The following is a 71,299-nucleotide window of genomic DNA, read 5'->3' on the forward strand; positions in this document are numbered from 1 at the left end:
GTCAAGGACGGGGAGCAGGACAAAGGGGTAGAGGAGGAAAAAATAGTGATGGGCAGAAGGATAGAGGAAGACAGGAAAAAAGAGCAAGAGAAGGAGAATGACAGAAGGATGTAGAGAGAGAGACCAGGACGTACAAAAGGGGGATGAAAATAAAGAGGGAGAGGGAACAGGACAAAAGTGCAGATGAAAAAGAAAAGGGAGAAAAGAGAAAGGCAGAGAGGAAGAAGGAGCATGTACTGTGCTGTTGGTGACGCATACAGACCCTGCAGTGCACGCTGGCAGCCTGGCCTGCTGCGGAAAACAAAGAGGGATCCTGTCTCACCCGGGGAGGCAGGCTCTCTCTTGCCTGCAGTGGGCCTTAGTTTGCCTCTTCTTTACCTTTCTCCAGCTTCAGCTGCGGCAGCTCCTGTCCACAGACAGCAAGAGCTCTGCCTGTCCCTCTTCACCTCCATGACGTGAGGAGAGCGAGGCTAGGCAGGGACAACCCACGCAAGCCCAAGGAGGAGCGGACAACCGCGTCCCCAGCACAGCCTCAAGGAGAGGGAAAGAAGCAGCAGCGACCATTAGTACTGCAGATCGCCCCTGGCCGAAGCCTCTCCTTCCACAGAGACTTCCGGAGATGCTGCTCTTCCCCTGCACTGCTGCTAAGGGCACCTGCGTTAAGAAGAACCAAGCACACTCGCGGGCCAGCTTGCTGCCATCACGACAGGGCTTGGGGGTGACCTGGCGCTACACGACAGGCTTCAGGGGAAGATGCTGGAGCTCGGGGTAGCAGCGCAGGGCGAGGGGGGCTGGGGGAGGCACAGTGGGAGCGCTGGTGAGCTGGGGAGGCGCTCGGCGCCTGCGCGTGGGGGGCGTCCGTCTCCTTCCCCTCTTCTTCCCCTCACCTCTCGGGTAACTGCCTGGGGCTGCCCTGGGCCGGCTCGACTCCAGCCGGACGACAGCCTGCCGCAGCGCGCAGTTTGCAGGTTCCCGTCCCACCACCCCCGCAGGAGACACATCCGCACCCGCCGAAGGGGCTCGCTCGCCTCACCGGTGGCCTCGGACCTCACCCGTAGCTGCTGCCGCCGCCGGGACCCGCGTCCGACAGGCCGCCATGCTGCACCTGCGCACCGCGCATGCGCCGGCCACCGACGGCGCGCGAACTGCGGGCTGCAGTACCGCATTGCGGCCACGCGGCGGCGGCAGCAGCAGTGAGCACCCGGCGGGCGGCGCTTGCCCAGAGGCGGCACTGGCGCCGGCGTTCCGCGCTTTGCGTGCCGACCGCCCGCCACCACCGCGCACGTGGGACGGCAGCGGCGCTTCCTCACCGGGAGGCAGCAACGAGCACGGCGGCACCATCCCGCAGGCACCGCAAGTATCGCATTGCCGTTAGCGGCGGACGGCAGCGTGGAGCACGGATGCGCCATGGCGCATGCGCGGCGCCTGATTTGTAATACCGGCCTTTGGCCGCAGGGCGGCAGCAGCGAGGAGGCCGCTCGCGGCGCCGCGCATGCGCAGCGCCCGACTTGTAGTACCTAGTGTGGCCGCCAGGCGGCAGCATCGCCTCAGCGATCCTGGGAGCACGACGGGGTCTCGGCCCAGTTCATCGCATCCAAAGCCGGTAACTACTTACTGGGGGTACGGGCTTTAAATTTCCCAGCCCTTTTTCCCAATCGCAGCCCAGGCAGGAATATTTATTGCCTCTTTACCACAAAGCATCCAAGTGGCTCGAGCATTTCAGTCCTTTGCATTTGACTGCTTTAAAAGTCTGGTGGTTGTTTCTGTCCGTGCCTCCCGCCCTGTTACCTAGGGAGAAGCAGCAGCACAGGGAACCTGCGGAAAAGATTTTTTTTTCTGCCAGAATAAGCCCCAGGGATTGCTGTATCAGTCTGCATGCGGTATCAAGGGAGTGACAGCAGCAAGTCAACAGGTGCTGGAAACACATTTAAAAAAATAAGGGAACACAGATGACATCCTGAAGGCAGGAGAGAAGAGACTGAAAGCTGCTTTGGGTCAGGGGCAGCAGGAAACAGCACATCTGAGCAGACCAGATGCAAGTGGCTGATCTGCAAATGAGTAATACGCCGGTGATACTTGGGCTGTGTTGTGTTGTTTGCACCTTTCCTCAGCTGTGCTGACAGTAATTGCTCTCCTAATTCTGCATATACACAAGGCTTCCTCCGCAGGGCTTGTCACTTAGATAAGAGACACTGCGTGATGTTACTTACCACCCTGCCCTCGAGCGTGCAAGGTAATTAGACATGAAGCAGGAAAAGCAAAGAAAGAGGCATGTTGGTTTTTAGAAGTCCTTAGCAGATGATGATAGAACCCTGGAGGTTCCATCTCTGCTCTGTACAGGAGCATAGCTCTGCACTCCTTGCTGCTCCTGCCTGCAAGCCTCACAGTTGCACTTTGCTGCCTGCAACATGCAATACTTGGTAGGCTGCATGTCTTGGGTGAATAGCTCAGGTCCTTTGGCTGCCTAATTGGCCTCCTTAAAACAAATACTTTGACATTTCTGTAATTCAGACCCCTCTAAGTATGTCCTGGCCTGCAAGCCATTTTCAGCTAGCAACACAGTTGAAAACAGTGCTGGTAGAAATCTAGCTGTCATCTTGCTTTGACGTCAAAAGACTTTTGTAACTTGAACCCCTGAGTGTTTTGTCATCAAGACTGCAAGGCAAGAAGTACGCCTCTACTTGAACAAGCAAGACACCTGCCAAATAGCTGTGCACAGTGATACATGGCTGCCTGTGACTGGCACCTTTTTCTACTAAAACCAGAGCACGGTTCCCGTGTGAAGAGTCATCAGCAGTGCGGAACATACCTCAGCTTTCCCTGCACCGGGTCCCCAGAGAACAGCATCCTAGTCTGACTGGAGCGTGCAGCAGCCTGTTGTCACCCCAGCCTCTTGCCCTTGACAAAGTGGCTGCCTGTAGCAGCAGCAGAACCACTGCTGCCCAAAGCAGAAAGGAATGACTTGGTGTAAAGCTCTCCAGGCTGCCTGTATCCCATGCAGAGTCAATGATCCCGGCAGCCTATACGCAGGGGAAAGCTAACAACCTGAGAAGGAGTCTCAGGTCGGGTATAGGTGTATATATATACCAGGCTATATATATAGGTATAGCAGTTTCTGCAACAACCACACTTTCCAGCCTAGCTAGACAGAGTAAGAGGCAAGAGAAAGAGGCCTGCTGGGTCCCTTGAAAGGCAAAATTGCTGTAGATTTGTGCTGTAGTTGTTTCGCCCTTTGTCGTTGGCAGAGTTACTACCCAGAGGTTGGGAAACAGGTGTGCTATAAAGGAACTATAAAGTAGCAATGAAGAACAAGGATGGCCTATCAAGATGGTAGGAATAACATGGAGAGCCTAAAGCATTAGCCAGGCAGGGCTTGCAACCAACCTTTTTTCGTGGTTTAATCCCAGCCAGCAACTAAGCACCATACAACCACTCACTCACTACCCCATGCCCGCAGTGGGATGGGGGAGAGAATTGGAAAGCCAAAAATGAGAAAACTTGTGGGTTGAGATAAAAACAGTTTAATAATTAAAAAGAAACAACAATAAATTGTAAGGAAAAGAGGAAAAAAAAATCAGAGAAAAATAAAATCCAAGAAAGACAAGCAGTACAAATGAAAACAATTGCTCACCACTGACCCACGGATGCCCAGACTGTCCCAGAGCAGTGGCCTCCCCACCAGCCTCCCCCCTAGTTTTATTACTGAGCATGACATCATGGAATATCCCTTTGGTCAGTTGGGGTCAGCTGTCCTGGCTGTGTCCCCTCACAACTTTCTGTGCACCCCAGTGTGGAATAGCTCAGGTGGAAGGGAGGGAGGAGGGAGTGGGGCCTGAGATAAGAGGGCAGGGGATGGGGGAAGGGGTCACATGGGAAAAAACTCACACGGGGAAAAACTCACATGGGGTGTGTTTCAGTAGAAAGCATTTGGGGGACAGAGACACATGGAGGGAGACAGAAGGACATCTGGGGGGGATTCAGGGCACACCTTGTTGGATGGACCTTCTGGGGCTGCATCACCTCTAAAGATGCGGGAGGGAAGGGACAATCATCCCACCCCACAAAGGCTGTGCAGGGCCAAGACCCCGAGATGGTTGCAGGGAGTGTCCTAGAGCCAGGCTGGGGGTTCTGAGCAGGTGCATCTTTTTCTGGTGGTGGGCAGATGCCAGGTTTCTCGCACTGGCACAGACCCAGCTCAGACTTTGTATGGACCCCCCTCACTCTGTCTGTCCTGCAGCTCCCACCAGATGAGACCCTGGGAAGACAGAGGCCCAAAGACACAGGAGTGTCTTACCTTCAGTGGAAACATGTAAAACCCAAGACTGCCTTTTATTTAGCAATGAAAAGGAGCAGCGATACCTGCCACGGTGGTGGGTCTCTGATTGGGAGATGGAATGTTGCTCTGCCAGTGCATATCATGTGGTCATGCCCGCTCCATCTCTGTAATACCAGACCAAAGATCTGCCCCCCGCATCAATCCCCAGCACTGCATGGGCAGCAGTTCCCCCTTGAACACCGTGTACGACAAGGATTTGGGAGAATCAGCCAGTCTGAAAGAGACTGAACAGCAGCTGAAAGGGGCCCTGGGAAGAGGGACACATTTTGCAGAGGAGGGGAGGCAAAATGCCCCCATAGCTCAGCTTGCAGCATCCCAAACCCAACAACAGTGCTTTTGTTAACCCCACAGGAGCTGCATTTGTCCCAGGGCAGGATGAATAGGACCACAGTGAAACCTAGGGGTCCTGGGGCAGGGGGATAGCAAGGCTCGTCCCTGGGTCATGTTGCTCACCATAGGAGATAGTCAGGGTGACATGGTTGCTGTGTGTGCAGCCAGGGCTCTGGCACTTGTTCTGCCCGTTTATTTTTGCCTGGTATTTCGGATCCTGTAGGTGTCCATGCCAAGAGCTTGCCATTGTACCAAGCCATGGGGTGCTGCCGCAGTGAGAGCCCTGGCACCTAGGGGTCATGTTCTCTCCTGGAAGTATCATGCTCCAGGGTGGGTTCAGGGTCAGCAGGGCTAAGTCCAGGCAGGAGGGAGAAGCAGGACAGAGCAGAGATCAGTGCAACAGCATGTGTAGTGGGGAGCCCTCAACGCTGAGCACATAGGCTGGGGTGGGGGAAGAGAGCAGAACACCAATGCTCACTGGGGTTTCTAGGGCACTGATGGGATTTTGGGGGACTGTCTAATCTTTCAGAGGGGCAGCAGGGCCAGTGCCCAGTGCTGCCTGGCATCTTTTGAGCCAGGCGGCACATGGAAGGACATCAGAGTCACACTGTGCCCTGCTGCTGCTTGAGGGGACCCCAGGGCTTGTTGCCTTGCTGAGCAAGAACTGTCCAGGGTGCCAAGGGTTGTCACCACATTTCTGCAAGCAAAGAGGTTCACCAGCAAGGACAAGGGCTTCAGCTGAGAGGAAGAAAGGAAGAAGGGATGAACACCCCTGGGATGTGCCTAACAAGTCTGGCAGTGTCCCTGGCATAGAGAAGAACGATGCTGGCCTCAGACATGAGCCATCCTGTGGGGAGAGGGTTTGGCAAGGCCTCCCAGGTCCCTAAGACACCCACCGGCAAGTCCCCACTGCCCCAGAGCACAGCGTGCCCATCCTCACCATGCTCATACCCACCAGCCTTGCTGGACCTCAGTTTCCTTCCTCCGCAACAAGTAAGACCACCCCAAGGAGGAAGCCCTGAGTCTATGTTGTGACAGGGACAACCACTGCTCCATCCAAATCTTCTCAGCCTGGCAGGGTAAATGAGAATGTCGTCTTCCTTGTGCAGAGCAAAACTCCATCCAGACATACCTCAAAGAGGTACAAAGAGGCACAAAGAGGCAAGTGCCCAGCAGTGGCTGAAGATGGAGCCTCTGTCCTCCAGCCCCGAAACTCACTGGGTCACTGGGGCTCTTTGGGGACACGTTACCTCCTGGCATCCACATGGGCTGTCCACCCCTGGGAGGACAGCAGGCACCAGACCCTGCCATGCTGCTCACCAGCCCCCTTTGCTGCACTCACTCAGGAGGAGCAGAACTCTGTTCAGGCTAGGTCCAGGCTAGCGGTCTAGCACTTGGTGACTTTTCTGCAGAGAGCAACAGTGACGTCCGTTGCACAGAGAGAAAAAGAGGAAGGAAATGGCTTTCATTATCATTGTTGTGATGATGATGATGATGCAAAGAAACAAGCACAGCTAACCAGAAGCCTCTGTGTTGCTGTAATGACTGTGCCTGAATGCACTTCCCTCCTCCCCAACTCATAGATTCAAGGGCTTGCTCTGTCCCTGGCAGCCACAGCCCCATAAAGCCTCTGCTTCATGCAACCCCTCTGAGATCCCTCCTCCAATCCCTTGGGAGACTCTTGCTCCTCCTGCGTGGCTGTCAGCATTTGCTGGGTTTTTTTCCACACAGAGAAAAGGGGGTTTGACAGATCCTGCTCTCATAAGACTTTTTGCTACATGTTGTTTCTCTCCTTCCCCAGCATCATGGAGTCCATCCACGAGCCAGCACCTGCCTAGCCCTCAAGCAGCAGGAGTGTCAGACTCTTATGGGGTCATATTTGTTATTTCTTTAGAGCTTTCTCCCTGCCTTCCCAGAAAAACTTTCCCTACGCTGGGGATCAGGCAGCAACGGAAAAGAAACAGGCTTGTTTCTGCTGCTTGCCCCTGACATGGAATAGGTTGGATGGGTTGCGACAGGCACAGGACTAGTTACGGGATGCTGTGCACCATGCAACTTCTTGTAGAAAGCACATTTCAGCAGAGCTGCCCTGAAACGTGTAAGAGTGAAGCACAGATGAAGTTTGCCCCACAGTCTTTGCCTGCATCGAATTTATCATTTGAGCATGTCCCGTTGCCTTCGGGACAAACAGACTTGAAACACGAACAAAAGCACCAAGGTAACCCCTGAACTTGAAGCTCATCTCCACTAAAGAAACCAAGTCCTTGAATTTATCAACTTTCCAAGAACCAAGGTGTGCTGCAGGGAGCTTCTCCACACCTCCAAGAACCTTGCAGGAGGACTCATAGAAGGCAAAAAAAAAAAAAAAAGAAGAAAAGCTTATTCCAATTTTTGACACCGGCTGACTTCCTATGAGAAATCTGTAAGCTTGGGAGGAAGGAAAAGATCCTGTATGTGTTCAGGTACTGTACTAAGGGGAAGTTTTATTACTGTTTTCTCGCTCCTTTTCTGCATTTTTGATTCTTGGGACATTGATTTTCCTTCCGCCTTTTGGATTCTTATTTTGTTTTCAGCCTGCGGTTCAATTCTTAACCTTCTGTTGCAAGAGTTCTGAATGTGGCAACCAAGACCACCTAACAGATGAAGCCCCAAGGACGAGAGGCCTGCTAAGAAAGCCAAGTCCAACTACCTACAAAACCCCTTATGCCATTACTGAGTTGGTCGGCCAAGTAGAAAAACCACCATGGCATGACGTGGTGACTCAAAGACATGGACACCTTACAGCTACAGAAACTGGTGCTAAAAAAAAAAATAGATAAACAAGAACAAGAGAGCATTAACTGCCATGACTGGTACTAAAGTAAGTCTTACTGGACACTTAAAGGAAAAAAAGCAAAACTGGGTTAATAGAGAAGGCTTGTGTGCCCTGGGACAGAGATAAAGACAAGACCCCTGGACGGAGACCATTATTAGCAGGGGTAATGTACATTTCTCCAAGAAATTCTAGGGAAGACTGTGCCAGAAATCTGTGATGGACTCTAAGTAACAGTGACCAAGACAACTGGATGGACGGTGAAGGGATGGATGTGAAAATTAAGTCAGGGAATGTGGTGACCGAAAGACAGAAGGGAGCAGAGACCTCAGAGTTCTGGACCATATATTGTAATGTACCTCTCACATACCAAATAAGCAATGTGTACTATTCCCCCTGTGGCCTGCTTTGTACGGCCAATTCCTCCTACCTCTCTGGCTCTTGGTGTCTCTGAGCCATAGTTGTGACAAAGTTTCCTATGCTCCCACCTAAGCCGTGATATGTCCCTATTAAAATAGCCTTAAACCACCCTATCCCCTCAATTACAAGACAGTTGAATCTGACTGCAAAACCAGCCTGAGGACAATTGATGAACCTGCCTCCCTTTCCCAACCATCCCTTGGTCCCAAAACTTTAGAAATCCCTTCTCTTCTTCTGAACTGTCAGGGAAGAAACCCTACTCCTTCCTGACAGCTCCTTGCCCTGTATTTGCACCCCTGGACGATGTGCGCCAGCTGCTCCTCAGGAGCTGCTCTTCCAAGCCCTGCCCTGCCTCCCGCAGGTACCTCTATCCTCCGACGTCCCACAGGCTCTGGGCTCTGCTACAGGCCCACGTAGTAAGCGAATGTCAGACACTTAGAGCCTGGAAGGGGCCTGATGCAGACTGCAAAGGCTCTAGGGACAACATGGTACCTTACGTGCCATCAGGAAAGGAGACAAGCTGTCCCATGCCCTGAAAAATGCTATGCCCAATATGCCTGCTTCTTACTTTATAAATGCTGAAACTGCAGATACAGAGGCATACAATACACTCACCCTAACCCCTGCTAGATGATCGTAGCATCAGTGCTATAGAAAAAGATTATGTCAACAACTTTAACAATATCCAACAGAACCAGTGAAAAACCAAGGTTCCTCCTACAGTAAACTCAGAAATGCCAAAAAACCACAATGCACTTAATAAAAAAAAGAATGCAGAATATTAAACCACCCTGCAACTCCTGAACACCCCATAGACAGTCACTGATCTAAGAACAAGCTGTGCATAACAAACATACTTTCTACTATAGGCGCTGCTCAACCTTGACTCACCCTGAAGCTCCTACCTCTGACAGACACTTCAGCCTCTCCGCAGGTCACAACGCAGCCGCCCAAATAGCTCTGCCAGCTCAGAGCCACAGTTGCCTGAAGGAGAGCACCCACCCCAAGGGAGCCCAGGAGGAGACCGAGCTCCCTGGGGGGCAGCCAGCGGCTCGTGCCCCCCTGGCCCTGCCCACCACCTTCCCACAATACTCTGGGAAAGGGGCAGCCGGAGGAGCCGGATTTCTGCTTTGTGCAATGTACCGACCAAGGAAATGGACTGTTACTGGAAATTGTGATACCTGCTCTTTTGCTCCAACTTTGTCTTTCACACCAGCCACGTGATCAAGTCGGTAGCTAAACTTGATTTTACTGGGACAAACACAAGCTTGTATTTAAATAGATAAAAATAGCTTAAGATCATAGCTTATGTGGGAAAGTAGTTCATTAAATGCAATAACAACATTATTAGGAGAAATGACATGCTTTAGTTTCCTATTGAAGAAACCAAACGCTATGCAGTTAACAATTAATTTCTGTCAAGACCAGACGTATTTCCTAAATTTCACCAGAGCTACATTCTGGATAGGACTGAATGACAAAGCTCAACTAGATATCAAGCACATTCTTTCTCAAACGTATCTCCAGTTGCCAAGTAAATTATTTACTGTAAATCACCAATGACTCTGAGTCACCGAGACTCCTCGATGGTCTAACTCCTTTAACAGAAATACATGAGGCCCGAAGGATAGAAAACACCCCAAAAAGCATGGAAATTCAAGAAATACATCTCCCAGGAGGACTACAAAGGCAAGAGAAGGCTCTTGCCTTCTCTGAAAAACCGAAGAAGAGATCTGAGCTGACAAGATATCTTTGGGGTACCAGGGACTGAACGGAAATGTACTATAAGCTCTAGAAACAAAAAGACTGTTCTGGAGCACAAAGATGGCTTCAGAAAAGGTTCTGACAGAACAGAAGACATCATCACAAAGATTAGAGAGGACACAATGAGGAATTCAAAAGGGAATTTAACAAAGTACAGATGTCCTCAGGGGGCCGGTGGCCAAATGACAGCTTTGGCTGGGCTTTGCTGAAGCCTGCAAGGGGCCATGCTGCCTTCCAGAGTCTCTGATGGCTTTTACCAGGCCTGTGCGGGGCTCTTCTGCCTTCCAGAGTGTCTTGACAGCTTTTCCCAGGCTTTCCCAATGCCCACAAGGGGCCTTACTTCCCTCCAGAGTGCCTCAGGGCTTTTGCAGGTCTTTGCAAGGGTCCCTGCTGCCTTCAAGAGGTCCAAAGTGCTTTCAATGGGCTTTTCTGTTGCCCTCAAAAGGCCTTTCTATCTTCCAGAATGCCCCAGGGCTTTTGCCTGGCTTTGTTGGCACCCAGGCTGGGTCTGAGTGCTCAAGGGGGTTGTGTGGCTGGGTGCAGGAGACTGGAGATCAGATTTGGGGCTGGGTGTGAGTTGGTGCTGAGTGTGACGCTGGGTGTAGGTGGGTGCAAGGAGGGGTGGAGAGGGTGCAGGGTGGGCACAGGGTGAATGCCAGAGGCGGTGCTGCGTGGGTGAGGGGTGGCTGTGGGGATTGCAGGTGGGTACAGGGGCTTAGCTGTCACAGTGCCCTGCAGTGCTTGGTCGAGTGCCAGCCAGGGGTACAGCACAGGGCAGTGGCTTGCCTGGCTAGGGGTGCCAAGAGAACACTTTTGGGGACACCAGAGCAGATGAATGCAGTCCCCTGGAGGAGCCCCTAGTCCTGTAGCCCTATGTCACTCTCCCCAGCTCTCCCGCTGGTTCATTGCCACCTGGAGCCCCTGGAGTCCCCATACCTGGCCATGGAGTGCTCTGCATCGCCTGTCCCACAGGTACCTGGCTGTGGTGTGCCCTGTGTCCCCCCTCACCATTGATCCCTGGCCATGGGGTCCCCTCTGTATCCCCCCCCATCCCCATACATCCCAAACCATCACCCCCCCGCCATGTCCCCAGCCCCACTATTCCATGGCCATGGGGTGCCCCATGCTCCCTCACCCCACACCATCTTCAGTGCAGTCCCTATGTCCCCACAGTGCTCCCAAGTGTGCTGGAGAGCACCCAAGGCATGGGTCATACAGTGCCTGACCCCAAGACCCTCAGCGTCCCCCAACCCAAAACCAGCACCAAGCACTCCTGCAACATCTACCCCTGTGCCCTAGAGCTTAGTAAGGGGCTGGGGTGGGGCAAGAATAGGGTGAGGCCATTAGGACACCAGGGTCCCTAGTACCCCATCCCTCAGTTTCCCACCACCAGCAGACAAGGGTGGCAGGGACATATACCCCAGCTGTGCAGTGGTGGTCCAGGCCTGGCTCTGCATCTGCTATGCCACAACCCACCACTGCCACCCCCAGCCCATAGCTCCCCACGACACCGTGGCCACCCCTGGCCTGCAGGATGCCTCTGGGGGGACAGCAGCCAATGGGGCAAATTAATTCGGTTTCCCACCTGCTTCCCACAGGGACATGGCAGGGACAGGCCACGTCATGCATGCCCCCATCTGTGCTGCTTGTCCCCTGTCCTCACAGGCACCATCCTGGCTCAGGGACACGCCAGTGTCCTGTCTGTTCCCTGCACCACTCCTGGGCACCCCATGGGATGTGTGCATGGGGAGCCCTGGCCCCAGCAGGGTGTGGGGCTAGGGCTGAGCCAAGTGGGACAGGGCTACTCAGGGGTGTTGGCCATGGGGCTGTTAGCAGCATGCCAGGTGCAGGGCTGGGGACTGGGTGCTGGCCGTTGGGCATGGGTGCTGCCGGAACACTGTGTCCTGCCGGAACACTGTGTCCTGCCAGCACATTCCTGCCTGAGTCACTGCTGGCTCCTGCCTGGGCAGGTCCACAGCCACAGCCCCACAGCAGCCCCAGGCCAGCACCACACAAGGCCCACACCAGCCCTAGTGCACCTCACGCTCTGCAGCTGGGACGGACACACACGCACACGCGCACACACACGCCCTGCCCCCGCATCAGTGCATACACACATGTAAGTGCCCACACCCTCACTCACCCTATGCCCCCCCACCTTATAAACCCTGTAACTGCAGAGCCCCACCCACAACCTGTACATCCCCTCTACCCTATAGACACACTATACGCCTTAGAACCCCCATATTCTGTACTCCCTAAAGCCACACCAACACCCCTTGTACCCCACACTTAACACTGTTTACACCCCCATACGTCAATACACACTCTCCACCCCTTGTAACCCCCGGGGTGAACTGAGGCATCCAGACGAGGAGGAGGAGGAGGAGGAGGGAGGCCTTCGTCAGGGCAGCCTCCTGTCCAAGCCCAGGCTTGTGAGCCAGGGGAGGTGGGGGGCAGGCGTGTCTGCTACCACCCCGGTGTCACCCCAGGGCCCGGGAGGGGGATGGGCCGCACCGGACGCCTGGGTTCCTGGAAGAGGCCCACGTGACTTCCCCATATGCTATTAGCAGCCTCTGTTGCCAGGCAGAGCTTTGCCGGGCCGGCCAGAACCCAAGGGTGCACCCCGATACCCGGCCCCGGCACCCCCAGAGGGGCCAGAGTGAGGGAGGGCTGCAGGGCCCAATGCCTGGGCTCAGCCTGGGGAGGGGCCAGGAGCCCACCGGAGGGGACAGTATGGGACCCAGGTAATCGCCTGCCGGCCAGGCTACACACCCTTCCACTGGAAGCCGGAGGGGGCTCTTACAGGAGTGCAGTGACACCACCACCCCCCCGCCTGCCAAAACAACCACCAAATACTTGTCATCTCAGCCTAAATGAGTCACCTGCCCCCACACCCACTGCCCTCCCCCTGCAGGGACAATCCCAGGGATCTGGGATGGGACATGACACAGGGGGAAGGAGACAGACACGGTCCCCAGCACCCACCTCAATAACCCCACAGCCATTTCTGGGGGGCAGGCAGTGCTGCTCCAGGAAGCCCCTCTCCCTCCAAAGCCTCTCTGTTTCAAGGACATCTCCCCTGACAGGGGGTTCTGTCCTTGCCCAGTCACACTGACTCAACTCCCAGGGGCTCCTCATGGACCCAGCTCTGCGCCCACCCCACCACATCATCCCCACAAGATACTGGCTCTGGGAGGGGGCCGCACCACCCTGCAGGGGACAGCAATGTCCACCCCCAGGGCAGGTTGCGAGGGGAAGCACTGTGTCAGCAAGATGGGAAGTCAGCTACTAAGCAGCCCCAAAAACTCCTGGAACACACACACACACACCCCCCGCCCCCCAAGAAGGGACACAGTTGGGGCAAAAGCTCCTGTCACAAGAACGAACAGAAAATGTGTCTGGGCCTCCATCACAGGACTAGGGCCACAGAGCCTGAAATGGGCAGGAATTGGGTTTTTTTGCCCATCCAGGGGATTTTCTGTATTTGCATGTGTGTCCCTCCACCCTCCACCCCCCCAGCAAAGTCAATGCAAGCTTTCAAACACCTTCCCCACCAGAGGCAGCAGGGCTGAATCTTGGTTCAGCCCTGTTTGGTGTAGAGGAGGCAGCAGGAAGGGAGGGTGCTGCTTTTCCAACACTCCCCCTCCCACCCAAAGGCACACAAAAGCCCAGCCACTGGTGAGAAGTGCCCACCTGCCCCCTTTCCCAGGCTTCCCAGGTGAAAGGGGACCCAAAATCTACAAGGTCAGGTGCTGAAGACACCCCTAATCTGCAGCTCCCCCTGCACACCATCAGACACAGCAGCTGCTTTAATTCCCCACTGCACACCCTCTTATTTACACAAAAGGTTCAGAGAACTCAAAGCCGCCTTCTGCGAAAAGCCCTCACTGGAGCGGAAGAGGAAGCCCCTGGTTTATCGGTGCCGCGCCAGGCGTTATCAGGGCACTGCGGCTTCCAGGAAGCGCCCTAACCCGCCTCTGAGCCCACCAGCACCTTTGCATATTTCCACAGCCAAGGCCCAGCTTTGCATGAGGGCCCCACTGCACCCCAGGGGACAGAACAGGCCCAAAATAGCACACAGACACAGCATAAAAAAAACCACACAACAACCCCCCCACACACACATAAAAATTTGCAATATCTGCATAGCTGGGCCAAACTGCCAGCTTGTTTTGAGTAGCAAGGATCTCACCAGCACTGCAGGAAGCTGTCACCTCTCCCTTGCCTTGCCTGATCTGCAGTAAGGCTTGATGGCCCACAACTGCTGGGGCCACCAGCAGAGTTTTTGGTGTAGGGACATGCTTTTCCCCTCAGGGCAGGATTTTCCAGCAAAGGCTCCCACAGTGGAGCTGGTCCTGGCAGGAGGAAGCTGTTCATCAAACCACTGCCCAAACGAGGTCTACACATACCCAGGCTGTGCCCTCCAGCTGTGGGCAGACCACACTTCCTCCATCCTCAACTGGCAGGAATCAAAACTCGGGGACCACAGGGCAGGGAGCAGTCTGGGGGAACAGGATCCCTCTAAAAAGGCCTCCTCAGCAACTGCAATGACAGCTTGCTCTGCCCAGACAGAGGAGCAATGAGGCTAATGCTAGACAAGCCCCAACTGCCAAGCACAGGCACCCAGAGAGCCACAGCACTTCTCGGGGTACTGCAAGAAAAGCTGTTACAGAGCGTGCAGGCACTGAGCACAAGGCACCTCGCAGACTTTCCCCACCCACACACACAGTGAAGGAGAACATCATCTCAGCAGAGTAGCTCTGGGGAGCCCCAACGGATGACACAAGACACCCGGAGCATTTTTCCACAGCCCCCAGAGGCTTTCTAGTAAGCAAGAGGCTGAAGGGTGCCCCACAGGCAGCACCTCTGCTAAAAGGCCCACACTAGCAAAGCAAAGCAGGAGCATTTAGTGTTTCAGCATCTCACTACAGGAAATGGCAGATTTTATACTAGAGGATTGAGAACAAGAGACGTTTATTGACAAAACTAAGTGCTTGTTCAGCCAACAAGCAGGCCTGACAATAGCACCATCTTTCAGCTCTCCACTTAGGTTTCCATCAGGCTCACTTGAACTGCAGGTCAAGCACCGTGGAAGATGTTCCTTGCTGTGTGGGACCCAGTCCCAGAGAGTAGAGCTCCCCAAGAACCAAACGATCCACAGTCAGAGGGAAGGCGGCAGATGAGTGCTGCAAGTTCACGGAGAAGCAACGCTACCAGCTGGGCACCAGAGACCAAGCCCAGGGCTGGCAGAAACGGACTTCCACAATCTGCAGATCCAAGCCGATGAGTTTTATTGTTCCAGAACATTTACATTCAAACATCAGCTTCATTCGATTCATGGCTTAGAGGGTCAAAATGAAGGGAAGACAAGGAAGCGACCGATACCAACTTCCACAGCTCCCCACCCACTAGAAGGGCTAGAATAACCAACAAGATAAAAAAAACAAACACAAACAAAACAAATATCAATTGTTGCCAGCAAGTCATGGGCACAATAAGAGTCCACAGATCCTTGTTACACTCCCTGGCAACGTTGCTCAAGTACATCAGAGAAAGGCTCGCTTGGAGTCAAGGCAGGAAAAGGCTTCGCCACAAAAATGATACTTCACATGAGGAATGAAGTACAGTGCACCCATAAGCAGTTCTACCTCATTCAAAATCCCTCCTTTTTGTATCATTAGCTCTGTAAAAATGTACATATTCTACAGATTTATAGATATTTACAGGTTTTCTACAGCCTCCCCACCCCATGTGGGGTTTTACATACTTACAAATGCACTCCCTATTTTTAAATTGCCTGTGTGTGGTGAGTCGCATCAGTGTAGCCGAGAGCAGCCAGACAGGCCAATGTGGCTGCACCACAGCTGGCTGTGCTTACCACCCCGAGTCTCCCTCCCACCCCCAACAGTCCTCTGTCTGCTCAGTGACCTGGCTGAAGCCCTGCTGGGAGGGAAGGGGCCATGCAGGGCTCCAGCACCCCATGTTCTGGCAGCAGGTTGCCTATCTTTGCTGCTGGCATGGCTCTACTGCTTCCAAAGGGTGGATGTGTGCAGAGCCGGCAGCAGCCAAAGGCCCGCTCACCAGCACACCTGGGGGCAGGCGCAGGCTTGCACAACACCCAGCATTCAATGCTTCTGCTCCAACAGAAAAGCCGCAAGCTTAGGCAGGACACCAACAGCAGAAGATGCTATTTCCAGAAATCCACAACCACAACCCTGAAACATCTGCTCCACGCGCACAGATGCCATGCCAAGCCCAGGAGGCTTCAGTCCAGACAGGAGCTGCTGGTGCTCACTGGCTTGCAGACTAGTTCCCTCCGGGACAAAACTGAAGCAGTCCACTTGAGCTTTCTGTCATCATCCTCTTGAAGGAAGGAGAATATAAATTCTTCCACTTTCTGTTCCCAAAGCAATAAATCCTCGTCAGTACCCACAATCTGACCGGACCACACCTTCCTTCTTAGGAAAGGATTGCTCAGGGGATGCCTACATATTCTCCTTAGGTCACTCAAGTCCAGCCTCGTAAGTACTCACAGGAGGAAGCAATCAGTTTGCCAGCCCCAAAGAGAGCCAGTCCACCCAGAGTTTTGTCCTTCTGCAGCATACCCTGGCTCACCGGATCATGTAGGCCAAGCTCGCTCCCAGTCCAGCCACGCCTGCAAATGCCATCAGTATGTTTCTGATGCTGCCTTCCAGGTCCTCGACTCTAAAGAAGTCGACAAAGCCCTCCTAGGAGAAAGAAGGGAAAGTCACTTCCCTGCCAGCCACCCTTCTTTGGCAAGAAGGCATGAGGAACCTTTTTCCCCTGTCAGAGTGGGCTAGGGTACAGCCTGCCCAGCACATCCACTAAGTGTGGTCCCCCAGACTCATTACAGCCAAAGCCTGCCCTGCAGAGGTGGCAATCAGGAGACAGCACCAAAGCACCTGTGGACCAACTTCAAGCAAGCTCAGCACACCCAGGATTGACTTGGCTTTGGGAATGCTGCCCCCTCTGTGCTGGGCAGGGGCATATTTTTAGGTCAAGACTGCTTCAGGCAGCTCATTGTAAGGAGCTCCTAAAACACCAGAACTCTGGCTAGATGTTTCAGACTGTGGTTTTAATTGGAGCAGTGAATCATATCTGTGCTTCAATGACATACTTGGCTGTGAGTGAGCAGGACACAGAAATAGGAAAATATTGGATTGTTCTTAAAAGCTCACAGTGTTCGGGACAGGCAGTGACTCACCCAGCCTCCTTGGCTCACTAGCCACTCGCGCTTAGATGAGACGAGCGCATCTGTGATGATCCCTGCCAGTGAGCTGATGCACTTCTCTTGGTTTATGCTTTTCAGGTGTTTTGCAACAAAGGCACCAAACGAGATGAGCGTCACCACTCGACCCCAGTTTGTTACTCCATCACTGAACACGTGGGCAGCCACTTCACACACTGACTGCAGATCTTCCTCTTTCTGGATTTCCAGCTTCCGAAGCATTCCTGCAAGAGACACTGGCTTAGAGGCAGGCATGCACACAACACCAAATACCCCAACAAGGCCACCAGTGAGAAGATGCAGCCCCACACTCTAGGTCCAAAAGCTGTAAGTGTCACTGCCAAGTGTCAATGATGAAGAGCAAGTACCTGCCTGCTTCTGCAGAGGGTTCTGGGGCTCACGCTCACCTAGGCCAGACAAAAAACAGCTCATAACCCATTTCTAATTCCTTCCTCCCCACCTCAGACACAGCTGCCCATGTCTGTGCACAATACACTCCCCTATCTCACAAGGGCTTTAAGCCCCACCACATCAGGACCACAGCACAAGAGTTGGTTTGTGGCCTGGCATGAGCCCTGCCCCTCAAGCCGAAACAAAGGACTGTCACCTATAGCCAAGCAGATGCATCGCCGTTTTATTAATGTTGTTTTAGTGACTGCAACAACAGAATTCCCCAGTTTGGCCCACAGTGCCCCTTCATGAATAAGCAAACAAGACAAGCCTTTACGAAACTGAAAGGCACTGCTTGTTGTTGCTCAAAGTAACTGGAAGCCTTCCTGAAGCCAGTTCCTTTTCTGCACACATGAAAGTAACCGTCCCTACAGAAACTGCAGACACCAACACCAGCTCGCATTGGTCTGAACATTCCTCCCAAGCACGGCTTGTTCAACAAGCATGTCCATGAATTTGGCAAAAGCAACTGAACCTGCAGTCTTTCACATCAGCATAGCTAAGGACACAATGAAGAAACTGAAGTCCTTTGCACAAAAAAAAAAACCAACCTGGAACATCCTTCTGCAAGAAGGAAGATGTTTCACCACATGGGGTCTCAGGAGGAAATGCAAACAACTACCCTTCTGTGCCTGACACCATCCTGATCTGGGATCAGGCATAGCGCCGCAGTGCAGAAGCAGTCCCAGCACAAGCCCCAAGGTCAAGAGCCCAGCCCCACCACCCCAACAGCTCAGGCTAGCCCCAAAACAGCTCATTTCCGAGTTACACAAAACCAGGTCAAAATGGTCGGTCCTCACTTCCAGTCTGTTCCCAGGACACTCTGCAGCAAGGGCAGCTGCTCATCCAAGCCCAAGCACTAGGGTTCAAGTTTCTATGGCTATTCTAGGACTCATAAGAAACAGGCAAAATACGTTAAAATAGCTATAACCCGAGCACAGTGTCCAGAATTTCTCCCCCAGAAACTCTGTTCCACCCAAGTCAGGGGTGTGAGGAGTTTAAACTCCTGAACTAATCTTTGGACACTTGGGATTATTTGTATATAGTCATGCTAAGCAAAGCAGGATGCAAGGAGGAACTGGGGCTAATCTGTAACTAGATTATCTCTTCTGCACACGTTACCAGCGGTTTTTCCAACTCCCAATCGAACAAAGTTCAGTTTCATTTTTAATCACTTCTCAGCTGTTTTAACTCCCCTGAAACCAGGGCCACATCCCATCCAGTAAATGACCTGGCCGACAGCTCAGGCAGCCCCCTCCACCCATGGCTGGGGGTGGGGATGGCACAGAGGCGTTGCTCCAGCCCCAACGGCCAGCTAAGGCCTAGGCCTCTCCCAGCCCCTGCTATGCAGCAGCCTGCAGCCCACCCATCTTGAGGGCCCACACACACGGCAGAGGGAAGCACACATGGGAGCAGGATCTCCCGAGGACCCACATTCCTGTGCTCCCCTCTTCGAGGGGCAACGCCCCCAAACCCCCCCAGGACCCCACACTGGGAAGGGATGGGACTGAGGCCTACAGCTCGCCCCCAGAGGAGGGAAAGGGAGTCCCAGGCAGCCGCGTGGCCTCACGTCCTCCTGCCCAGAAGGGCCCACACCCCACACACCGCCCGTTCCCCGGCCTCCGCGCCCACCGAGGAGGAGCCGGCCACCACCCACCCTGGAAGGCGAGCTCATGTTTCTGCATGACGCCGTCGCCGACCCTCCGTAGCGTCTCCAGGGCTTTCTCCATCACGGCATCGCCGGATCCGCCGGGCCGGCCGGGGCCGCCCAGCAGCCCCGGGAAAAGCTTCTTCGCGCTGGGCTCTGCCTCGCCCGCCGCCTCTCGCAGGTAGCGGCTGATGATCTCCAGCGAGTCCTGCCGTAGCCCATCGGGCGACTCCAGCGGCCCGGGCGGCGTGCCAGGCAGCGAGTCCCCCGCCGGGCCGCGCTCGGCCTCGGGCTCGCAGCCGTCCAGCTCCTCCTCAGGGCTCCACAGCGCGCCCGGCCGCGCCGTGGGGGGCAGCGCTGCGCGGGGGGCCACGCCGCAGCCAATTCTCGCGCGGGGGGCCACGGCCGGGCCAATCAGCGCGCGAGGTACCTCAGGGCGATCGGCGGCGGCCCAGGGCCCAGTGGAGCCAATCAGGGCCCGGGGTACCTCAGCCGCGGCAGCAGCGCCAGGGGCTGCGGCAGGCGGCGGCGGCGGGGCCGGGCTCCCCCCCGGCGAGGCGGGTGCCAGGGCTGGGCCGCCGCCGCAGTAGAGGTTGAAGCCAATGACGGCATTCCGTTTCACGGCGAACATGGCGCCCAGCGCGCACCGGCGGCAAGCTGCGCGACCGTGAGCGTCGCTGCCACTTATATGGCCGTGATGACGCGACGCAGGGCGCGGCGGGGGCGGGGCAAGACCGCGCCGGTTCCGCTTCCGGCCTGGCGCCAGCGAGGGGACGGCGCTGCGCGGTGGGAGGGGAGTCTGTACCCCTGGTCTCGTCTGAGCCTTGCTGTGGCCCTACGGCACGGACGCCCACCACCCTAGCTCTGCCAGGCCCCACACTGGGTACCCCCACCCCAGCCCTGGTGCTGTCGTACCCTGCTGTGGGCCCCCTGCCCTTCATCGTCCCATGCAACAGCCCCTCAGCAGTGCAGGGTACCCGTGCTGGTAGCCCCCCTCCCCCCCAGGCCGTGCCACGCCCCACCCGCAGCACCACGGGGTGCTGCAGTGGCCCAAGTCCCCCTGGCAAAGCTGGGCCCCACTGCACCCCCCCAGCACGGAGCACACAGTCCTTGCAGCCTGCACCATTTTCCGAGGGGTCACATGTCCCTTCCCTGCCTCAGCACCAGGTTTCTTTCTGGTTTTTTGCAACACAAAACATACCCCAGCAAGGCCATGAGTGTGCAGCCAGCAGGCCTGAAGCTCTGGAACACACAAGGAGCTAGGTTGCCCTTGCTGTTATACACTGAAAGGGCTGCTTGGAAGTAGGGAGTATGATGTGATGTGCTCTGGTGAGACCCCACCTGCAGTACTGTGTCCAGCTCTGGAGCCCTCAGCACAGGAAAGACATGGACCTGTCGGAGGGGGTCCAAATGAGGCCACAAAAATGATCAAAAGGATGAACACCTCTCCTGTGAGGACACTCTGAGAGAGTTGGGGTTGGGTTGTTCAGCCTGGAGAAGGCTCCAGGAAGACCTTATTGCAGCCTTTCAGTACTTAAAGCGGGCTTATAAGAAAGATGGGGACAGACTTTAGCAGGGCCTGTAGCAATAGGACAAGGAGTCATGGTTTTAAACTAAAAGAGGGTAAATTTAAACTAGATATGAGGAAAAAAATTTTCACAATGAGGGTGGTGAACCACTGGCACAGGTTGTCCGGAGAGGTGGTAGATGCCCCGTCCCTGGATACATTCCAGGTCAGGTTGGACAGGGCTCTGAGCAACCTGATCTAGTGGAAGATGTCCCTGCTCACTGCAAGGGGGTTGGACTAGATGACCTTGAAAGGTCCCTTCCAACTCAAATGATTCTAAGATTCTATGTCGCTTCCCAACTTCTTGGCATTTTACCAGGATCTGTCTGGTTAAAGCCCTCTCTGACTTGGGCTTGCTTAGCTGAACATTCACAGAATCACAGAATCATTAAGGTTGGAAAGGACCTTCAAGATCATCAAGTCCAACCATTAATCCAGGGCCACCATGTCCCCTAAACCATGTCCTGAAGCGCCACATCCACACGTTTTTTGAACACTTCCAGAGATGGCGACGCCCTGGGCAGCCTGTGCCAATGCCTGACCACCCTCTCGGTGAAGAAATTTTTCCTAATATCCAATCTAAACCTCCCTTGGCGCAACTTGAGGCCATTTCCTCTTGTCCTATCACTAGTTACTTGGGAGAAGAGACCAACCCCCACCTCACCACAACCCCCTTTCAGGTAGTTGTAGAGAGCGGTAAGGTCTCCCCTCAGCCTCCTCTTCTCCAGACTAAACAACTCCAGTTCCCTCAGCCGTTCCTCATAAGACTTGTGCTCCAGACCCCTCACCAGCTTCGTTGCCCTTCTCTGGAGATGCTCCAGCACCTCAACGTCCTTCTTGTTGTGAAGGGCCCAAAACTGAACATGGGATTCAAGGTGTGGCCTCACCAGTGCCGAGTACAGGGGCACAATCACTTCCCTACTCCTGCTGGCCACATTATTTCTGATACAGGCCAGGACGCTGTTGGCCTTCTTGGCCACCTGGGCCCACTGCCGGCTCATATTCAGCCGGCTGTCAACCAGCACCCCCAGGTCCCTTTCTACCGGGCAGCTCTCCAGCCACTCCTCCCCAAGCCTGTAGCATTGCATGGGGTTGTTGTGGCCAAAGTGCAGGACCTGACACTTGGCCTTATTAAACCTCATACAGTTGACCTCCACCCATCGATCCATGGAGAACTGCACTGTTTCTTCAAGTCATCAGTGGGTTACCTCACATCTCTCCCATTACTCCAAATCTCCTTGCATCTGCCAGCTCCAGGAGGGCTGTGGCATCACAAAGCAGGGCAGCACCTCATGTCCTCAGGGCTGAGGGCTGGATCCAGCTGGGGGTGGGTTGTGAAAGGGCTGGTGGGTGCCCCCAGAGGCCAGACCCACTCTGCCATCACCCATTGCCTGGGACACCCCAGGGCACTTTTGCCAGTCTTGGCATTGTTGGTCTGGTCGTCCCTGGCCACAGGCTGCTCCTTCACTCCCTGGGACTGAACCCAATGCCCTCAAAATCTGTCCCAGTTTAGGCAAAACTTGGTGGGGGAAGAAGCCATAGGGATCTGTGCCAATGCAGGTAGATCAGGCACTCCCCCAAAAGGCAAACACTGTGGCTTTGCTCTGGGGCAACAAGGAAGGAAGGGAAGTCTCCCAAGCACCCCTTTGCCGGACCCCTTGCCAGGACTGTGTCCCAGGGACTGCGCTCTGCTCCATCCCCATCTCTCGGAAAGGCTGGGATGGAGAGTGAGGCGAGGGGGCAAAGGTGGCTGCTACCGTCCTCCAGACCTCACCTGCGGGGGATTTCCACCTGCAGAGCCAAGTACCAATGCAGCTCAACCCACTCCAGCCTCAGGGCCTTTTCACAGAATCACTAGGTTGGAAAGGACCTTCAAGATCATCAAAAGTCCAACCATTAATCCAGCGCCACCATGTCCCCTAAACCATGTCCTGAAGCGCCACATCCTCACGTTTTTTGAACACTTCCAGAGATGGCGACTCCACCACCTCCCTGGGCAGCCTGTGCCAATGCCTGACCACTCTCTCAGTGAAGAAATTTTTCCCAATATCCAATCTAAACCGCCCCTGGCGCAACTTGAGGCCATTTCCTCTTGTCCTATCACTAGTTACTTGGGAGAAGAGACCAACACCCTCGTCACCACAACCCCCTTTCAGGTAGTTGTAGAGAGCGATAAGGTCTCCCCTCAGCCTCCTCTTCTTCAGACTAAACAACCCCAGTTCCCTCAGCCGCTCCTCATAAGACTTGTGCTCCAGACCCCTCCCCATCTTCGTTGCCCTTCTCTGGACACGCTCCAGCACCTCAACGTCCTTCTTGTAGTGAGGGGCCCAAAACTGAACACAGGATTCAAGGTGCGGCCTCACCAGTGCCGAGTACAGGGGCACAATCACTTCCCTACTCCTGCTGGCCACACTATTCCTGATACAGGCCAGGACGCTGTTGGCCTTCTTGGCCTTTTCGTGCCTAACCAGACCCAAGACACTGGAAACTGGGGTTTGGGGCCTCCAGAAATCACACCCCTGGTTACCCCTTCTGAAGGCAGGAAAGCATTTCCCTGCAGGCCCCAGTGCCACACAGGTGGCCAGGCCAGCAATGCCTGGGACACGTTCTGGGACCTCTTCACGTCCCCACTCTGTCCAAAGGCCACTGAAATACCCAGTGGCAGCGGGGCCCCGGCCCCCACCTGGGAAGGTGACCCCCAAGTCACCCAACTGAGGCACTGCAGCATCACTGAGCTGAGATGTGACAAGAGTGAAACGCTGGGCCAGGGGCTACAGCGGAGGGGTGTTGCTGGTTTCTGCACTGCCTGGTGCAGACAGGCGAGCTCACTGCTGAACCCTGACAGCCCTGCGAAAGGGACCAAGAAACTCCCACCCACTCTGACAGAAGGGCCTTGAGTGCAGGTGATCCTATGCCTTGGGATTTGGGAGAGTGGATGTGGGCATAAAATACCAGATGTGGGGAGAGAATGCCAGCACAGCTCTTCAAATGGGTCTTTCTGCTCCAGGGAGGCAGTGAGGACACAGGGACCTGCCACCATGAAGAAGCCCCTCTCTCGTCAGCATTTTTGGGGACAGAAACTGCAGCAAACCCAAGCCTCTGTCACCATCCTGAGCATCACCGTGTACCTGCAGGAACAGCAAAGGCGGAAGCTGCGGTGAGCACAGGGCACAGCTCTGTCCCAAGTGCCCCAAAGTGCTCTTGCCCCAGATCTTGCAAGAAACAGGGATGCACATCCACCCTGGATGCCCCTTCACCACCTCATCAGCTCCTTTCCCTGCGATCCCCACAAACCAGAGTAAGAGTGTGACTGGGTCCAGAAAGACAAAACTTGTCCCCCTCAAAATCCTTCCCATGGCCCCAAGGAATGTGTCCTTGTCAGGAGGCGCATTCTTGGCACTGGGAGCAATAACACAGGCGAGCTCAGCTTGCTCCAGCAGCTTGGGGCAGCACCCAGCACATATTTCCCCAGCAGTGCCAAGCTTTAAAGCACAAACATCGGCACATACTTGGCACCAGGCTGGAACAGTGTGTCCCTGGGCAAGCACCCAGCCCTGGCCCCCACTGTGGGGTGAGCTTGAGGGGCTGCAAAACGGACAGTTGCCAGGCGGGGGAAGACACAGCGCAGAGGCTTCAGGCAGCCCCAAGGAGCATCAGTGGATTTGTTTGAACAAGCAGCCCACCCCACTGACACCATTGGCTGGGCTTTTAAAACTCTAGAAAGGAAAAGTGTCAAGGCTGAAAACCCACGAGTTAAAGCCTCCAAGATGGCTGCCAGTGGGGACAGAGTGAGCCACAGTGCAGTGGTGTGTGAGGACATCACTGTGGGGCAGCCCTGACCCCTGGGGAGGGCACCAGGAGCCCCTACCCTACAGCATGAAGCGGGGGCAGGGATTTGTTTTGAAGGCAGGAGGATAAAAACCACCTCCCCCTGTGGTCCCCCCCAAGTGTCTGAGCCAAGGTGAGACAAGGTGGCTGCTGGCCCCACTTGGCCCCTGTAGCTGCATAATGGAATGGACCCCATCCCCGCCACCCCCCGCCCTGATCCAATACACCCCACGGTCCCATCGCTGGGTGATGGCCCCCCATACACCCTACACCCACCTAACACACATCTTGCCCCATGCACATCCCAGAACCCTATGTATACCCCATGTCCCCATTGCTGGGAGATGGCCCCACGGAGAACCCATGGCCTTGCAAACACACCTATAGCTGGGGTTCAGCCACACACACAAATCTATAGGCCCCATCACCAGAGGACAGCCCTACAAACATCCCACAGCCCCACTGCCAGGGTTTGGCCCTCTGCACAGCCCATAGCCCAATTGCTGAGGGATAGCCCCACGCAAACCCCACTGCTGGGGGTCCGCTCTCCCTAACCCTATAGCTGGGGATGAACCCCACGTACACCCCATGGCTACATTGCTGGAGGACAGTCCCACACTCACTCCATAGCCCACAGAGCCCACAGAGAAGGGCACCATACTGCTGACATATCTGGGGGGGGCGGGAGGGGAGGTAGGTGTTGCACAGCTGTAGCTGAAACAAGCCCTGAAGGAGGCAGAAGAAAGGGCAGGGACTTTGAGCAATTTTGCTGAGGCCTGTCAGGGTCTTTCCACATGTCCTCTCCTACCTGGTGCCCATTCCCAGGGCGCAGGAGCATCGCCACATCTGCCTTCTCCACCTCAACGAAACCACAGGTGGGCTCAGCAAGTCCAAGCTCTCCCTCTGTGGCCATCCCACCCCACAGCTACATTTTGATGGCCTTGCTCAAGCCACATAAGTCCTTCAGACACCCTGAGAGTTGGTGCTGAACGTGTCTTTCCTCCTGCTGGCTCACCCCAACAGCCCTGGGGGCATCAAGCCTCCCACCGCTACCAGCCTCATGCTTGTGGTAATATTTTACAAGGAGCAGAGGATGAGAATGTGAATGCCTCTGAGATCCAGGGCAGCTCCCACTGCACCCCTTCCCATGAGAGGCGGGTAGTGAGTCAGACACCATCATCACACCCTTGCTGCCTGCTCAGCTCTGGAGACAGAATGGAAATAACCCTGCCCCACGGCTACTACCCTTGTATGGAATTGCTCTTGCTGGTTCTCATCCTGTTTCCCCTTCCTGTGCAAGCACACATGGCATTTCCAGAAAACCAGGGAAAGATGTGGTTTCAGAGTCATCCCCTTTCTCTGCCCTGTCCTCAGCACAGAGGCAGCCTCCAAGCTGTTCCTTTTTTTTTTTTTTTTTTTTTTTTTTTTAAATAAAAAGCAAGCATAGCACTCTAGAAGAGTGATGAACACCTCTCCTATGAGAGCAGACAGAGAGTTGGGGTTGTTCAGCCTGGAGAAGGCTCCAGGGAGATCTTATTGCAGCCTTTCAGTACTTAAAGGGGGCTTACAAGAAAGATGGGGACAGACTTTTTAGCAGAGCCTGTAGCAGTAGGACAAAGGGTCATGGTTTTAAACTAAAAGAGGGCAGATTTAAACTAGATATAAGGAAAAAAATTTTCACAATGAGGGTGGTGAACCACTGGCACAGGTTGCCCACAGAGGTGGTAGATGCCCCATCCCTGGATACATTCCAGGTCAGGTTGGACAGGGCTCTGAGCGACCTGATCTAGTGGAAGAAGTTCCTGCTCACTGCAGGGGGCTGGACTAGATGACCTTTAGAGGTCCCTTCCAGCCCAAAAATTCTATGATTCTAAGACAGGAGAGATGAACATGTAAAAAATTATATATATTTTTATATATATGATTCATATCTATTTACAACATGGCTGGGACAGACAGCAGAACATCCAAGGAGGTTGCAGAGCCACTCACAACACCACCCCTGCCAGGTCATAGACGGTCTGGAAAGGTGATGGAGACCAAAGCACAGACCCACAGTTAAAAGTGGGCAGCCCCCGATCCTTGCCCACTCCACAAAGAGAAAACTGTCCTCTGCAGCCACAGGGCGAGCAACAGAGGCCCTTGCTCACAGTGCCATGAAGAGGGAAGCCCTGGCTGGCTTGCTCCAAACCCCCTGAAGGCAGATGCATTCAAGCACACTGTTGGCAAACACTCTCCCAGGAAGCAACACTGAATTCCTCGCTTCAGCCCACATCAGGAAAGTGCGATTAGTGAAACAGGTTCTCAGGAAAGCCTGAGTCAGCCAGCCAAGAACACACATGATGAAAGCCATGCCCATGCAGAGCATCACCCATTGCCTCCCTGCCTTCATTTCTCCTGACCTGATGTGAATCCCTACATAAAAAAAATAGTAACAAACGAACAAACCAACCAAACAAAAAACCCCACAACAAAACCCCAGAAGACCTCCACTCAACTTCCTTTTGCCCACATGCCTTCAAAACCAGGCCTAAATTGTGCAGGTTTAGCACTGCCCTGGCACAGGCATGCAGAGACCTCTGCTGCATGAGGAGCAGACAGTACAGCCACTGAGTGTGCACGTCTTTCTACAGGCTGCAGCTATCACACCAACCTTTTTGGGTTTTTTTCCCCAGGCCTGGAACAAAGAAAAGGCAAAAAGCAAAAAAGAGGAGAAAAAAATAAAGAAATCCAAGCTTGAGGTGCCTGACACTGTCAACACAGGTTTGCCTCTACACTCCTCTCCATGCTCTCTGTCTCCAGTGCTTTTTTCCCTTGCAGGGTGGTTATTCCCAGTCCTGTGTCTCTCCCTCCAGAGATCAGCTCCAACAGCTCACATCCATCTCACCGGCTGCTGCGAGCCCCCACGGCACCAAAGTCTGGGCATCAGGCAGGGACTGTATGTGACCAGACAGGGCTCTACCTGCCTGCCTGGCCACGCTTCTGTGTCCCAAGCACCCTGCTGCTGATGGGTTTCAGCTCACCACCTTTTGCTGTCTACCTGGCAGCTGGGAGAGGAGCCATCTCCCACCCTTGCCAACGCACATAGCCTCGCTGGCCAGAATTGACTGAGGAGAGAGAAACTGCCCCCAAACCCTCTAGGGCAGCTGCAAACCTCACACTGTGCCCCTCCATCACAGCGACACTCGGATGCAGCCATGGTGGGGGTCTACCCCCGAAACAGCAAACGTCTCATTGCAGCTCCAAGCCACGAGGACAGTTTCAAACACTGCCTGGCCCTTCTCCTGCAGCCACTGGATGCACTGTTCCCTCCTGTGAGCTCAGATGCTTTGGCTAAGCAGGGGACAGATCCCAGGCAGTTCAGCCCAGCAACACAGCCACGTAATTTTTTGCGCATCACCTAATTTCTTCACTTAGAAGCTCTAATACACACACCTAACTAAACTTCCAGATCAGGTATCACACCTTTTGCCAAGCTGGTTCTTCCTCTGCAGACATCTGATGCCTGAAAAGCATTCACACACCACAGCTCTGAGCTCTCTCCTCCTACCCGGTGCCAAGCAACCAGCAAGCAACTGCTCTGGGCACCTCCTGCTTCTCCCAGGACCGCTCGACTCTTGCAGCGAGGAGGTAGCGCTTCAGTGGCTCTGCAAGCAAGGATGGTTTCAAACAGCATGAAAATTAAGGCAGCAAACTGACTCACTAAAAGGAATGGTCCAATCAAATCTGCCTGTGCATCCCAGGCTACTGATACCTCTTGCTTGCCTTCCCGGATTTGGGGTGTGTTCACTGTAAATACTCAAATAACTATGTGGATTCTGGTGCTCCTGTCCCTATGGTACAGTGAAGTTCAAACCATTTAGCCAACAGAAAAAAAGAAAATAGGAAAAAACCCAGCCTGTGAGTGCAGGCTACCCTGCCAGCTTGCTGGTTACAAGTGAGGATTTTCTCTGGGGGAGGTCCTGTGGGGTAGGGATGTGGTCTCCTGTCACCAGGTTCTTGTCTGGCCCCGCACTTGGCAACTGCTTGTTCTTCATCTTTGCCTTGGCCATGTTGTAGTCACCAGAATCGAAGTATTTTTGCTGGAAGAGGGAGAGGAGTTTGGGTTACTTTGATTTGCAGGAGTGTGGGGACATAGCAGAGATACAGACACCTGGCCACAAACATGATCCTTTAAGGAGCTGCTGGGGTTGCTCAAAACCAGGTCACAAAACATCATGCAAGGGGAAAATCCAAGCAAGGGAGCTTGGCCCAATTTAAAAGCCTTAGCACCCACCCACAAACCCCAGAGTGACTCAGACCTGCCCCAGCTGGAGGAAGCTTTGCCCCATGGCAGCTGCCTGTCTGACTTGAGACACCAGGGTGCATTTTCTCCCTTTGACCCACCTTTGGGTGTCTGTAACTTGTGAACTTTTGATGCTTGGCATGGTGCTTGCTGGCTAAAGACCAGGTTTCTCCTGCTCTGCCCTTGCACCACACTCAGTGTGACAGGGATTCAGTCTCAGTCCAGAGACCCCCCAACAGCCAAATGCAGGCACAGCCACATGCCTCCAGGCAGAGGCTCAGCTACAGTGGCAAAGGCAGGGGACATTTGCTGATACAGTTTATTCTGGTTTGGTGAACAGATGAGCTGGTGTGACAGAGGCAGGATTTTCTCCCCGGGGAGCACAGCCTGGCCAGTTCCAAGGCCTTTGCCAGATTGTCCAGGCTCCCAACAGCCGAAACGAGGCAGGGAAACGCCTGCAAAGACGTGGCTGGAGGACACCTCCCTGCGGCACAGCATCACCCACCCAGGGTTCAAAGGGCATTTCACTCCCTTATTACACACGTCACCATTGGATTCTGCTCCTTCACCTCTTGCAGTGGCGTAGGAAAGGCTGAACACCAAAGCAGAGTCTGTGCTGGGGCACAAGGAGCTCTCAAGATCAAGTTGTGCCCCAATATGCCATCAGGCCCCAACAAGCCCAGTCCCAACAGAAAGCCTTTCCCTGCTTCAGCACCAAGCCATTAAAACAACCCTCCTTTCTGTGCTTGCTTTAGGAGCTGGTATCTAAAACAACAGCCCCAGTGATCACATCAACAGTGAGAGTGAGCGCACACAGTGGCTGCTCAGGTGGAGGGAACAGCTGTCAATACAAGCTGACAGGGAAGCAGCAAGACAGAGCCAAACGCTGCGCAGTGTGACACAGAGACACCGTGTGTTCAGAGCTGGGGAAGGCAAGTGGCTACTGGGTGCCAGCAGCTCAGGAGGGATTTATGTTTTCTGCACCAGCCTCTACATGGAGGAAAGCCAGCAGTGACAATTCAAGCAGGCTGTAGATGGCTCTCAGAGAGGGATTTAATTACGTTTCCAGGGAGCACAGTCAGAGGGTTGTCTTTTTACACTGGTGCCAGCAATGGAGACGCAGCCAGCTGACTCACTGGCATTCTCGGTGCCCTTTGCACCAGCCCAGAATGCAAGCAAAATACAGACCAGAGACAAAAAACCACCAAAAACTCAGGCCTGCAGCATCTCAGTGGCCCACTGAACCCCAGGGAGTACAGCAGCAGGCAGGGGGGCATTTATGCACTTTTTTCACCTCTAGACCCCAGGTTTCAGGCCAGGGTGTGGAGGACAGGGTGGGATCCACCGCTGATGGAGATATGCAGAGCAAAACTACCTAAAAGGCAGCAGCTTTTGGGTTCTGAGCAGGCACAAGCCCTTCTTGTTTGACCACAGCAGGCCTCACTACTTCAGGCTTGTGCCCACTGGATGCCATGTCCAGCGCAGGCACTGAAAGGAGCCTGGCCCATGGGTTCAACAGACTTTTTGGCCTGGGGAATTCTGGTGTGATTCCTCTGGCCTGGTTGAAGCTTGGCTGCCTGTGCCATTGAGGAGGAAAGGATGCGGATGAGCCATGGCTGAGAAATAAATACCCCTTTCTGCAGTCTCTTCATGAGGAAGTCAGAGCCTCCAGGCTTCTGGCCTAGATTGGGGTATTTGGCCTTCAGTTTTGCCTCTTCTGCTCTCTCAGGGTTGACAGTCTCCTTCTCTTGCACGTCCTGAAAAACAAAGAGGCATTGGAAAGTCCTTCAGCCCCACAGAAAAACACATACCTGTGATGCTGTAACACAATATTCAGCAGCACGTCCAAACCCTGGCGCCTGTCTTCCCGAGGAAGGTGCGGTCCCCTGGAAAACGCAGATGCACCTTCCCATCCAGAAACAGCCTTTACCTCCAATACATGTGGAAACAGGCAGAGACTCTCTCCCTGACTCCTTCCCAGATGGGAACCCCTGCAGGTGCTTGCACTGACATTTGGCTTTGCAAATTGGGCTTAAAATGTCACTGCAAATCACTGCTGGACAAGTGCCTTCCCCTGAGCAGCAACAGGTCAGACCAGCACCAACAAACATCAGTCCAGAGCTGCCCAGCATGACAAGCTGTGTCAGCGCATTGTGGTGCTGGCAGGGTTCAGCCTTCCTGCGCCCTGTTGCAGTACAGCTGAGATGGAAGAAATGCTTCTGCTCCAAACCCAATTTATTGGGAATGACAACCAGCACAGGCAGCAAAGCAGTGTTTTAGCACCCGTTTCACAACCACAGTTTTAGGATGTTCTGAGAAGACAGCCAGCCCGTGTGAAGCCTGGGACCCCTGGGGCCAATTGTGGCAGGAGGTCCCAGGTCCTGGTTGCCACCTGGCCCTTCTGCGGGAGCTCTGAGACACGCTGCCCAACCTAGCTGTTGAAGAAGCATCAGTTGAGCAATGACACCTGAATGTGGGTTACAAGTGCAGGGCTTGGGATCTGCTCCCCAACCACCAGCCTCTCTCTTCAGGGAGATGCAATTCCCCCATTCAGGGGAGGGATGCAGGCCTGAGGACAGAAGCTTTGGTTTTGGGTGGGAAGGAGTTGGGGTCCCAGCAGGGCTTGAAGAGCCTCACTTACGGCAAGGCCTGAGTTCTGGCTGGCTACCAGCCCAGCTCCAATGGGAACATGTCACTGCTGGCCATTGTCTGCCAGCGGCCACCTGGGGCCAAGCCACTCCAAGAGCACAAGTCACAGTTTCACAGGATGTTGGCAAGGGGTATTTTTCATTGCTGTTCGTCTTTCCAGCACACTTGGCAGCAGCAGCTCTGCTCGTGCCAGCCCGGTTGCGCCAATGGATGCCATGTGCATCTTCTCCCCAGTGCTGAGGTCCTGAACTGCTCCCAGCCCACCAGAGATGTCACGCTTCACGCAATAAGCATGGCAGAACGCTGCTACCACAAGCATCCGCCCTGTCTGTGCAGCAGGAAAGCCCTTGGAATTGGATGGGACCAGCAAGCTGGCAGGATGCAGCTGACAATCACGGAGGGTGGAAGGCAGGTGGCATGGGAGTCTTCGGCTGCCCAAGGACAAGGCGCTGAAGCTCAGCCTGGTGGTATTAAGGGGACATGCTCCTGTGCACTCCGCTGCCGGGACTTCCCTTCTCAGGTGGCCAAGAGTGGAGCTGGAGCCTGCGAGCCCGCAGGTCAGAAAGCATTGCTGGCACTGCAAGATGTTTCCAACATGATCTTCCACTGGTGCTGACCTGGGGGAGCAGCTCTTTGCAGCGTGGCTGCGGCCCTGGGGGCTAGCTCCCCACAGAGGCTGCAAGAGTTTGTGTGCAAAGGCTGCCATGAAACAGCTCCTCAGCTGCATCTCAAAAAGACAAAGCAAACCTGAGTTAATGGCAGCTCACAACAGTCACAACTGGGACAACTGGAGCTGGGAGCAGCAGCGTGATGCGGAAGCTCAGCACATCTCACCTGGAGCCCCAGCCGCACAGTGTCCCCCTCACACCCCTGTCCATGGAGGTCCCCAGGGGAAAAGAAGCAAGGAGTGAAGGCGGGGGAAGGTACCGAGAGCCTCGTCACAATCTTCAGCTTCTGCATGCTGCAGGGCTTCGCCCACACACGGCCTGAAAGAGCCCGGCTCTTCTTACCCATCTCCGTGACAACGCCAGGAATAACAGCCACAGCCAGTGCACACCACTCGGCCCTGCCACAGAGCCAGGCGCCGCACGAGCCCCAACATCAGACAGGTTGAGGAGGTTTTGGATGCAGGAGTTGAAGCTTTGCTCCCTGCAACCCTTGCACCATCTCAGCCTGCTGTCCTCAGTTCTTCATCTCCAAGTCTGCTTCCTTTCTGCCCAGCTGCAAATGCCACTGGCTCCCACCACCCTGCCTCTCTTGCACTGTCTGGGGCGCGCCACTGCACCCCATTGCTCACCCACCTCCTGGGCACCACTTCTGTGGCATCTGCCAGAGCCAACTCTGTGCCAGCAGCCTTAGCACCTGCCAGCAGATCCTGGGCCCACCCATGGCAGTGCCTCTCATTGCGTCCCTCCACCACACGAGAGTGCCCACCACCTTCCGTCAGTGCCAGAAAGGCAGCACATCTGCCTGAATCCTACGCCCACCTCTAGAGCTAAACTAACACCAGGGAAGTGGAAAAAGCTTCTCCTGCTGCAAGACCCAAGCGAGGCCATGCTGGGTGCAGGGGGACAGCTGAAGGTGACCAGCAGCAGCTCTGTCTGTGCCCCGGAGCAGGTCTGACTGCCTTGTGGGGGCTCAGGCTCACACCCGGGGACGCCGCAGCCACCTGAGTCACCTGGAACCATTGCCCAGCCCCCCCAGACACCAGCCTGGCTCTGGTGCAGCCTGCCTCACCGGCGTAGCCAACAAGCCGCAGCCAGGGCTAGTCGCCCGTCCACTCAGACCCCGCGCAGGTCCAAGGGGCGAACTTGTGGGGGCTAAAGCCAACGCCGGTTTTCGAGGTGGTTGCGGCACCCCCGCATGCCCCTGCCCCGACAGGGCCTCACACAGCTGCAGATGGGCCAACCAGGTCCTCCCGAACGGCGTAGCCTCCCCTGCACCCCGCAGGTGGTCCCGGGCCCTCGGCAGCTGGGTGCACTCCCCGCACCCCACAGCTCCCTCTCCCGCCCCAGCGCCCCCCAGGACCCCTCCCATCCCAGTAACCCCCATCCCAATACTCCCCAGCACCCACAAGCCACCCCTCCCATCCCAGCGCTCCCCAACACTCCCCCACCCCCAGTATCCCGCAAGCCTCTACACCCCACCCCCCCGCCGCCATCGACAACTAGCTAGCCCACCAGCCCTGACGGAAGTCCAACCCCCACCAGGCTCACAGCCAATGAGAGACCAGCATTCAGCAGGACAACAGAAGCAACCAATCCGCGCACAGGGCTACAAAGAGCGACGTGCGGCTGAGCCAATGGGAAGAGTCCAGACCCGCCTCGGCGTCTCCCACCTGTTTCTCCTGCCCACTCTCCTCCACGCGGACGCCGGTACCGAGCGGTGCTGCCATGGCGGGGGGAGGGGGGGGAAAGTACCTCCGCGCTCCCTCCGCGCCCCGCGCTCCCTCCGCTCCGTCCAGCCCCCGCGCTCTGCTCCAAAATGGCCGCCACCGCCCCCTAACGCCTCATCTGCCTGACGGACAGGGGTGTTGCCCAATGGGCATAGGGAGGCGGCCACGGTGACATCATGCTTGACCAACCAGTGCCCGCGGGGGACGGGGAGAGTGGCGGGGCGGGGCCGCCCCAACTGAAGCGGCCACTTGCCAATGGGAAGTGAGTGAGCGCCACGTGGGCGGGGCAAAGGGCCAGGGGTTGCCGGGCCTGAGCGCGGCGCTTTCCCTGTGAAGGAGCGGGAGGCCGGGGCCAGCGGCACCCTCACGCGCCCCCGGCCTTCCTCCTCCCGCCGGTCCCCCACCTTCCAGGTTCCCCACCGCGGCCACCCCCAAGTGCTGCCGGGGCTGGAAGAGCTGCTGGGGCCTTCGGCACCCACAGCAGCGCGAAACCACCAGCGCAGGGCCCGGCGGGTGGCGGAATGGGGGTGAGGGCTTGACGCGGCTCCTGCCCTCTCCCAGCCCCGCAGGCAGCAGGGATCCCGGGGGGCAGGACGCTCTGCCAGCCGCAGGCCCCCGCCGGGCGCGTGTGTGCGCGACACCCCGGGACCACACTGCAGCACTGGCTCCCATCGAGGCACGGCAGGGGACAGGCGTGTGTGCGAGGAGGCGGCCACCCCTGCCCACGGATTTTGGGGACCCCCTGGCAGCATCCACATGCAAAGGGGATGGGACGACCCTCGGGAACCCGAAGCAGATGGAGGGCCAGGAGGGAACAGGCCCATAGGGAAGCAAATGGATCCCAGGGTGATGCCACCTGCAGCCCAAGGTGCCCCCCAGGCCTGGGCCACGCAGGATGCGGGACACAAAATGTCACTCGGCCCCGCTGCCTGCAGACACGGCACTTGGTGCAGGCAGGGAGCAGCAGCTGGGACCAGCAAGCAAGTTCATGACTCAAGTGCCACCGACACCTCTGCGGACCCAGAGTACTCCCTCCACCATGCCAGAGCCCTGCCAGTGCCCCTTCAAATGCAAACCCCGTTATTAGAAAGGGCAGCTGGACCCACCACAGCTACAGACAACAGATTTAAATACCCAGGACTCCCTCAGGCTGCACAGAAAGACATTTAAATGAACTACAGGAGACTGAAGTAGTGGAGGCGGGGGGGGGGGGGGGGGGGGTGGTGAAAAAAAAATAGTCACAGTTTAACTTTTCCCCTTACTAGAAAGAGTGGATGTGCGATGGGGGCACAGCCCGGGGCAGGGCTACATGGTCTTTGCAGAGCTGCTCCTCGATGGCGACACGTGCCAAGGGCTTTGGGCTGCCCCATGCCAGCCAGCACGTGGGGTGGTCCCAGCCCCTGGGCACCCCTGAACCTGCCTCCTGCCCACTCCCCTGCCTGTACCCTGCCCCAGGAGGACATCAGCGTGCTCTGCTGGGGATTCCGCGCTGCCCAGGCAGCTCAAAGGCAAGACCTGTGTGTGGAAGAAGGAGCCATGGAGACAGCTGGACAAGCTGGTGCACCAGGAGTGCAGGCTGCTCCACAGCCCCATTTCTGCTGGTGTTTGGCCCATCTGAGCAGCTCAGTTTCCACACGCAGAGGCAGGGCTGGGCTCTGCTACCTCCCAGCTCTGCACTGGCGCAAGAAGGAAACCAATGGGCAAGGAGCACCAGAAGGGGAACGAAGAGCCCACCTGCTGCTGCAGGAACTCCGTGCCCAAACAGCCCTAGCTTCGTGTCGAGGGGGTGAGGTTCCCCCACCTGGTTTGGGGGGTTCAGGGGCTTTTTAAGACTTATTAAAGGCTGCCAGGACAGCCCAGATCATCTCTGCACCCCTGGCTTTGGCAGCTTCCACCTCAGGGTCCATATCAAGGAGGTCCTTGGTCCTGTTCATTGCCACATCATACTTGTCATCTGCCAGGCTGGCAAAAACGTTCTCCAGCACGTCTGAGGAGTGGGCCAGCACCAGGAGAGCCAGTGTCCTGCGGTCCATGCGGTGGGGATCATTCACCCACTGCTCCAGCACGCTCTCCTGGAGCTTCTTCACCAAGCGTTGCTTCTCGGTGGCGTTGCTGACAGGGTGGGTGGTCATGTCGAAGAGCAGGAAGTTCTGCTTCTCTGTGGTGAGAATGCCCTTCTCCACCAGCGCCTTGGCGAGGCGCTCGCGCACATTCCTCAGCTGGTACTGCAGCTTGAAGGGGTTCCAGGTCTCCCCTGCAGAAGAGGAGACCCTGTTCGACACTGGGGCAGCATGGCTTTGCCACCCAACCCCAGTCCCAACTGCTTCCAGCCCAGGACCATCTGTGCTTGCATGGACACCAGTCCCCGCCGCAGGAACCCTCTCCCTCCCCTTTGCCTGACTCTGATCCACTTCTCCCATCAGTCTAAGCTGGCAAAGCTCCCAGTGGCCACAGGGCATAGCAGCCTGGGGCAGATCCCTTTGGAAAGCCCCTTCTACCCAGGACCTTGGACCCCAGACTCAGGGAAGACTCAGCACGAAAAAAGAGGCAATGAGGAGCAAGGTCCAAGTTTTCCACTGAGCTCCCAACAAAGAAGACCTGGAAAACCATTCTCTGCCCCCACATTCAGCCTTCCTCTGTTCTGCTGTCAGTATTCTGCCCACGTCCAATAAAGCAAGGGGATGGCAAAGCCATGGAGAGGGGACAGGCGGCAGGGACAGGCCCCAGGGGAGCTGGAAAGATGGTGGCTCTAACTGACCCTACCAGTGAGCAGCTCTATCCAGGTCTGCACCGTTTCTGCAGACTCTGTGGCCTTGATGTGTCGGAGGGTCTCATCCAGCAAGACATCACCAGTCGGCGCATCCGACTTCAAGAGCACCTGGAAGGACAAAGTGGAAACGTGTCACAAGGCTGGACACAGACCTGACACTCCCTCCCTGAAAGAATGCCACCAGCCCCGGCGTGCAGTGCTGCCTTGGCAAAGGTCTCTGCCAGCTTTGGCAAAGCTTGCTGCCAGTGGGCTCAGCTGGGGTGAACAGAGCCCTGAAGCCTGTCAGGCTGCCAGCCCGGCTCCTGCGGCACCTTCACCTTCCTCTCCAGCAGCCTCTTCTTCCTCATGGAGAGTGGCTCCAGGCGGATCCGGCCACGCAGAGCCAGCTCAATGAGGATGCCGCCCCGCAGGCCTGAAGAGATGCAGTCATTCCAGAAGGAGGTGTAGCCCTAGGAGAGAGGGGATGGATGGAAATGGGAGAAGAGACATGGGAGGGGGAGCTCTGCCAAGCCCCTCACCCCTCCTGGCCTGCTCAGGCGACTCTCCCAATTCCCATTAACAGCTCTGCCTCCCTGCTCTGCCTCCCAGGCCAAAGGGAGAAAAGGGCTTTTCCCACCAGTTGAAAAGTGTCCGGCAGCCCCAACTAACCCCCTCCCTGCCCAAAACCTACCTGTAAACATTGAGCAATTCAGGCTATGCCCTTCCTGCTGCACCCACAACCACACAGCACACCCCTGCACCGGCCAGGCAGCTGCGCCCAACCCCGATCGTAAAAAATCCAAGCGAGAGTGGGAAAAGCGGGGCCCCTGCCCCTGCAAGCCCCTGGCCACAGAAGGATATTGCTGCTGCTGTGGGGCTGCAACGAGCAACGTCAACTCTGCTCTGCCCTGCCTCAGCACCTGCTGCAGACATGCCTACGGGCAACGGGAGGTGAAATCCGTCCTTTTCCTTGCAGAAAATCCCCACCAGCTCCAGGCATGCCCTGAGAGTAATTAGCTCTACGGAAAAATCACTCATCAGCCCCTGAAGAAGAGCTTCCCCACTACCCACAACGCTGCCCCACGGGGCACAGCGGTACCAAGCCCCAGCTCCCACCACAGGGCACAAAAGCTTCCCCAGCCCCTTGACCACCCCACCCTCATCGCAGCCCCCCCCAGCTCAAATCCGCCCGGAGACTTCTGCGAGGGAAGAGAAGATCTCCAGCCAGGAATGAAGGACAGGAAAATACACCCCACCACCCCCCCAGAGCGGGCACCTTGGGGCTGGGGTGCCGCGGGGGCAGTGCTAGGGCTGCTGCTGGCCAGATCCGCTTGGACTTGGCATGTTCCGCACCTGGCCCCAAGCCCTGTTCTCCGAGTCCACCACGGGACAGGGTTCTTGTCCCGGGAAGCGCAAGCTCCAAAATCATTAAGGCATTTGACAAAGCAACAAGAAGGTGCAGCGGTCTGGAAAATACGACCCACAAGGAACCAGCAATTTAATCGGGGTTTTCAGTCCAGGGAAGAGAAGACGGAGGGAGAATAGCCTAAAGGGGGTCAGACACATAAAAGGTAGCAGCAAAAAGGAAGGGAATGGCCAGTTCCCACTTCCACCGTGCATGGGACAGAGTCCTGGGCTAAAATTGTAGCCAGAGAGATTGGAGCTGGTTCCAGGAAGAAATAACCATCCGGACAAGAAAGCCCAGGAACGGTTCGGCCCTGGAAGGAGGGGGCAGGGAAGGGAAGTCTTTGTCCCTTGAGGTTTAAATAACTGATTCAACTGATGCTTCTCAGGAGTAAGCTGACCCTGGTTTGAAGCAACAGGACAGTGTAGGCAACCTCTCTGTTTCCTTCTTCCACATGTCTTTTATCCCCTGGTTAGAACAAAGCCCAGTTGTTCCGGCCCGCTCACTGCTGCATCGTGGCACAGACGCAGGGCAGCAGCCCTTGGATTTCAGGGCAAGTGGACAGCAGGGAGAGGCTTGTCCAGGCAGGCAGCGGGTTTTTAAGATGGGCCCAAGGGAAAAGGGGAGCCAAGCAGCATGCAAAGTCACAACATGCTTGTTTGCAGGGGGACACCAATACACCAGAAATGCTACGGCCCGTTCGTAACTCCCTTTTCGTTGCTTTTTTTCCTCTGGAGGGAGTGGGGGAGGAGGAGAAAAAGGGCAGGTCTAAGAGCTACCAGGAGACTGCAGACAAAGCAACTTAACAAGCCCCCTTCCTAAGGAAAAAAAGCTGAGAACATGCAGTCCTCTTACATGGAAGTTTTTACAGTCTGTATGGGTAAACTCTTGTCCCCAGCATGTCTGTTTATACAGTGCATCCGGACACCGTATTGCCCAGCTCGCGTAGCACAGAGAACCATAAAATAAATTAAAATCTTTATTTGCTTTCTTCATTTCCTTGTGCGGAAAGACAAAGCAACCTTTCATCCTTGCCCTACTGATTTCCGTCCATGGGAGACGCACTGTTTTTTGCATGCACCCTTTAGGAACAAGTTCTCCAGAAAAGGGTGTGGAGGTGAACGAAAGTTTCAATTCACTGGGCTGAAAGGCACGTTACTCCTAGAAAATTTTAAGGGGTCTGAAATCAAACAAGTCAAAAGCTCCTGGGTTACTTTCAGCTTCTGGAATCAGATTAGTTAGAAATTACAGGCTAGTGTGCAGCCAGTTCATCCTAGACGGACATACTGGTTACTTAAAATAATGAAATTACACTGCGAGCTCATTGGATTTGGCTAAAATTGTCTTGGTTTTTTTCCAATCATCAAACCATGAGTGAACAACAGAGCTAGGAAAACCCAATGCCTGGGAGTCCAGCTCACGGCCAGGCTACTGCTGCCTCTGGTCTTCCTTTCGAGATGGAGGAATGTAGAAGGCCAGGGGGGGAAATTATGACATGTTTTTTTTCACAGCTGTTGTGCTCTCCTAACTTCCTGGTGGCTGAAGGACCGTTCCCAGGAATACGTTAACCAAGCCAAGAACACTAAACATAGCCCAGGAACAAAGCAGACCATGTCACGCTCCTAGGCTGCTCTCAAATACTTGCTCAAAAATTATTTGCATGACGTTCTCTTTATAGCCCTGCTCTCCTGTTACTTCCTATTCAGCTCAGCAAGTCCTAGATCTTATCTGGGTTCATTAAACAGGACAGCTACAAGCCTCGGTCACTCACACAACCCTCAGCCCTCCCCTGCCGGATCTTACAAGCGTGATCCACGTCGGAAGCCATGGCCTGAGCAGGTCTATGGGAGAGCAAGGCACCAGCTCAGACTAAGCCAGCAGCAGCAGGGCCCTATGTCAGGCACCTCGCAGGGGCTTAATTTCAACCCAGAGAAACAGATGAAGAGAAAGTGGCCCATCCACCACAGCTTTGACAACCACAGTCTCTCCTTTCCTCAGCGTGAGAGACGGGCTCATTGGAAGAGTGCTCCTGGAGCTGAAAAACCTGTGTTCAAGGCTCTCTGCCATTATATCACAAGAAGCACCCTGGGCAATTGGTTAGCTTCCCCTTGGTCTCGATTTCCCCATCTGCTTGACAGGAATAGCAATATCAGATTCTCCCAAAGGGATCAAGATGATGCATGCACTAAAGAAGACAAGGCAGGTAAGAGCCAAGCAGCTCAGAGAACTCAACACAAGATGTCTTCTCCTTTCCCCACGGCTCGTTCTAGGCAGAGTTGAGAAACGAGTTTCCACCGGCTGAGAAGCACGAAACAATTCAGTTTGATCAGGGTCCCGTTCTGCCAGAGAACAACCCCCTGAAAATAACTGCCTGTGAAGTCTGTCTGCTGCTGCCAAGGAAAGCCATCAAACCGGCACACGTGGGTGAGATGAGTGCCCAGCAAAGGGCTTCCCATCCAGCCCCACGCCCCGCAAGCCTGGAGCTGCACAACACCACTCTTGCCTGGCTAAGGAAACTACCGGCCTGAAAACAGAGATGCAGCTCCTACGTCCTTTACCATTGCTGTGTTCAGGCCTATCCTGCACCTACTTTCAACTCCCAGTCCAGCTGCCTTCCCTCGCCTTGCCCTCTTCTGCCCTTGCCGTTTATTCGCATCAATTTTTAACAAAGTGGAAACAGCGCTCCAAGCATCCCTGTGTTTCAGCTGATGGTTTCAGATAAGAAAGCGCACTTGGGCTAGGGAAGAGGACACTTACCATCTGACGCACAAAGGTGAGGCTCCTTTTACCCCATGTCTTTGACCCTGGCGAAAAACAAGCCCACCTTTGCTCTGCAAATGGCAGTCGCACAATACCATAAGGCATCCCTCGCCTCCAGCCGCTTCTCACAGTCCCTGTGGCAAAGCTGGTGGGACAGTACTTGCAAGCAATCTCCACAGATCAGTTTAAACTACAGACAAAGGGGGTCTGCACTAAGCAGGCTGGCTTTGTTGAAGCGGATTCAGAGGAAATCGTACAACCCCTTCTGCTGCTCACCGAGAACCTCACCTCCAAGTACACCAGCACAGCGCTACCACCACTGCACATGCAGCCATCAGAGACGCCTGCCTTACCTCCTTGTCCTTCAGCCCCAGAAGCAGCGCCTCCTCCATGAGCGTGAGGCGGATATCTTTGGGGTCCTCAGGATCATCCTCATTCAGGTCTCTGTCCACAGCTGCGTCTTCCTCACTGTCAGGCTTCTTGTCCGAGTTCCTTCCCACCTCAGCACGCCGTGCTCGGTGCGTTAGCGTTGTCATCTCCCCCCTCTGCCTGGGCACACAGAAAACCAAGGTCTACCCCATTTCTAAAAACCATGGAGTACGACAGTGCTAAGTCCCAAGACCCAAAACCCAGGCTCCAGGGAGGCACAGACAAGGACAAGGGACACTTGCCCCTTCTACCCAGGAATTTTCAGCTCCCCCGACAGCTGTACAAGAGTCACTCACAGGGAGCAGCCAGACCAGGTGCTTGAGGAGATGACTGCACATTGAAGGCGAGGGGGTAGATCTAAGCCACAGCCGAATCCTTTCACTAGGGGACCCCCCAGCCGTGCACTCGCAACAGAGATGAGGTCCCGCACCCAGACAGGACGTGGGACACCTGGCAGCGTCCCAGGGCCATGCAGAAAACCAGCACCCTCCTTGGCACGACTCTTTCTCACCTCCGCCCTGTGCAACCCGCTTGCAGCTGATTCCTTTTTACGGAGGTTAACGAGCTGCACATTCAGGTTCACACTGCCAGGCTGCCAACCCCAAACCTCCCACGAGCACCCGACACCCCACTCAGCAGTAACGAGATCCCACAACAAATTCCCTGCGACATGTACAACAGCAGCACGCGGAAGGAACAGCCGTGCCCCTCCCCGCACGGAGTTTCAGGGCTGAGAAGCAAAATACGGTTTCGCATCTCCCCCAACCTTACCCCTGCCCGGCGAGTCCGTGCCAAACCTCCCCCACTCCTTTCCCTGCGACCAAACTTCGGGGCCGTGCGGAGGAAAAGCTTCCTGGTGGGGCAGGGGGAGGGCGGGAGCGGCCCGGCGGCTTCCTGGGCTCCGGTAACCCAGCCCGCAGCGAGGCGCCGGCAAATGGGAGCCCGCACGGCCGGGAGCCTCCAATGAGCGCAGCCAGCGGGGGGATTTCCCCTCCTCCTCCTCCCGGGGAGGAAGGCGGTGCGCGTGGAGCGTGTGCTGGCCCCCTGGGAGGCGGCGGTTGCGGCGGCGGCCGGACCGGGCAGTTCTCTGCTGTCGAAATAAACAAACGGGTTCGCAACCAACCGCGGGCAGCGCCCGCGATCGCTCAGGAAATCCCAGGGAACCGGTTCAGCGCGGTGGAAAGAAACGCGAGCGCCGGCCTCGCACAGCTGCCTCCCCCCCCGAGGCCCGTTTCAACCTCTTTTTGTCCCCTCTCGCCTTGCTCTGGCGCGCTGCCCGCGCCCCAGCACCCCGCACAGGCGCGGCCCCAGACAACCGCTGGCCGGAACGGGAGCGAGCAGCCCGCGCCTGCAGAGCGAGAGCCCCCGGTGTCCGCCAACCGCCACAGCAGAGACACACACAGCAACCGGAATGGGCCCAGCGTTTTAATTAAGATAAAGACATTCTTGAAAGTAAAATGTCAAGAAGAGTCCAGCTATCCCCACCTAAAGACAGCAACAGCTCTTCATGCAGAAACAGCCTCACTCCAATTCACTTACAGTACAGAGAAAGTAACACTGTCTTGTTCGGAAAAGAAATGGCACCACATCCAACTTCTGCAATTAATCATTACATACACATTTCTTCAAATAATCTCACACCATTGTAACAGATGCCTGCCCGGTTAATACTTCATTTGTAATTACACATCTCACAGCTGTACAGAAATCCCTATGTTTTGGCATGAAATAATGTAACTGAAGGTATGAAGAATGCTTGTTTTTCACTTGAGTCTGGTGCCTTCAGCCTGGAAGAAATGCAAATAATCAAGCCCCCCCCAACTGTCCCAGTAATAAAAGCAAAAAATGTAGTATTGCTGTAACTATATGTAACAATATAGTCCTCCTGAACCCACTCAGCAAAGCTCTGGAAATCAGCCCATGACTTGAGGAGGTTCCAGACAAGGAGATCCTCAGCTTTGAAATACGGCCCAAAGTTACCCATGAAACCTCATGTGGTGGGTAATTAACATTATACAATCACCATCAGGCCTTAAACACATCATAAACAGGGCGTTCAATCCCCCAAATCCCCTTTGTTACAGAAATTATCAGTTACATCAGTAGTCAGGTACCTTCGGTCTTTCCTGATGGGGTACAACCTCCTAGAAGAAGTCAGTTCTGATGTCTTCAGCTAGGCTTCTTAACAGATTCTTTCATTAAAATACTCACTATTTTGACTACAAAAATGGAACAGAAAAGATACCTAAAAGATATTTAAATATGAACATTCACATTAAACAACAAAATGGCAGTGGTGTGCAGAACTCCAAACAAACAGCAGGAAGACAGGTATCTAAAACCGCTCCTTCGGTTCACTGATCTTTCTCCTTTTTGGCACCACATCCTGACTAGATGAGAGTTCAAACTGATGAACCTGCCAAGGAAAAACAAATATTGCATTACAGGCTGACACACAGCAGACTGTGGCCTGCTCCATGGCACTAGCAAGTTTAACATGAGAAAAGCCCACCCTGGACAAGACATCAAGAGCTGCATGTCGAGCATCCAGCTCAACCTTGCTATTACTTGGTCCCTGCCCAGACATGCTAAGCCTGGAGTAACACCTGGGTACTATTTTCTGTCAGAATTTACCTTCCCTCCAAACTACTGAAGGAGGGCTGGGATGCATTTATGCTGTAACAGCAGGACCTCATGTGTGTCACAACTTCAAGAGAACATAATGAAAGCCATTCCCCTTCCACAGAGGCAACACACCTCAAGTCCAATTCCATGACCAGCTGGCAGCCACCACAGTGGCCCCATCTGCAGAGTGCAGAGCCAGGCAGCACCAGGTGAGCTTCGCACAGCAGCAGAGCACCCCACACCAACAGGGGAGGGGGCTCAGCACCACACAGGCTCACCTGAGTTTAATCCAGTTATTTTTGACTTGCACACATGTGAGGAGATGACAATTCAGCCTTTAGCTCTGCTGTTGAGTATTTAAAGCAACTATGCTTTGTTTAAATTCTAGTATTAAGTTCATTAAAAAAACCCTTTTCAAAAGAAACAGTGATAGTGAGCATTTTTTTTTTGGCATCAGTGAACAACAAAAAAATACCGCATATGACCTTGGGCTTGGAAGTAAAAAACCCTCTATTCTGCAGTGAGCAGCACCTTTATAAGAAGATTGAATCTACTGGCTTTATTCTGAATTTTCACATCTCCACTCCATGCCTTTGTTGCGAACTCCGTTAGCCCTTTTCACATGCAGCTTCCATACATAGATATTTTTAAAACACAGACCAATTTATCTTTTGGATTTCTTTAGAGCATTCTGCTGAGGAATAAATTTTGCATGCTCCCGAGCCCAACTTCCATCAACCTTTACAGAAATAAGGCAACTATTAGTTTAGGAGAAAACTACTGGCAAAAGTTGAGCTGCACTTTACGAACCCTTACACAACAACTACTGCACTAAAAATGAAGGAAGGGCTTTCCTGGGCAGGCACAGGAGGGGTACCATTTTCCTTGGCCTTGACACACAACTTCCCATCCCGACTGTAAACGAAGAGCACTTATTTACTAGAACGGTAACATTCACCCCACATCTTCTGAGAAGAACCTACCAGTAACCCTGAACAGGCGCAAGCTGAGCGTTGCTGACACCTTGTCAGGGCCACCCAGAGCCTCACAAAGCTGAGGCCACCAAGCTCAGTTGGTAAAGGCAGCGACTTGGGGGCCCCCAATACCAGCCCCAAAGGCCAAGTTCCAGCCTGAAGACAACTTCTGCTCCACCTTGTGCAAGGCTGGAGGAATTTGGCTCCCTGAAAGGAGCACTGACTACAGGACTCATCTGCTGCAATGCAATTAAGCGAAGACAGACTGGATTTTTCTTGGTATGAATGAGTCAGATGAGGTTAGAATTTTGGCCTCATGTATTCCAAGTAAAATCACTAGCAAGCATATGGTACACCTGGCTGGGGATCTCTGCTGACACACACTCCTACCAAAAATGCCTTAAACCCGCAGGTAATTTGGCTAAATGCATTCTCAAGATGGAAGTCAATCCTAATGAATTTTTCTCAACCTGTGTTAACTGCATCAACACTCAGCTTTTAACTCTTTGGAACAGATTTTTTTTTTGACACTAAGAATCCAGATGCATTGAATTTAATGGGAATTTTAGAAGTTATGAGAAATTCATTCTGTCAACATGAATTATAAAGCTTAGTGTTTTATTCACTGTTTAGAACAGGAAAAGGCTTAAAGAACAGAAATAGAAAGAACAGAACTAGATAAAAAACAGTACTAACAGTGCTGGTTTGAAATATCTTTCCACTTCTTGTCCTGCTCTCTGACACATTAAGTTCAGATGTCTTACTTGCCAAATGATCAACCTAAAAATCAGAAAATGTAAGTTGCCTTGTGACAGCAGTAAAAAAAAATATATTGGAGGCTACAGCAGGGTTCAGTGCTGTAGCATACAAAGAGCTCTGGCTCTGCTCACCACAGCATTTGAGCTGAAATTTAAATACAAGAGTATACCCACTGAAGTCAACAGCAGCATTTACAGCTGAATGTGTCAAAGAGCCCTGACAGATCAAAGCATCAGTTATTTTTGCACAGTAAGTCACTCAGTTACCTAGGGCTATTCCGTTTTAAGAAGTCTTAAGGACCTGCGTTTGAAGTAGTCCTCCACATCTATACACCATTTTGATATAGGCAGGGAATATAGCCCGAGTTTTAAGTCTGAGTAGTAAACCTGCATTTTAAGTTTTAATCAACCTTTAAACAAGGCTTGGTCTGTCAGAATTCACAGAGAAATTTCTATCAGGCAGAGTGTTTAGTTATGGCAGTTTATAAACATGGAAATTGCATTCACATTTTTCTTAATTCATCAGACCAGCTGTTTGGTTTGAAAACTGTATGACGGGAACAGCCTCTTGTTATTGCTTTAGAATATTTACAGTGTTTTACAGAAACAGTTAAGTAAAATGTAAAGGCATTATTACTGGCTGCGGTAAATAAACCTTTAGCAGATTACCTATTAATCACTCGAAGTAGGAAAGAAGCTTCACAAGAGCTCTAGTAAAAATTTAAGGTGACGGAGTGCAGTTTTCATACCTGAGGATTAGAAACACACAGATTCTGGTTCCCTCCAGCCTTTGTAACTTCATCTTCTTCACAAGTCAAACTTAGTTCTATAAAAGAGTTGTCAGTAAAGCACACTGTCAACACCAGACTAACAGCCTCTTAACTGCTGTTTTGCCACAAGGAGCACATGTGCTTTATAAACACGGGGAACTGGTGCTTCAAAAGGGCTCCAATTCTCTGTCTGCAAGTCATTAATTCCACAACTATTACACTCTTACATCTTTAATTCAGCGATTTCCTATCACAACTTCCTATCACAGGAACACAAGAGATGCTTATTGTTATGTAGTACAGATTTATGCACAGGATCTTTGGAAGAGTGGGCTTGATCCCCAGACTCATTTATATACCGTACTGCTAAAGGCTCATCTACATTGGGATTTGCTTCCAAGCTAAAAAGCCTCACAAACCCGTTTTGCACTGCAGAACGGGCAAACGGTGCCACAGGGCCACGCTGGCACAGCTTCTGCATATTCCGAACTCGCTGCCAGCGGATGGCTCCCATTTTGTAACCCAAGCGAGCACTCTGGCTGCAGTGCCTGTAGCTACAGTTCCCCTTGTCACTGCCTGCAGCTGCATGAACAGGCCACGAAGAATAAGCAGTCAGCTCTGGAGGTTTTTTGTTGTTTCTAATCCATGCTGGTTTTTCCTAGGACACAGATAAAAGCATGTATTGGTTATAGACGACTATGCTTCAGACTGAAGAACATCGGGGTGTCATGCTTTTTCCTGTGTCTTGTCACTCCTGTAAATAAAACATTACACCAACTCAATAAGACAAGGAATTTGCTGCATTTTTGCATGGTTTGGGAACTCCTAAGAATTTCTCAAAGCACCACATACAGCTTTATGGGGTTATTCCAGTTCTGCCTGGAATAACCTATGCCCACCAGCATCGTCAAGATAAAAATGCTGATCTACACATGCTGTTTCCTACACGTTTCCATGATTATTTTCAAACAGCGTGGAAGCGTTACCTGTTTTTGCAAAGCTGCACATTTCTAAAAAAACAAGATAAATGCCACTATTTAAACACACAGCACAGTGTTCAATGTTGGGCTTGAATGACAGGACAGTCCAACTCATTTTAAAAAAATCCAGGCTCAACTTGCTTTGTCCAACTGCCTTCACAAGCACTCAGACACCATGGTAGCCCCAACAAGCCACTAGTCTTGTTCAGGTTGAGAGGACCAAAAGCCTCAGCACTGACACAGTTGCCACTTTCATAGTTCTGTAGAAAGCAGCATGTCAGGAAGTTTCTGCAAAAACTTAGCGTTTCTGAAGTCTGCAGAACCAGAGTTGTATTTCAAAGTAGATGCAAGCATTCAGAAGAGCGAACAGAGCAAGCAGCAGCACTAATGGGCATTTCTTCTAGGAGTGCCATATATTCATTATCTCCACAGAAGCCTCAACCTCTGCTACAGAAAAAAAACATTTTATATAGGCTTCTCATCCAAATAAAAGACTGTATTTGGATTTTGGTCATAAAGCTTGTTTGTTTACTTCAGTCTTGAGAATTCTGTTCCTTTAGCTATCCTATTTACATCAGCATATCAGAGCACTTCTGAGCATACTTATCTACATCATCTCTACTTAATCTTCTTCCAAAAAGGGCACTTATTTCCTCTTTGGACCTTTCTTTGCTATGTTTGAAGTGCTCTATGTACAGCACATGGGTACCAGTATAGTCTGGCTGCTTCCTATATGGCCTCTCCAAGATGGGGAGACCAACAAGCAGCAATTGATTCTTCAGTTCATTTGGTAGCAAAGCTCAATCTTTGAGCTCCTGGGCTATCTTGGGGAATCTGAAGATAAATAATCTACTTTTCATCCTAGTGTCTCTAAAATCTTAGAAGGGAAGCTTCTGCTCGGAGTCCCTGAGGACAGTTTGCTGTCTCATGTTTTGACTTTGAGACGGTCTGGGTCTGCATCTTGGAGCACAGACAAAAACACAGTAGAGAGGTTCCAGAGCATGTTTCTGGTAGTAGCTGCAGTCTGGGTGGTGTAGCCAGGACAGTTACTTTATTGGCACTTCTGCATTCAGAGCTCAGTGGAGGACATTTATATGATTGTAAGCAAACAGTACAGAACCTATCTCTTTATAAAGGCAAAGAAAAATCCAACAAAACAGGTGCTGCTGTTTTTCATCAGAAAGGATGAGCGGGTACTTCCTAATGTCTGCACAGCAGGAAGGGCATAACGGTTTATTTGATAACAAGGGAGAAGGCAGCTTTGCCTTGCAGTGTTAAGAGTCCTCAGAGTGCTTCCAAAATAGAAGATTTCCTTTATACTCTCTGCAAAACTCAGTTCAATTTCTTATTGAAATTGTTACATGAAACTTTTTAAAATAAAAAAAAGAAAGTGGTTTTGGTACCTTCTTGAGAAGTGCTGCCTTACAGGCCTCCACCTGGAATTTGCTTTTTGCTGCTACAGTTTTACACTGACAGATTTTACAGTGTTGGGATTTTACTTGAGGAAACTCAGTTTGCTGAGATTCATACTAACAAAAATGCTTTGCTAGAACTTGTACTTATTAAAACTAAAGTTAAAAAAGTTCCCTTGCAATTACCAAAATGCTCCATATAACACACAGTAAGAGAGAAGGGCACACAGGTCCAGAGTAGGCTGTGAAAGCAAGCAGCTAGAAAAGGCACTGAAAAAGCCAGCAGCACAGACATAATCACACAATTATTCATAAAACAAAAATATTGAGCTTAAGTAACCAATTGTATTAGGAATAGCAAACCACAGTAATCATAGAATCATTAAGGTTGGAAAAGACCTCTAAGATCAAGTCCAGCCATCAACCCAACACCACCCTGCCCACTAAACCATGTCCTGAAGTGACACATCTACACATTCTTTGAACACCTCCAGTGACGGCAACTCCACCACAAGTAATGAACACCTTCCTTTGTACAGAAGAACATGCATCATACAGATAGATATTTATACATGGTATCATTCAGTCTACCACAATGTAAAAACTCTCTGTACACAAGCCCTGATGGTCTCAGTTCCTCCACAACCACAGACTGAAGCACACGTGGATTGTAGAATCAGACCACGCGCCTACTGTAGTCAGAGCTTAAGCAAAGAAGGTGGCTAAAGTGGTATTTCTGCTAAACTTATTTAGTGGCTGAAGCTGTGAGCGTACAGTCCAAACAGCCGATTTAAACAAAAATACTCTTGGACCATTTTTTGCATGGAGAAATCTGCTTCCCACATCTGCATTAATGGAATTCAAGAGCACAACACCTCTGCAAGCTTTATGTGGAAATTAAATATATTAGTAAAATAACAGAAACAGCAAGAGAAACCAAATAAAATTTACTTCTAAATATAACCCATTAAATTTAGCTTATCTGATAAAATGGAACAGAAGATCAGAATTTTACAACAGAAGCATGAAAAGGTGCATTTGCTAACCAAGTGCTTCACAGAACAAAGCCACGATAGAAAATAAAGGCACAGCAATGTATGCAAAGAAAAAGTGAATAGCGATCTACATCAGAAAATTGAGTTTTAGTAACATCAGGAAAGAAGCACAAACTGAATAGACTTGAAAAATGTAAACGTTACCTTGAGCTTCTGAAATATTTACATTATTCTTATCTTCTACTTTGTTATCCAAGACAGGATCCTCCTAGGTTAAGAAAAAGGTCTATCACTTACTGCAGTCAAGTAAGGAAGAGTGTTGGTACTCACACTTAGGGCCAGAGCTTATTACATGGATTCTCAGTGGAACAAACCGTTTTCAAATAATTGCATCTGACATGCAACGTACAGACTAGCTCAGTGTCAATTATTAATGCCAGCACACATTTAACTCACCAAGGAAAACATACGTAAAAAATACTAAAATTGGAACAATAGTATTGAAAGGATACATCAATTACCTCCATCCTATTGCCTATGGAACAGCAACTTAGAGGCATATGCAGATTTTGAGGGCCAAGCGGTTTATTTCCAACTCATCACCTACAGGGCTCCCTAGCAATGCTAACTGAGGGGGGACAAAACCCTGAAGCTCCACCTCTCTCACCTACGGACAGTATAAATTAGCACACATAGTTGCACATTCTCACATGATTAAAAGTATTTGCTGCCTGCCTCCACTGACCCTAGAAACATATGCCTCCAACTGCTGAAGCCTGCACAAGCACAGTCCCAAGAGCCATCTCGGGTGCTCCAGCATCCGCAGCAGGACACACAACTCTGACGCACTCGTGCCTTCAGCAAGCTTTGCTTTGTGCTTTTTTCTAGGCAAATTTCCCCAGGGAAAAATCCCAAAGCCGAACAGAGTTTGTTTTAACTTTAGCTGTGGCATCACTAGCTGTAGCTCTACATATACTGCTGTACAAGAGGATCCCAAAGCAAATTTATTGCCAGTCAATACTTTCTGGCTGCAGCAGCCAGAACTGGGACTGCCATGGGATACGTCCAGGGAGGTTCCACCCGTGTCCTGCGCGTGGAGCTGAACAAATGGCCCCGGCACCCACAGCACAAAGCTACCCCTCTGCTTTTCCTCTCAAGTCTGAGACATGACTACCAACAACACTGCTGCTGACAGGCATTATGCTGATACGCTTCTTCGATACTGCTTTAACAATGACAGATTATTAGCTGGAGCAGTAAAATTAAAGCAAAAAATGTCTCTAAGACATTGTCTTGCCTAAATGGATCTGGAAACAGAGTTTTTAAATAATGTTATAGTAAGACATGCAGTAAAACAATTAATGGCCCTTTTCTAGACCATAGGTCACACAAAAATTCAACAAGCTACACAAAACATTTGCACCCTTACATTCATGTCCTGGTTCTCTTCTGGATCATCTCTGTCAACTCTAACATGCCTCTCCAGGTGCTCAGTCTCTCTATGCTTTAGGATGCTTTTATCAACATTTTCCATTCGTTGTTTTTCAGTTGTAACTTTAACTTTCAGCATATGAAAAGGCGTTGGCACTTCACCCACATTCAGATACATAGGCTCCCCCTCAAATATCATCCCCTCACATTCACCCTCCTTAAAGCCAGGAGGTTGGTAATCAGATGGTGTAACTGCAGAAAAGAATTAAATGTGTTAGTTTTACAAGAACATGTTTCATTTTAATTTTAACTTGTGTGTCAAAGACTTTTCCCCTTTAAACAAAGGGCTACTCAAAGAACAGTGTGGGGAGGGGAATTACCAATATTCAACTTCTAAATGAAATTCTTTTCCCCCTACAGAACAGGCAAAACCCACTTAAAGCTATTTGAAACAGTTTTTACATGCAAAGAGATGAGCTAGCAGCTCTGATTTTGTTGTAAAGCAGTAATACATCCTGAAAGCAGAACTACATTTAAATAGTCATCCAGACTAGAACTAGTCTGGCAATCACGTTCTATACTAACATACTCAGGAAAACTCAGTTTGTTTTTAAAACACACTGAAAGCCTTGCTCCAACAAAGTCAGTGACAAGATTGTGTTCCTACAGCAAGACCAAATCCTTTCTCATGACAACTTTTAAAATCCAAGCAGAAAGACAGATGCAAAGTAACATCATTTAACAAGTCCCAGTAACCATAATGAATATACATTAAAATATTTCTTTGAACTTCTTTCCAATGTCTGAACACAGTTGATAAATTAAGGTAATATGGAAATACTACCTTCATCATAATAGAACAGCTTCATAGTCAGGCAAACATCATTTGGTAATGGACTCAGATTTTGCATCAGAACAAAAATCTTGCGAATAAGGAGGATACTGGCTTTCTTGGTGTCTGCACAGGTGATTGTGGAATCACTCCTTTTAGTCTTACTAAAAATGGACAAAGTATTCAGATTATTTTTTTAATGCAGAGTAAGCTGTTCCTCGTATTACGATACATGACCCTTTAACAGACTGCGAATGTCAGAAGCAGACATCACATTTATTGCCTGAGGTCTGAGATTACAAGCACTGCAATTCCTTATACTGTTTAAGTGACCTGCATGTTCTCTGCCCCTCAGAAGATCAAATCCTGAGACAGGGACATCACGAAAGCGTCATGGTTCAGCAGCTGTGGCCAACTTACTGTATTTTACATTACACAATGCTTAAAAAAACACCGAATCTGATAGAAAGAAAGAAGTAGGTACTTTTGAAAGCCCCAATTCTGCAAAGCCTTACGTACTTGCTCTCCCTTAAATAAAGCAAGTGACAAGAATGGTTACTGATAAGAAATGTGGGCCTAAGTGACTCTTGGCATCCAGCTCTGACATTTCCATGTCTCTGTTCTACCAGCAGCTGACCTAAACCCCATCTTATTGCCACTAAAAACACTCTCCCTCTACTCCCCTGCTCCTCAGCCACACAGCTCAGGAGTGTGAGCTGAAGAGCCAGCACAAAGCAACTCAGTTATTCCATTGGATAACCCTGTGTTTCGGAAGCATGCAATGCTTATGGAAGCATGCACCTTAACTGCCGTGTTTCAAACGTCTCGCTCCTCTGCAGATGGTCATCTCCTTCCCTGCAGGGTGTCAGAAGTAGGCTCATGCCTTGTATTTTCAAATCAGTCTGGCATGACTTCATGCTAACGCACTAAGGCAACGTGGTGTGGCTGAGTCGCATCCCCTTCCACTAGTGTTTTTTTACATGACTTCAAACTTTTTTCAGAGGTAAGTAACTGACCTCAGCCCAAAGGGCTTAGGTCTGCAGCACTGCAGTCTTCTTTCTTTAATTTAAAAAGCATTTTACACAGGAGGAAAGTCAGGAGAAGTTTGTTAGGTATGAACTTGCTACATTTCAAATACTTGTCTTAAAATAAGCCATTTCCTTGCAGCCGTGACTGACCAACAAGCCCCTACAACGGAATGAGGCCCACTGGAGATGGGCAAGGGTGATGTGCTCATGAAGCTAGGGAATAACACAGGGCATCAACCACCACAGCTGTTGCAAAGGAAGCCAACTTTATCTCAACACACAGGGGACCCGAGCATGGCCTTCATTTTAGATAAACAGCTCTATGTCAGATGAGTGAATCAACTGGTGGTGTAACTGTTTCTTCCAGAATTCATTAAAAGCATGTGAATGTCTCCTTGAGTCAGCCAAACCAGTATGGGGGGAAGTGAGTATGTGGCTCAGCCCCAAAAAGTATAAAAACTAAAAAAACAAAAGAATTCCAGAGAGCAATGGGCTGGAGCTGGCTTCAAGCTGCATATTCCTTCCCCACGACTGGGGATGCCCGGCATCACGGCAGTGAGCACATTAGAGACCAGTGACGGGAATCACATTGGTATTGATTCAACTGTGTATTGCAATAGCTATGCTTTGCTAAGCACAGCTTACATTTGTATTGTGTTTTCACTGTATTTTGTATCATCTCTGCTAAATAAGAAACCCCATGTAACATCAAGTATCTTCAGATCAGTAAATCTGATATTAAACATTTCACCCTCCAGGCATGGAATATCTTCGAGGACCTGGTCAGAGAGCATTGGACTCTGACACTAACAGTCATCTTTTGAGTGTGTATTTAAAAATACGAACATACTCTGACAAAGTTACCATTGTATTTTAAGAGTAAGTCTAACCTAGTAGTATCTGTTGATAAAATTAATCTTCAGATCCAGAATTAAAAAAGGAAACAAAGAGATCCAAAGTTCTTACTTTCAGCTGTATGCAAAACCACAGAGCAGAATAAAGTCTGTGACAGTACCTGCTGAAATCCAGGAGTGGCCCATTGTGGGTGTACTTGAATTTGAAGTGGTAACATTCCGTAATTGTCTGCAAACAAATCCAGTAATTAAATTATTAGCTGTCAAGCAAACTACTACTACTATTTCTGCCTAGTAATTATTAACTTTGCATTTAAAGAAAATGATAGTCCAACTCTTGATCCACTCACATGCGCTAAATACAGCTTTCCAATGCTACAACAACTAACAGTATTAATGTATATAGTTGTCATCAAATAAAATTAAGATCTACATTATTTTCCAGGAATCACCATGATAAACTCATGTTGCAAAACATTTTAAGTTTTTTTAATGAAACATTCATTCAAATTTTAATCACTGTGAAATGTTTCACCCACATTAACAGAGACGTAGTGACACCCAGTGGTTAGTTAAAACTTACTGCGTTTTTCAGAAAGAAGTTCCATAAGTTTGTTATGCAGAGTTAGGACAATGCATCTTTATTGGCCATTTAACTCTGCAACACCACCTTGGGTTTCTTGTACTGGCCTGAAAACAACCTGACACTAGATCCTCAAAGGCAGTTCACTACATGGCAATTCGGGTAAGCTCCTGTGATTCTTGTATTTGATATTTTAAGACAACATTCACATTAGCGCACACCAAAAGGACAAGTACTATTGCTTGTATACACATTTCACTATATCCATACTATCGTTAGTCATCCGGTAAAATATTCTAGCAGATTTACCTGAGGATCTTCTGGATGGGTATAGACCTGTATTTTTAAAGTAAACAGAGGAAACAGAGTAAGAACTGTACACATCTCTAAGCACCTACCGTAAAAAAACATGTACCTTACTTTTCAAGGATACTTACTGCTAGGACAATCATTCTTAGCTGTTGGAAACATAATTGAGGAAAAAGAACATTAAATGTATTCCATAGGCCATTTCTGTTTACCAAGTGTTCTGTTTCTATAGCTCTGGAAACCAATATAGACAACTAAGGCCTGTTTGAAGAGAAACCGCTTCATACACTTAACTCCTTATCTGTTTAAGAAAGGACTTAACTGGAAGAAGAAAATTCCTACATATCCCTGGCTTTAAGTGTTTCTGTTTACAAAGAACATTATCCTGAAATGTCTGTGCATCCCACATTGTAGCCAGCTGTTTAAACATATTGAAGCACAGCTATTCCCTAACCATAAAGTCCTATAACTACACTGGCAGCTAATGGACTTGCATAAATGAATGTTTCAATATTTTTAAAATAGCTAAATGATACTGGAAAACTTACGTATTTCTTCTGCAAGGCATCGTAGCATCCTAACATCCTGCAAAAATCAAACATTGTCCATCTACTACTAATCTCCATTTGCTTTGCTTCTGACTAAACAGTCCCCAAAAAAAGCCTTCTGATTTTATTAGAGCAATAAATACTCATTCCATTAGTGTCTTATTAGCAATGATAAGAAATTACTATCTCTGTAAACCAAATAATCTTAAACTCTTTGCAAAGTAAAAACATAATCTGTAAGTAAATAATTCATCAGTAAAAACATAATGCAAACGTACACCTACCATTTTCAAACTTTAACACGTGTATTCATAAACAAGTTTATAAATAAGTACTTCGGCTGAACATCCAACATCTCTGAAGCACAAAGGAATTATGGCCCTTATTTTGATGTTGCAATTTACTTTATGTAACATGCAAACAACAATCAAATAGTGAACCAAAACTTACCCTATTTTTTCCTAACATTTCCTTTGAATATAGTCAACAAGGAAAAATTGTGTTTGGTGTGTACCTGATGCTGAGTTAAAGGCTACTCACCTCTCAACTCCAAACAGGTAGCACACACCCTTCACAAAAAACAGGGAGCTTTTCCTTGTCAGCACCCATGCCACTGCCCTCACTAGTGTTTGACGCGTAAGAGTAAGGTGAAATGCACTTGGTGCCACTTCAGTTTCCTCTACCACAGAAGATCAATTAAGAAATTCCAGAGTACAGTAAAGGAAGTCTTCCCCCACCCCAGTGACAGCACATGGACAGAGTGGATGACTAATTTCACCTTTAACATCAGAACTCAGACCCACATCTCCAAACACCTCAAAACTGGCAGCAGCTGCAAACCCCTTCTGCTGAATGCAGCATTATTTCCAACACCCTACCTTGTACTACAACTAGTAAAAGTGTGGAAAGAAGAAAGCTGGTCTTTATACAGGTAAAAAAATAGGAATGTGCATAGAAAGCAAAGGCCTTATATACACCCTTTTTTAAAAAGCAAGAAGAGCAGCTGTGAATAAGTCTCACAATTACTGTGAGCAGGAAGAAAATAAAAATATCAAGTGACATCTTTACACTCAACTATGAGTTTACAAGTTGATAGACTCATTTGCAGACACAGTTCTGCCTTGAATATAAAGGCCAACAGTTACCACTTTCCTATACAAGTCTAAGAGCAAGATCTATAAATTCAAGATGCAAAATGGTAACACTGCAACTAGAGAGGATCTACTGGTTAGATTTCTGCATTTATGTGCGCCCTTCAGCACTCATACACCCACAGCTCACTCTCCAAACACACACTTGTGCTCTGCTAAGCACCGAGTTGTAAGTCTTTCTAATAAGAAAGGCAACTGTATAACTATTACATCTCTACTGAAAAACACACATTTTGACTTTCTTTAAAAAAAGAAAATTGTCAACATAGTAAATACCATGCACTAAAAGCACTGCCTGGGCAGTTGTTCACTCACAGCGAGTGAACTTTTCTATTTGTATATGCAAACAACCAAAAAAGGTATCTTTCAGAATTGACATGCTATGGAAGTGTTATACATGCACTGTAATTAACATACCATTTCACCAGCTGAGTAGAGCCAGGACAGTTCTTGTCCTCCCTCAGAATTTTGACAGAGACATCTCAAAAAAAGAATATATACATGCATATTTACTTAGGACAAAATATAGCTATGTGGCTAAGAAGGTGACGTTCATCCCCTAAAAGTATGTAATCAAAAGCAAACTAAAATTAACATTACCAGCAGATGTAGGCATGGTTTTAATTGCTGAGTTTGCATTTCGTTAGATAGCGGTGATGCTGCAATGAATGTATTAGTGAAGTTTCCATTACAATCATCGAAAATGGTTATTACCTTTAATGAAAAAGACCAAGCGGCTTTAAAAACACTCATCAACTTCATAACAACCCTATAATTTTGCAAAGAATCATGAAAACAGCTTGTTACCATCCATGTATCTTGTTCCGTAGGCACTTTCAGGAAAGATTCCTCTCAGGTATGTAATGCAGGATACTGCTACCGCCAGGAGCCTCTTCACTAGCATCAGGGATTGCTGTTCAGTAGATATTTTGTTAGGAAATACAACTGCACTCTGAAAGTTAGAGAAAAAAAGAATTAATCACTGCCCACAACAACAAGCTTGTACAGTCTACAGTCTGGTCCAACGCCTACTTAACATTTTAATTTAATGGAAAAGCATGACTCTTGTCATTTATAAAGTTAAGCTTATTCCTAACACTGGGCATTGCTATGTTTTTAGGACATAGCTGATTGCTACCAAGTGCATGACCACAAAGTTCAGACTCAAGCATCTTTATTCATAGTTAAAAGACTGAATCAGCCTGTAATTTTCAAATGAAAAATATTACAAAGCACCTGGGTGCCCTATTTCAGCTAAAATGCAGTTATTTCTCCAAATCAAATAACATACTGTGCTGAAATACACAAGAAAAATCATACCACACAATTCCTTTGCTTCTGAGCAGTTGCCATTTTGCAGATACTCTTCTATCTGCTAAGGAAAAAAACTGCATTAACACATGCATGGCCATCATTAACGAGTGCATACGAGCCCAGACCACAGCTATTCAGCTTCAACAAATCAGTAGGTGAACCTACAAACAGTTCCTGCACAACTAATCTGTATCAGTTCAAATAAACCCCATAGATTTAAGGAAACCAAGCAGGAATGGTTCATCTGGTAATCACCAGCAGTAGATTCCTGATTTTCACACCAGCACAAACCTGCCCCAAGGTCACAGTATGCAATAACTGGAATATTGTGGGCCTGTCTGTAAGAAACATGAGCCTTTGAAAGCAATGCTCTGAAGTGCTAACTGGCACCCAACCTAACAGACTTTGGAAGGACCCTTACAGGCTCTCCACATTTAAGTCACCTCCAGCCAAAGTTGAGCCATCACCTTCAGAAAACACCTCCAGGCTTCTTTTCCTCTGTAATTTAAACAAGTATTGGAGAAAGAGACACCTCTCCAGCTATTCTGTTGAGGCATGCTTCCAGTAAACCTTTAACCCTCAGCACCATCAGCCTGACTCCGTCAGACAAGCCTTCCCCAGAATGCAAAAACAAAACGCATCCATGCCTAAGGACATACTAAATACCCTGCCCAAGCAGAAGGCTCACCCTGCCTTCACCAGAAGGCACACAGGGAACTGAGCTCCCCCTCAGCTGGGCCTCCAGAAACCCACCTCATCTCAGGCAGCGGCTGCACTCAGGACCTCTGTGAGAAATGTAACACTAGACTAGCCCCTTCCCAGCAGCACCACCACCACTCAAAAAGACAACCCGCCCCCCCCCCCCCCCAAGGTGGCCACCCACAACCTTAGGCAGAGAGCAACAATATCGGGGGCGGGAGGGAAGGGGCAGCAAAACCCCGCAGGAGGCGAGGAACAGAAGAGCACCCTCGCACCCGGAAAGTGCAAGCCCGCACGTACTGACACACCCACCCGCGAAAACCGCCAAGCGCCGCCAGCACCCGCCCTCCCCCTCCGCTTTTATAAGGCAAGGCGTCGTGTGCAAACAGAGGGGCGGGGCTCGCCCTCCCGGCATGAGGGCCGTGCGCAGCGCCGCCACATAAAGCCCGCTCCCTCACACCTCCCCCCCCCCAAGCCAAGACGGAATGGAAGTCGGCGGCGGGCTTGGGTTTAACCTACACAGGCGCGTTAAAGCAATGCGTTGTGGCTCTCTTACCGCTTTAGCCCAACTAAATACAGAAGTGATTCACAGCAGGTGTCGTTCACTAAAGCATTTTTAAGCCAGCGTGTAGGCCTTATGTCAATGTAATTTATGCTTCAATGTAAAGAAAAGGTTTTAATGAGATTGCAGTCTCAACCAACACTTTATACATGAAGACCTGTTTTCCTTCAGAATTGGTTTTATCTCCCCGTTCGAGGCAAGCACTGTACTTGATCGCAGGTTGTGCTGTGTGGGTGCGATGGCAGCTGAAAGTGCCAGTGACAGCATCTGTATTTCAGTGTCACGACCACCAGAGCTTGCATCAATGTGAAACCACGGCCAGTGGCTACTTTCCCTGCCCGCACTTTGGCAGCAGCGGGATGGTCCATATCTTCCACTCCCAAATAAGAAACAAAACAAAAATAAAGAGCAGCCAGCCTGGGTGAGGGCCTCAGTGGGATGATGGGAGGCCAGGACACTTGGCCTCCAGAGACACTGTCTTCAAGGAGATGAACCGCGCCTGAAGCTCTCCTCCAGCAGCAGGAGATGTGTGCAGAGCTTTGTGATCACCCAGTCAGCTCAGGGGATCTAGGCCCTGCTTCCTAAATAAACTAGACATATTAAATAGTGAAGGTGTGGGAGGGAAACATGGTTTGTGAGAGGTTTCCCACCTGGGGGAGCCCTTGAAACACCATCCTTTTCACAAGCAAATGTTTCAGTCCTGCTTTTTTAGCAAGAAGAATTCACCATGCCACAGGCAAGCAAACTACGGCATAGCTGCCAGGGACAGCAAACGGGCAAATTTGAGCGTCAAACAGCTGGGCTGTATGAAAAGGGAGCTGAAGCATTTTGTGAAAGGTACCCACTTGGGGGAGCACCGCTAGATGGCAAAGTACCAGCTTAGAGCCAGGCCAGCTGGAATTCCCTCTGCCACCTATTCCTGCCTCCAGATACACATACAGGATTTTCAGACAGTGAAAGTGATCTTTAATTCTTCAGCGAAAGTCTACAATTCCATCAACAATGCACAGAGGTAAAGTGATTTCTGTCTCATGGTCACAATACTCAGTACTGAACTGGAGGGAGGAAAATCAGAGAATCACAGAATCATTAAGGTTAAAAAAGGACCTTCAAGATCATCAAGTCCAACCGCTAACCCAACACCACCATGCCCCCGAAACCATGTCCCGAAGCGCCACATCCACACGTTTTTTGGACACTTCCAGGGATGGTGACTCCACCACCTCCTTTGGGCAGCCTGTGCCAATGCTTGACCACCCTCTCAGTGAAGAAATTTTTCCTAATATCCAAACCTCCCCTGGTGCAACTTGAGGCCATTTCCTCTCGTCCTATCGCTGGTTACTTGGGAGAAGAGACCAACACCCACCTCACCACAACCCCCTTTCAGGTAGTTGTAGAGAGCGATAAGGCCTCCCCTCAGCCTCCTCTTCTCCAGACTGTACACCCCCAGTTCCCTCAGCCGCTCCTCATCAGACTTGTGCTCCAGCCCCCTCACCAGCTTCGTTGCCCTTCTTTGGACACGCTCCAGCACCTCAATGTCTTTCTTGTACTGAACACAGTATTCGAGGTGCGGCATCACCAGTGCCGAGTACAGGGGCACGATCACTTCCCTACTCCTGCTGGCCACACTATGTCTGATACAGGCCAGGACGCTGTTGGCCTTTTTGGCCACCTGGGCACACTGCTGGTTCATGTTCAGCCGGCTGTCAACCAGCACTCCCAGATCCTTTTCCGCCGGGCAGCTCTCCAGCCACTCCTCCCCAAGCCTGTAGCGTTGCATGGGGCTGTTGTGACCAAAGTGCAGGACCCGGCACTTGGCCTTATTAAACCTCATACAGCTGACCTCTGCCCATCAATCCAGCCTGTCCAGATCCCTCTGCAGAGCCTTCCTACCCTCCAGCAGATCAACACTCCCACCCAACTTGGTGTCCCATCTGCAAACTTACTGAGGGAACACTCCATCCCCTCATCTAGATCATCGATAAAGATACTGAACAAGACTGGCCCCAGAACCGAGCCCTAGGGAACACCGCTTGTGACCAGCTGCCAGCGGGATTTAACGCCATTCACCATGACTCTCTGAGCTCGGCCGACACATTTCTTGTGTCCAAGAAATGAGCAATGTGGTGCAAAGGTAGCTACTATCAATCTGGGTAAGAGAAATACACATGGGGAGGGGGACACACTTTTTTCTGTACTGATGCTTTCAAAAGGAAAGACTGATACTTGAGTATGTGAAGTACCTCAGATCACTGAGTTCTCCTCACATTTACAGTTTTCATCTCAAAAAATGGGGATGGAGAGGGTAGATTAAAGCTGTAAGGGACCAGAACATCAAGTATTTGTCCCTACCTAGTCAGTCTGATCTGCTTGGTATGGCAAGGGAAGGAAAGTCCTTGGTCTTCCCTTGGAGAGGCAGGAGAATTCATGGCAGGTTCTCGCTTTGGGAAGGACGGCTTGATGTGTGATAGCTGGAGTACTGGAGTGGCTGCAGGCCACTGGGCTGTACAGATCCTCCCCTGTCTGCACTAATGCATGCTTTGGCCTCCTGACAAGGCAAAGGAGAGGCACTGGAGCTCTGTTGGTACCAACTGCTGAGCAGTCTGAGCTGGAGTAGCTCTGAAGGGGGGTGTCACATGCGGTTGGGGGGAAGGTCTAATGCACTGACAGTATTCAGAGCTGCTGGAGGTGGATGCACTAGCCCAGATGTGTTGGGATCACCCTGCATGGCTCGACCTTAAGGAGAAGGAGCTGTGGCACTGAGAAGCTGGTAAACAGCTGGATATCTGCACGGCTCGGCCTTGAGGAGAAGGAGCTGTGATAAACAACTAAGAAGAAGCGAGGAAAACAGGAACACCTGCAAGCAACAATCCTGACTGTGTGAGGGGCGCGTGGACAGCGCGTGATATTTTGTATATAGCCAATTGCAATAGTGTGTGTAACAAGTTGTAACCAATCATGAGTGTGTGCGCAGTGACTAAGCGAAAATTATGATATATATTGGAGTCAGACAAGACAATAAACGGCTTCGGAATATAACTCTCATAGAGTTGTGAAGTCCATCCTTCTCCCGCAACTGGTGACCCCGACATGATACGATCTCTGGGATCTCATCGTTGAACACCGGTCGAGCGCAGAGGACGCCGCAGGAGAAGCCCGGTTGGAAGAATTGCAGTCAGCGGGACTGACGCAAGGAAAAAGAAAAAGGAATACGTTGCAACGGAGAAGCACCCAGCGAGGTGAGGTGAGCAACCGGGGCGGCATGGGGCAGAACACATCGCGTGAAGAAGGGGCGATAGTCAGACTCCTGCTGCATATGCTCTCTAAGAGAGGACTGAAATATGATGAATATACACTTAGAAGGCTTCTAATTTGGAGCCGAAAGAAAGGGTACCCCCCCGATCCGTCTCTGGCGTTTAGGGCAGAGACGTGGGAGGAGATAGGAAAAATGTTATGGGAGCATATTGAGAAAACTGCTGCAGAGTTAGTGACGGCGTGGAAGTTGATATTAACCACATTAAAAACCTTAAAGGCAGAGAGAAAAGCTGCAGCTGATGTGGAGGAGGCTGTTAAACTGCTTTCAACCAATCCCTTCTTAACCGAGTCAGAGGGTCCGGGACCTTCAGCGACTCCGAATGCACCGCCTGAGGTGCCAGATGCACCGGGTGAACTGGCCGCATTAGATAAGTCAGAGAAACAGATCTACGATGATATATGTGAGGGCAAGACGGGACAAAGCTGCCCAGAACAATGTACTCAATGTTCCTCTGTGTGCCCATGTGAAAGATTGATGGGGCGGGCTTCACCACCCCCGAAACCACCCAGACTTAACCAATCAAAAGCCGTAGTTTTGAAGCCCTCAGCCGAGCCCCTGCCACCTTTACGGCCCCCGTTGCCTGATAGCAGCGACGAAGAAGAGCCTGTTGTAGAGACTATAGGGAGGCAAGAGCCTAGAATGAAAGGCGACCCTAGAGAGCGGTGGAAAGACGTTTTTTTAGGAGCGATGAAAGACGAGGAAACAGAGTTACCGATGGCATTTCCTGTTAGTGTACAGCCTCACGGGCCCAATCGCTGGGACCCATTTCACTGGGACTTGATTAAGAAAGTGCGGAAGGCAGTACAAAATTACGGCTTGCAATCACCTTTCACGCAAGCTCTATTAGATAACATATTCACGGGAATGATTCTTACACCATGGGATTGTCGGCAGATGATAGATATGTTGTTGACACCAACCCAAAGGTTATTGTGGGCAGACAGATGGTATAAACTCTGTATGCAAGAAGCCCTGAGAAACCTGGAGCGTCAAGATGGCGATCCACTCCAGAACATTACTATGGAACAAATGACAGGCCAGGGACTGTTTGTGGATGTTAGATTGCAAGCTCAGCTGCCCTTAGAAGCCTTGCAATTAGTTGGGCGACTAGCATTGAATGCGTTGCGAACAGTCCCTGAGGAGGGAAAGAGGCAACCATCTTACACTCAAATTAGACAAGGGAGAGATGAACCATATATGTCTTTTGTTGATCGTCTGAGAGACACTTTGAATAAAGTGTATACCAATGAAGAGGCAAAACTAGCAGTGTTGTTGAATTTAGCAGTAGAAAATGCCAATGTAGATTGTAAAAGAATTTTGTTAACTTTGCCAAAAGAAGCAACGTTAGTACAAATGGTAGAAGCCTGCAACAGAGTAGGCTCTGCCACACATCAGGCAGAAACACTCGCAAGTGCCTTTGCAGCAGCAATTAAGCCATTTATAAATGGAAAAGGGGAGAAAAAATGTTTTAATTGTGGAAAAACAGGCCATTTTAGAGCTCAGTGCAAGGCCACAAGGAAAGAACCTAGGCAGATTGAGACAGGTCATAAATCCTTCCAACAAGGACCCTTTCAGCAAGGAATAGGCCCAGCAGGAGCACCGTGTGGTCGATGTCAAAAATTTGGTCATCAAGCCTCAGAACGTTGTTCAAAGTATCATCGGGATGGTATGAAATTGGGAAACGGGCGACCGAGCACGAAGGCACCCCACACGACGACACAAATGGGGAAGCACCACCAGGCTGCTTGGCAAGCCTCAGCGCCCAAACCAGAGGGAGCGCCGGAATGGACGTGGAAACAACAGTAGAAGTTACCTTATGGGACATGTCGGTTTATGATGTCCCGACTAACGCAAATGGACCATTAGGATATGGATTGAGTGCTTTGTTATTAGGACGATCTTCAGCAACAAAGTAGGGACTTTTTGTTCTACCTGGAGTCATTGACGAGAAAGGCCATATTGTGCCAACCACTAGTCCTTGGAACACACCTGTTTTTGTGATTCCAAAGAAAAGTGGAAAATGGAGACTATTACATGACTTGTGAGAAGTCAATAAGGTATAGTGGACATGGGAGCCTTGCAACCAGGGCTACCATCTCCCTGTATGATACTGAAGTATTGGAAGCTTTTGATCATAGATCTCAAAGATTGCTTTTTTACAATCCCTCTGCATGAAGATGATGCCAAACATTTTGCATTCTCAGTCCCAAGTACAAACAAGGCGCAACCCATGCAAAGATATCATTGGACAGTATTGCCACAAGGCATGAAAAATTCACCCACGATGTGTCAAATTTATGTAAATTGGGCTTTACAGCCAATCAGAAAAAGGTGGCCTCAATATCTCATCTATCATTATATGGATGACATATTGTTGGCCGGTGATCAATTAAATCCGGAAGAAATGATCAGGGAGCTCGTTGAGCTTTTAAGACAAAGTGGGCTGCAAGTGGCGCCAGAAAAGATACAAGCTGAAGCGCCTTGGAGGTACTTGGGGTGGATGATCACTGAAACGTCGGTAACCCCCCAGAAGGTTGAATTAAGAATTCAGATTAAAACATTAAATGATGTACAAAAATTGGTAGGAGATGTTAACTGGATTCGACCTATTTGTGGGATCACAAACCAAGATATGGAGCCCTTGGTTCAGCTCTTGCAAGGGGATAGCAGGTTAAACTCTCCTCAGCAATTGACCAAGGAAGCCTGGGAAGCAGTAGCAAACATTTCTGAAAAGGTAACTCAAGCATTTAGTTCTAGGATAGACCCCTCGATAGGGATCACTTTGGCAGTAGTCAATCATGAGCGACATCCCTATGCGCTTATAATACAGTAGATAACAAAGCTGGAATCAAAAGCTGAGAATTTTAGAGTGGGTCTTTTTACCTCAGTAGCACAGAAAAACCATCACCATGAAAGTAGAGTGTTTTGCAAATTTGATTATGAAAGGGCGCAACAGAATTATTGATATGTCGGCAAAGGACCTGAAAACGATTTTAATACCATTACAACAAGAATATTTGACTTGGGCTTTGCAGCACTCGGTTCCCTTCCAAACTGCATTAGCAGAATTTGAGGGTGACATTTAGATTCATTATCCATCACACAAAATGTTTACCTTTAAAAAAACCAAAAAAACTCCCCAAAAACCCCCCCAAAAACAACCCAAACATGAAGTAGAAGAAAAATCAAAGTGTAGTCAATATCCAGTTCAAGGTGCTACAGTATTTATGGATGGTGGTGGGAAAACACGCAAGGCAGCAATAGTATGGCGAGAGCATGGCGAATGGAAAGAACGGGTACTTGTCGTGCCAGGATCAGTTCAAAAGGTAGAACTACAGGCAGTAATTGAAGCCTTTAAATTATGGTCTGAAGAACCTGTGAATATAATTACTGATTCTTTATATGTAGTTGGAGTACTCCAAAGATTGGAAGGTTCAATCCTCAGACAGGTACAGCAGGAACAGCTATATCAACAATTCAGAACGCTTTGGGTTTTACTGCAGAAAAGACGACATCCTTATTACGTTATGCATATACGCAGCCATACCAACCTTCCAGGGGAATTGGTGGAAAGAAATGCAAGAGCTGATCGGCTGACTGCCGCAGTATGGGCTGAACCTGCTCCGGACCGTTTAGGTCAAGCACAAGCCTCTCATGCCTTTTTCCATCAATCTGCCAAAGTTTTAGCGAGACAATTTAATCTAAGTGCAGGTGACGCTAGAGCTATTATACAGACTTGTGCTGATTGTCAACAAATAGGCCCAGGAATCGCAATTACAGTTAGTCCCCGACGATTGCATTCGCTACAACCTATGGCAGATGGATGTGACACATGTTGCTGACTTTGGAAGATTTAAATATGTTCATGTTTCAATTGATTTCTATTCTGCAATAGTTTGGGCCACTGCACAAACAGGAGAAACTAGTAGATATGTACAAAAGCATTTGCGAGCTGCATTCGCAGCCCATGGTATACCCCTACAAATTAAAACCGATAATGGTCCTTGTTATGTAGCCCAGTCAACCCAAAGTTTTTTTGCTCAATGGGGAGTGACACATGTTACTGGAATACCACATTCCCCAACTGGACAAGCTATTGTTGAATGAATGAATCATTTCCTGAAGTGTTTATTGCAAAAACAAAAAGGGGGAGAGGCTACCATACCACCCCAAGAACATTTGAATAAAGCCTTATATGTGTTAAATTATTTCCGTCTAGCAGAAGGAGAAACATGTAAAAGGAATGACAGGAAGTCTGTTTGAGTTAACACAAAATGTGCAAGTAAAAGTTAAAAATTTGGAAAAGAATATGTGGGAAGGACCTTTTCAACTGCTAACCTGGGGACGAGGTTATGCTTGTGTCATTGCAGATTCTGGAACTCGTTGGGTACCCACAAAATGGGTAAAACCATGGGTGAAACAGTCACCATCGTCATCGTCGGACACATCTTGACACTATCAGGTGTCATCGCAATCTGGATGCCACCTCAGCCAAAAGAAAATGTATGGGTAAATCACACTGAAATTAGCAGTATCATGAGAGGAACATGGAAAGCTTTTAGGGCAAACCGCTCTATAACTACAAATCCTTTGGTAAGATATAATACTGGTTTTCATAGCTTTATACAAGCACTTTTTCCATCACTAGAAGTAGCTTCTATCGCTAGGAGTAGTACAGCTAGAATTGTTTACCTTGTAACATTCTGCTATTAATTTAAGCATAGTTGATATGTGACTGCTGGATTATGGTAAGATGCCGTGTGAACAAAGCCTTACGAACCAATAGACGGGGTGGCTGTGGCGCGTGCAGCACGTCTGGCCAGCGGGCACATGCGCCATAGGTTCCCTGTGTTGAAAGGTGACAACCGAGGCGTGTTCCGACACTCGCTGGCCACGTGTGTCGAAACTTGTTCCTTGGCAAATGTATAAATACCGGGATTTCCCGAAGAGCAGGGGGATCGGTGTATGGCAAGGCCATCGTTGCCTCCGTGGGGACGCCCACGTAAAGCTGGCACCTACCGACTGCTGGGCTGAGTTCACGGCACAGGACAATACAAGCATGTACAGATGGTCCATCTTCCTCACAGTCCTTAGGTTGCAAATGATCCATCAGGTTTTGTTTTTAGATAAACAAAAAGGGGGAGATGTTGGGATCACCCTGCATGGCTCGACCTTAAGGAGAAGGAGCTGTGGCGTTGATCTGCATGGCTCGACCTTAAGGAGAAGGAGCTGTGGCACTGAGAAGCTGGTGAACAGCTGGATATCTGCACGGCTCGGCCTTGAGGAGAAGGAGCTGTGATAAACAACTAAGAAGAAGCGAGGAAAACAGGAACACCTGCAAGCAACAATCCTGACTGTGTGAGGGGCGCGTGGACAGCGCGTGATATTTTGTATATAGCCAATTGCAATAGTGTGTGTAACAAGTTGTAACCAATCATGAGTGTGTGCGCAGTGACTAAGCGAAAATTATGATATATATTGGAGTCACACAAGACAATAAACGGCTTCGGAATATAACTCTCATAGAGTTGTGAAGTCCATCCTTCTCCCGCACAGATGGCTTACTTCCACAGTGCTGTTGCTGCTGTAATAACAACTGCAACATCAGTTAATATATGGAACCATCCCTTTTCCCTCCTGTCCCCCTCATCTACCACATGTTCTCATCTTTGTTGTATCAGAAGCATCAGGGATGCTGGGCAGACTTACCACTGGAATACACCCCTCCCCACCACACAGCCTTCACTCAGCTGATACCTATTTCTAGTGGCCTAGCATAGGTGCTGCTTGATGGTCTTTTGTGAGTAGTTTGGGGCTCTTGCACAACTTGCCAGTGGTGTTACTGGGGTGGGTGGGTTGTGTTTTTAAGCTCCAGATTGTTTTTAACTTGTTACCAGGTTGACTCCCTAATTCAGCTTCATCACCTTGAGGACCTGTGGTAGGTAAGGCAGAGCCTTCACTACTCCTGCCTGTTCTCCACATTCCTTTAACAGCCACAGCGCTGCGGGGCCAGCTGGACAGCCAGAAAGTACAACCTGGCCTGCCTGCCATGTGCCCTTGCTGCTGCAGGATTCCCTGGACCAGTCCCTACTCTTGGCATAACAAATGGGATGTCCTTTATTACTGTAGGCACCACAGTTTTACTCGGAAAAAAGAGGTGGCCCTGCCTGAGCAGCGGGGTTAGATCAGAAGACCTCCAGACGTCCCTTCCAACCTCAACCAGTCTGTGATCATGTAATTCTGTGTCCCCGTTTCCACTATGTGGTGACATCTTGGAGGCTCTCCCTGCCCCACAGCCTTCTCAGGGAGTGAGGATTGTGTGTGTGTTTTAGGGAGCAGCCCCCTTCTTACTGCAGGACCAAACCTGGCCACACCAGTGGGTGTGGGGTCATGTGGGGACATCCCTCTGTGACCCCAGTCCGTGTCACAGAGCCCCTTCTCATCATAAGCCCCAGACCCTCCCTTCACTTCTCTGCAAGGCCCCGGCAACCTCTCAGATCCAGGGGACGTGCAAAGTCTCTCCTGTACCTCAGAGACTCAGAGGACAAAGGGAGAGAGTGGGATAGTGCAGGAGCTGTTTGGTAAAGCACAGGCAAGGACATTGGAGAGGGAGTGTTTCCCACTAGGAGACATCAAAATCCTTCCCTTGGCAGCCTTGCTTGCTGACCCAAAGCAAGAACATGACAAACGTGGAAGCGCTGATCACTAACATCGAGCTCTGCAGCAAGGTTGATAGCTACGGCATGGTCACATTTCCCACCCTCAAGAAGCTTTCCTTCAGTGGTAAGGACTTTGGGAGCTCTCCGACGAGCATCACCACAGACAAGCTGAATGGCACAAATAGTTGTGGGAAGTGGAGTTTGTCCCTAGGGGGGAGGCCCTTAAGGACACCCTGAGCCCCGCAGAGTCCGGTGCACGTAGCACCTTCCCCTTGCTGTGGTGGAAGTCCCATGGATGGGTTTCCCTCAGCAGTGGGTCACACCCAGGGCTCTGGCTCTGAAGGGAAAGATGTCCTGCTGGAAGAAGACCGAGGCCAAAGATTTGGGCTGTGTCACAGATGGGTTTATCCCATGAGCCTTGTTGAAACACACTTGCATCTACAATCTGCTTGTCTACAGATGTGCTGACGGGACGTGAGCTGGCTGACTTAGAGCTTGACGTGTCTTTCCCTTGCTTTCCAGATGTCGTTACTATTTGGAGCACTGTGTCTAAGCACGTTCGGCAACAGCTCCTGCAGAGAAAGGTGGGATCCTACCCTACTCCTCCTCTCAGCCCGATGGCTTCAGGGGTCACAGCATCCCTGTGCCAGCAAGTGCCATTGTTCTTCCCAGAACTGCATTGCCATTTACAAATTTGCCACAAATGTGCCAAAGACCAGCTTCTCCGTAAATTGAGACACATTAAATAAATAACTAAATAACTAAATAAATAAAATCAGTACCATAAAATACCTGTTTTATACATATGCAATATATAAATACAGAAATAAAAGTCTGGTTGAGGTGTGCAAAAGTGTTCTGCACCAAGAGTCGGCCGGGCACAAGGTGCGCCCCTTGCAAGCTCTCACAGGTCCTCACTTTGCTTTTCAACCTACAAATGCTTGCCCTTCTCTTCTTTTTCCAGCCTCAGGCTGTCAGCATAACAGGACTGGGGACGTTTTATATCCAAAAATGGCGCTCTCTTGAAAATGGCGAGGTGCACACATTTCAGAGACCTATGTTTTCGCTGTCCAGGACTATTGCAGAGATCCGTGAGCTGCAACATGCTTCTGCACCTGTTCCTGGTAAGAACAGCAATGAAATTCTTTGTTTTCCCCTACGTCCATATATTTGGGGTTTATACTGGTTGCTGTTTAGAGGTGTGATAAATGATTTAGTCCCAAACAGGATTCCAATTCAAGTTTACAATTTATTAAACGAATAGAGGCAAGCAAACAGTGCTGGGTGCACCGGGAGTCTCCGCTCCACCAAGACGCACGCAGTACAGTTCCTGTTCTTGGTTTATATCCTGTCTGCTAATACATATTCATGAATAGGCGTGTCATCTTCTTCGGCGCATGCCCTCTTCTCCTTCTAGAGTCTTCTCGAATCTTCCTCGGCGTGCCCCCAGGATGACCCCAAACTTTATGCATGCACTTTACAAGTTTCTCTTTACACAATACTATGCGGTCAGTGGTCAAACTGGTTTGAGCTGATATACCAGCAAAGTAGTTTAACTTTCTCCTGTAAAATACCCCTTTTTATGGTGCAGGAGAAATCCATAAAAGTCCAGAAGGTTACACTTCATCACACGAATCAGATGAACATATTTCACAGAGGCAATGATGGACAGACACATCAGAGGCCTTCTGAAGGCCCCGAGAGCAACCTCTGTGGGATGACACAAACAGCCCACCAAGTAGTAATGCCTAGAAAGGGGCCATTTCTTTCGTACTAGTTTTTATTAAGGCTGTACAAAGTTAGACCATCTCTCCATGATCTGCTTTAGCAACTGGCTTCATGCCAGCCACGTTATTGATTTGTAGGATGCCTGCTGGCTGATGGTCATTTATTGGAACTGTTTAGCATAAAGCTGTTGAGGTGATGCTGATGCTTTGTTCTTGTACCACGTTGGATTTTGTTGAGGCAAATGCCCACAGGCCCATAGAGCTTTTTTTATGCAGAGAAGTCAAAAGAGGTCAAAGTCAGCTGTGAAGAGCCTTGAACGAGAGATGGAAATGATAGCTAGCACAGAAAACTGACAACAGCCAGATTTGCTGCCATTTCTGACCATTGCTGCCATTGCTGAATCTGCAGTGTGCCATTGATGAGGCCTGCACAGCATTAAGAGCTTGATGGTTTATTTGTGTTTATATCCAAATCTCCCCAGACCAGGAGTGTGCTACATGTGGGCTCAGCTCCATGGCCCAGCACGCTCCACTCTTCCCGTGGGAACCAGCCCCATTCTTCCCTCCTTGTCCTGCCCTCCTCTGCAGTGTGGACGCAGATGGCGAAGGTCCTTGGACACAGATGGCCAAGGTCCTTGGTTCCTGTATCTGTTTAGGGAATCATGGCTGCAGCTTGGCACATCCATTAATGGA

General features: G+C 50.7%; 4 protein-coding genes across 4 annotated transcripts; all 4 read right to left on the bottom strand.

The window, feature by feature from the left end:
- Positions 1-16,276: 16,276 nt before the first annotated feature.
- On the bottom strand, positions 16,277-19,643 carry LOC309414393 (induced myeloid leukemia cell differentiation protein Mcl-1 homolog; the record flags this gene model as incomplete). The annotated part of the gene is made up of 3 exons (XM_082011704.1): positions 16,277-16,393; positions 16,891-17,138; positions 19,022-19,643. 3 exons carry the CDS (start codon positions 19,641-19,643, stop codon positions 16,277-16,279), a joined length of 987 nt encoding a protein of 328 aa, XP_081867830.1.
- An 8,675-nt stretch (positions 19,644-28,318) lies between these two features.
- On the bottom strand, positions 28,319-33,736 carry ENSA (endosulfine alpha; the record flags this gene model as incomplete). The annotated part of the gene is made up of 3 exons (XM_082011438.1): positions 28,319-28,489; positions 30,324-30,449; positions 33,680-33,736. The coding sequence occupies 3 exons, from the start codon at positions 33,734-33,736 to the stop codon at positions 28,319-28,321; spliced, it is 354 nt and encodes a 117-aa protein (XP_081867564.1).
- Positions 33,737-35,562: 1,826 nt separating this feature from the next.
- On the bottom strand, positions 35,563-41,186 carry LOC309414306 (Golgi phosphoprotein 3-like; the record flags this gene model as incomplete). The annotated part of the gene is made up of 4 exons (XM_082011614.1): positions 35,563-35,990; positions 36,500-36,614; positions 36,824-36,955; positions 41,004-41,186. 4 exons carry the CDS (start codon positions 41,184-41,186, stop codon positions 35,563-35,565), a joined length of 858 nt encoding a protein of 285 aa, XP_081867740.1.
- Positions 41,187-43,414: 2,228 nt separating this feature from the next.
- On the bottom strand, positions 43,415-57,682 carry LOC309414383 (HORMA domain-containing protein 1-like; the record flags this gene model as incomplete). Its single annotated transcript, XM_082011693.1, has 13 exons — positions 43,415-43,495; positions 45,375-45,458; positions 46,186-46,262; positions 49,798-49,861; positions 51,023-51,276; positions 51,869-52,020; positions 53,900-53,967; positions 54,631-54,657; positions 54,759-54,779; positions 55,179-55,215; positions 56,747-56,810; positions 57,137-57,281; positions 57,650-57,682. 13 exons carry the CDS (start codon positions 57,680-57,682, stop codon positions 43,415-43,417), a joined length of 1,107 nt encoding a protein of 368 aa, XP_081867819.1.
- Positions 57,683-71,299: the final 13,617 nt, after the last annotated feature.

The sequence above is a fragment of the Phaethon aethereus genome (genome assembly GCF_964289735.1).
Source record: "Phaethon aethereus genome assembly, chromosome: 28".
NCBI classification, from domain to species: domain Eukaryota; kingdom Metazoa; phylum Chordata; class Aves; order Phaethontiformes; family Phaethontidae; genus Phaethon; species Phaethon aethereus.